The sequence below is a fragment of the Oncorhynchus masou genome, chromosome 32 (genome assembly GCF_036934945.1).
Source record: "Oncorhynchus masou masou isolate Uvic2021 chromosome 32, UVic_Omas_1.1, whole genome shotgun sequence".
NCBI classification, from domain to species: domain Eukaryota; kingdom Metazoa; phylum Chordata; class Actinopteri; order Salmoniformes; family Salmonidae; genus Oncorhynchus; species Oncorhynchus masou.
In genome coordinates, this window is record NC_088243.1 from 76551194 (window position 1) to 76622465 (window position 71272).

General features: G+C 43.7%; 4 protein-coding genes across 5 annotated transcripts in view; 3 read left to right on the forward strand and 1 right to left on the reverse strand.

Moving 5' to 3' along the window:
- Nucleotides 1-10792, forward strand: part of LOC135526590 (ubiquitin-conjugating enzyme E2 D2) — a 12896-nt gene extending 2104 nt beyond the window's left edge. Inside the window, exons 2-7 of the mRNA XM_064955099.1 lie at nucleotides 1-47; nucleotides 8674-8705; nucleotides 8860-8937; nucleotides 9168-9273; nucleotides 9405-9498; nucleotides 9703-10792. The exon at nucleotides 1-47 is cut by the window's left edge and continues 17 nt beyond it. Of these exons, the coding sequence (XP_064811171.1) occupies nucleotides 1-47; nucleotides 8674-8705; nucleotides 8860-8937; nucleotides 9168-9273; nucleotides 9405-9498; nucleotides 9703-9748 (403 nt within the window). The 3' untranslated portion in view covers nucleotides 9749-10792. The remainder of the gene's footprint in view (nucleotides 48-8673; nucleotides 8706-8859; nucleotides 8938-9167; nucleotides 9274-9404; nucleotides 9499-9702) is intronic.
- Nucleotides 10793-13822: 3030 nt separating this feature from the next.
- Nucleotides 13823-22933, forward strand: LOC135527109 (CDGSH iron-sulfur domain-containing protein 1-like). Its single transcript, XM_064955756.1, has 3 exons — nucleotides 13823-14004; nucleotides 21841-22037; nucleotides 22308-22933. The coding sequence occupies exons 1-3, from the start codon at nucleotides 13911-13913 to the stop codon at nucleotides 22395-22397; spliced, it is 381 nt and encodes a 126-aa protein (XP_064811828.1). The 5' UTR covers nucleotides 13823-13910; the 3' UTR covers nucleotides 22398-22933.
- Nucleotides 22934-23740: 807 nt separating this feature from the next.
- LOC135527110 (CXXC-type zinc finger protein 5-like) lies at nucleotides 23741-26540 on the forward strand. Of its 2 annotated transcripts, none has more exons than XM_064955757.1 (3): nucleotides 23741-23973; nucleotides 24715-25644; nucleotides 26014-26540. In XM_064955757.1, the coding sequence occupies exons 2-3, from the start codon at nucleotides 24847-24849 to the stop codon at nucleotides 26056-26058; spliced, it is 843 nt and encodes a 280-aa protein (XP_064811829.1). In that variant the 5' UTR covers nucleotides 23741-23973; nucleotides 24715-24846; the 3' UTR covers nucleotides 26059-26540. The 2 variants fall into 2 exon arrangements, with proteins under 2 accessions (XP_064811829.1, XP_064811830.1); XM_064955758.1 differs by having other exon boundaries at nucleotides 26017-26540.
- A 3783-nt stretch (nucleotides 26541-30323) lies between these two features.
- On the reverse strand, nucleotides 30324-39504 carry LOC135527112 (SH2 domain-containing protein 4A-like). The gene is made up of 5 exons (XM_064955760.1): nucleotides 39406-39504; nucleotides 36911-37263; nucleotides 31796-32031; nucleotides 31433-31655; nucleotides 30324-31262 (listed from the first exon to the last, which is right to left on the reverse strand). Exons 2-5 carry the CDS (start codon nucleotides 37089-37091, stop codon nucleotides 31111-31113), a joined length of 792 nt encoding a protein of 263 aa, XP_064811832.1. The 5' UTR covers nucleotides 37092-37263; nucleotides 39406-39504; the 3' UTR covers nucleotides 30324-31110.
- Nucleotides 39505-71272: the final 31768 nt, after the last annotated feature.

Consider the following 71272-nt stretch of genomic DNA (forward strand, 5'->3'; position numbering starts at 1 on the left):
ACGGGACCCACCAGCCCAGTGTTCAGCAGGACCAGTAGGAGATGACAGTAAGTAGCTCCTCATCAGGCAACACAACAATACTATGTCATTTCAGGCTTCTCCAAAGGTCTTGTAACAAGCAAACAAACAAGTAGGCTAGATGCAGATAGTTTTTCTAAATGGTGGTGAGTCTGGTGCACCCTGGTTTATTAGGAATTTCTCAGTCAACCAGAATCACAGAAAATCTGGACTGCATATAAAAATAAATCATAAATGTTGTTGTTGTCACACACTGGATAGGTGCAGTGAAATGTGTTGTTTTACAGGGTCAGTTATACTAGTACGGCACCCCTGGAGCAAATTAGGTTTCACTTTTGGTGTTGGGCCAGGTACCAGGAAGTCTCTGCAATCTAATAATTACTTATGGCTCCAGTAGGGTTGGTGAGATGTCCATCATAGCCAGCAGCAGCATGAAACTCTGTCACTGCCTTGCCATATTGGACCTGACCAGTGACCACCATAAACAGTATATTGTCAATTCATTGATCAGATTGCACATGTTTCCCTGTATCTGACAAATGACCAAAAACCAAGTCATTTTAACAGGAAGGGAATTCATTTGTATGGAATGACTGGCTTTCATCAAGCTGTCAGCTCCAGAGAAAGCTTCTCACTGTAATCTGGTTCAGGTTATTAATCAATCTACCAGGGTGTTTACATACACTACAGGAACAAGATCATCCACATGGGTTGATCACATTTTTACTAATACTGTATTATTTAGTTGATTGGTTGGTCGATAGACAGTTGGTCGACCAAGATTTCTTTAGTCGAGCAGTAGCAAAAAACTTTCATGGTTTAGAAGACACCTGTCTGATTCGCGCCTATCTGAGTGGACTAATACATTGTGGAGGCCGTGGGGATGGTAACGTCCATCACTCTGACATATGCTACTGAAATTGTATATGGTTGTATTACGTAAGAACAATGGCGCAACACTAATAAAAAATATTATTTTATAACATACGCTTTCTCCCACGTTGGATAGCGGTCGCTGTCCACGGTTCTGAAACTCATCAGTGCACTCCTAAACTGCCACCTTTTCCTAGACCATGTTGCTGCACAACAGCAAAGTTATCCAGCATATTGGTGTTGAGAACAATGTGGTGGTGGCAGCAGCAGAGTTGGGAGATGAGAAAACAGCCCTTGCCTTAATTTTTAAAGAAAAGTGAGGAGGGAACCCCAACTTAATTAGGTCTATAATCAATAGCTTAACTACCCCCTAAATTGTTTTTATAAAATGAAAATCAATAGCCTAACTGTGAAATGTGCCTGGCTTTATAAAGACAGATTCTACTTGTGTTGAGTGTTTGTTTAATACCCTACTGATTCCGTGATCACCAAGCCTCACGCAACCACATGTTGGATAAACAATTTCACAAATTCGGCTGTTTTTCATATTTGCTTTACTGTAATGAAGGCGTTACACTTTTTTCAATAGAACAGCCTCTGGTATTACTTCTAATTTATTTAGTGTCACGCTGTTCCAAATGGTCAAAAAATGATAATAACCCTCCTTTCTCTTGACCTTATTGTTATTATGATCATTATAATCAGAAGAAATGTCATTATCATTAGTAGGCTTAGTACAGCAGCCTTGTATAACCACCATCGAACTGTGGGCCTAAGAGCACATCCTCTTTAGTCTTAATACCGTAACTTATTTAGGCCTATATTTCAATACTTATAGTGCATTCGGAAAGTATTCAGACCCCTTGACTTTTTCCACATTTTGTTACATTACAGAAGGTTGACAAGAGAATAAGGAATCTAAAACTGATTTTTCCATCAATTTAATTAATCTTCACACCCCATAATGACAAAGCAAAAACAAGTTTTCACTGTCATTTTGGGGCTATTGTGTATAGATTGATGGGGGGGATATTTTAGGGTAAGGCTGTAATGTGAGAAAAGTCAAGGGGTCTGAATTCTTTCCGATGGCACTGTATCTATCAGTCATTCATCCCTTCATGTCATCACACCGCACACGAGTCATTCATCAATCAAGCATTATAGTTTTAAAATAAAATGACAAAGCGACCCTTGAATAATTAGCATAAACAATAAATAAGCTGCTCCATTTCTGAAATTGCATTTACGAATGAATGTAACTTTATGTCTTTACTGTAATAATGGCTTTACAAAAAAATCGTTACCACAGACTGTTACGCTTATTTTAGTGTTTACATTGTTCCAAACGGTCAAAGATTATATTGTAATCTAACAGCACCTGTTTTGCACACATAATATACACACAGCTCTTACCTTACTTTTTTGATCTCCAGTATTTTCCACAACTAGTCAAATTTATTCCACACTTCTGACTTCCCCTTTTTCCTCCGGAGCAACTTGTGACGTCCTCTGCATCCATTTGACTGTTGTGTGTTTGGAATTTGTGTCAGAGGAAGACCCTAAAAATTGTCAGACTCCAGCCTCCCTAGTCATAGACTGTCCTCTCTGCTACCACACGGCAATTGGTACCGGAGCACCAAGTCTCGGTACAAACGGCTTCTTAAAAGTTTCTACCCCCAAGCCATAAAACTCGTGAACAGCTAATCAAATGACTACCCAGACTATTTTAATTGTTCCCCCCACCCCCTCTTTTACGCTGCTGCTACTCTGTTTATTATCTATGCATAGTCACTTTAACTCTACCTACATATTACCTGGACTAACCGGTGCTCCCGCACATTGACTCTGTACCGATACCCTCTGTTATATAGCCTCCTCACATTGACTCTGTACTGGTACCCCCTGTTATATAGCCTCCTCACATTGACTCTGTACCGGTACCCCCTGTATATAGCCTCCTCACATTGACTCTGTACTGGTACCCCCTGTTATATAGCCTCCTCACATTGACTCTGTACCGGTACCCCCTGTTATATAGCCTCCTCACATTGACTCTGTACCGGTACCCCCTGTTATATAGCCTCCTCACATTGACTCTGTACCGGTACCCCCTGTTATATAGCCTCCTCACATTGACTCTGTACTGGTACCCCCTGTTATATAGCCTCCTCACATTGACTCTGTACCGGTACACCCTGTATATAGCCTCCTCACATTGACTCTGTACCGGTACACCCTGTATATAGCCTCCTCACATTGACTCTGTACTGGTACCCCCTGTTATATAGCCTCCTCACAGTGACTCTGTACCGGTACCCCCTGTTATATAGCCTCCTCACATTGACTCTGTACTGGTACCCCCTGTTATATAGCCTCCTCACATTGACTCTGTACCGGTACCCCCTGTATATAGCCTCCTCACATTGACTCTGTACCGGTACCCCCTGTATAAAGCCTCCTCACATTGACTCTGTACCGGTACCCCCTGTATATAGCCTCCTCACATTGACTCTGTACCGGTACCCCCTGTATAAAGCCTCCTCACATTGACTCTGTACCGGTACCCCCTGTATATAGCCTCCTCACATTGACTCTGTACCGGTACCCCCTGTATAAAGCCTCCTCACATTGACTCTGTACCGGTACCCCCTGTATATAGCCTCCTCACATTGACTCTGTACCGGTACCCCCTGTATAAAGCCTCCTCACATTGACTCTGTACCGGTACCCCCTGTATATAGCCTCCTCACATTGACTCTGTACCGGTACCCCCTGTATATTGACTCTGTACCGGTACCCCCTGTATATTGACTCTGTACCGGTACCCCCTGTATAAAGCCTCCTCACATTGACTCTGTACCGGTACCCCCTGTATATAGCCTCCTCACATTGACTCTGTACCGGTACCCCCTGTATATTGACTCTGTACCGGTACCCCCTGTATATTGACTCTGTACCGGTACCCCCTGTATAAAGCCTCCTCACATTGACTCTGTACCGGTACCCCCTGTATATTGACTCTGTACCGGTACCCCCTGTATAAAGCCTCCTCACATTGACTCTGTACCGGTACCCCCTGTATATAGCCTCCTCACATTGACTCTGTACCGGTACCCCCTGTATATTGACTCTGTACCGGTACCCCCTGTATATTGACTCTGTACCGGTACCCCCTGTATATAGCCTCCTCACATTGACTCTGTACCGGTACCCCCTGTATAAAGCCTCCTCACATTGACTCTGTACCGGTACCCCCTGTATAAAGCCTCCTCACATTGACTCTGTACCGGTACCCCCTGTATATTGACTCTGTACCGGTACCCCCTGTATAAAGCCTCGCTACTGTTATTTTACTGCTGCTCTATAATAATTTTTTTACTTGTTTTCCTTAACTGCATTGTTGGTTAAGGGCTTGTAAGTAAGCATTTCACTGTAAAGTCTACGCCTGTTATATTGGACACGTGACAAATAAAATACAAATTCTGCATTGCTTGCTGTTTGGGGTTTTAGGCTGGGTTTCTGTATTGCACTTTGACATCAGCTGATGTGAAAAGGGGTTTATAAATACATTTGATTGATTTGATATAGGTCAGGCCCTATTGGTCACGTGCATGTATGTGTCAAATAAAGAGAGCAAGGGTTGAGGGAAAAGGGAATGGTTTTTCCCTAAACAAATGAGGGATTTCGTTAACAGACCTTTCCAGTCAAATGGCTGTAATTATGTTACAGCTTCAGCAATACGGACAGCCCGATGAACACTGATGTTCTGTGGTGGTCGCTGCAGCAGGGAGGAGAACGAAGCAATGGGTCAGTCACTCGCTGTCTTATTATTTTTATTAAACAGCACAGCAAGTCTGAGCCCGTCACAATAAAATCAATTGCAGTTGGACTCCTTTTTAGTCATTTGTGTCTCATTTATTTCAACAAATAGTGCGCTTAAAGCATCAGACTAGCTTGGTGCATATAGTTGATTTGATAAAACACATAGGATATGTCTGTATGGAAAAATACACACAAAAGAAATTCTACCAATTGATTTGTCGAAAGAACAAAGATTTTAGGGGACAGCCCTAATCCATACCCATTGGATGTAGTAATCACATCTGACTGGCTGACTGAGCTAAACGACTACCCCGTAGCACTCACTTCCGTCATCATGAAGTGCTTTGGGAGACTGGTCAAGGACCATATCACCTCCACCTGAGACCCACTCCAATTTGCTTATGACAACCATTTGACAACCATTTATGTTCCCAGTTATTTTAATGATTATTTCATTTGTAAAGTGGCAAACGTTGTTTTTTTAGAATGAACAGCATTGTAAGTTAGAATCTTGTAAAGTTGGTGTGGGAGAAGTGGAGAAATTGTTATCGATCAATAATGGCATTGACAACTTCGATGGAAAGCTACTGAGGAGTGGCCAGAGAGTCAGCTACAATCCTATCTGTCATATCTTTAATCTGAGTCTAGAGGAAAATCTTTGTCCTCAGGCCTGGAGGGAAGCCAAAGTCATTCCGCTACCCAAGAGTGGTATAGTGGCCTTTACTGGTTCTCGACAGCAGACCTATCAGCTCTTAGTAAACGGATGAAAAATATCTGACTAAATACAATGCTTTTCCTCTGACTTTATAGTCTGCTTATAGACAGGGGCACTCAACATGTACTGCACTAATACTAATAACTGATTAGTTGAAAGAAATTGATAATAAGAAGATTGTGGGAGCTGTACTGTTACATTTCAGTGCAGCCTTTTTATTTATTTTTACCTTTATTTATCTAGGCAAGACAGTTAAGAACACATTCTTATTTACAATGACGGCCTAGGAATAGTGGGTTAACTGCCTCCTGTTCAGGGGCAGAACGACAGATTTGTACCTTGTCAGCTCGGGGATTTGAACTTGCAAACATTTGGTTACTAGTCCAACGCTCTAACCACTCGGCTGCCCTGCCACCCGCTTGATATTAAATCAAAGTTCATTTGTCACGTGCGCTGAATTACAACAGACCTTACAGTGAAATGCTTACTTACAGACTCTAACCAATAGTGCAAAAAAAGGTATTAGGTGAACAATGGGTAAGTAAAGACATAAAAGAACAGTAAAAAGACAGGCTTTATACAGTAGCGAGGCTATAAAAGTAGTAAGGCTACATTAGACATCGGAAATGTCAGGCTGATTGAGGTAGGATGTAGATGTGTGTAGCAGTTTAGCTTCCATCCCTCTCCTTGCCCCTACCTGGCCTCAAACCAGGGACCCTCTGCACACATTGACAACAGCCACCCTTGAAGCATCGTTACCCATCGCTCCACAAAAGCCGCGGCCCTTGCAGAGCAAGGGGAACAACTACTTCAAGGTCTCAGAGCGAGTGACGTCACCATTTCACATTAGTTACATATGGTTAAAGTGACTATGTATATATGGTGAACAGAGAGTAGCAGTAGAGTAAAAGAGGGGTTGGTGGGTGGCGGGACAATGCAGATAGCCCGGTTAGCCAATGTGTGGGAGCACTGGTTGGTCGGCCCAATAGAGGTAGTATGTACATGAATGTATAGTTAAAGTGACCATGCATTTATGATAAACAGAGTAGCAGCAGCAGCGTAAAAAGAGGGGTTGGGGGGCACACAATGCAAATAGTCCGGGGAGCCATTTGATTACCTGTTCAGGAGTCTTATGGCTTGGGAGTAAAAACGATTGAGAAGCCTTTTTGACAATAACCTGCTGTTGGGAACTCGTTTTAACAACCTGTGCGATATCATTCAGAGCTATTCATCTAATATAACTGAGGGTTTTCTTTAATGTCAAACATGTAGGGTGTGGTGTACTGCAGGGCATCTCTCTAGGCCCTCCACTCTTATTTTTTTTTCTATTTCTACCAATGGCCTGCCACTGGAATTAAACAAAGCCTGTGTCCATGTATGCTGATTCAACCATATGTGTCAGCAACCACAGCTAATGAAGTCACTGAAACCCTTAACAAGCAGTTGCAGTCAGTTTTGGAATGGGTGTCCAGTAATAAACTGGTCCTGAACATCTCTAAAACAAAGAGCATTGTGTTTAGTACAAATCTAGACGTCAGCTGAATCTGTTAATGAATGGCGTGACTATTGAACAAGTTGAGACAAAATAATAATAATTTATTCCCCAATGATTGTAAAGAGGGTGAGAGGTCTGTCCATAATAAAGACACCGCACTCCAAGAAGCAAGTACTGCAGGCTCTAGTTTTATCTTATCTTGATTATTGTCCAGTCATATGGTCAAGTGCTGTAAAGAAAGACCTAGTTAAGCTGCAGTAGGCCCAGAACAGAGCACCATGTCTTGCTCTTCATTGTAATTTGAGGGCTTATATAAATACCATCCATGCCAGTCTCTTGGCTAAGAGTTGAGGAGAGACTGACTACATCTGTCTTCTTTTTAAAAGAAACGTCTTAAAAATAGTCAACTTACGCACACACCCACCAGACATGCCACCAGGTGTCTTTTCGCAGTCCCCAAAACCAGAACAAATTCAAGAAAACGTACAGCATTATATAGAGCCATTATTGCATGGAACTCCCTTCTCATATTACTCAAGTGAACAGCAAACCTGTTTAAAAAAAAAAAAAAAAAAAAAGATGAAGCAGCACCACGGCACAACGCCTCTCCTCTATTTGACCTAAATATTTTGTGTGTATGTATTATGTAGGCTGTGTGCCGTTTCAACATTTTATGTAGTTCTGTTATTGTCTATTAATGTTCTGTGTTTCATGTTTTGTGTAGAACCCAGGAAGAGTAGCTGCAGCTTTCGGCAACAGCTAATGGGATCCTAATAAAATACCACATGAACACAACCACGAGCTGTAATCCTCTGTAGCAAGCTGTGCACAAGCACAATATAACATAGTTTCGCTGTTCTGAGACCTCTTGTCGTCAAATAGGCTAACGCCTGAGATTACGCAGTGTTTACTCAGATTCCATTTATTGATCATAATAACATATGAAGTTCAAAGCCATTAGTGGTTCACTCAGACAAGTGTCAAAGGCCATCTGATATCTTTCTGATAAATGATATTGATATTACTCTTATCAGAGAATATGGTGATGAAGTGCATTGGCTTAATGTACCAGTGTTGTCTCTAGAAAACGAAGTGATTCCACTGTTTGTCTGCCTGCTTGAGATTCACTAGCTGTTAACCACTCTCTGGCAACCATCTGATCTGGTATATACTAGCCCTGCCCTGTGCTCTCCATGTTGTACAAGGTAGACTAGTTGTTTTGAAAGGAAAATGTGACATATTTTGAGCTTTTGTCACCCTTGTCCAAAACTTGTTTTGGGCTTCTAACATCCCAGATAGGCTAGAGTAGCAACCTGGGTCTTTCAAATAAAATGGTTGTATAATGGTCCTAAACTCTTATTTCTTATATATTTTCTCACATTTCCCCATTTTTACTTCAGGATGGTATTGGTGCATTTGTTTAAAGTGTTCTGAAGTTCTAGTTCTTTTTTAGTTGAGTGCTTTACATTCATTCTTATCTTTAGATGGCATTTGGCTACTCCCCTGTGTTTTTAGGACGGATTACAATATAACAATTGCTTTAATACAAATATCCATTTGCTTAACTACCGCACTGACATCATTCATGATGTTAATCAAAAAAAATGATACTGCTGGAATGGTATTATAAGTCATATAGAATGAATATCCAGCCCCACCCTGGGCTTTCCCTCACTCATCCTGACTTCACAGCATTCAACAGTCTCGCTACACCGAATACGTCTGACAGTTTCACTGCTCTCTCTTTCAGTGTTTCACTGGCAAGCCACGATAATGGGACCTGTAAGTACTGTGACGACAATCAGTCATTATCATAAATGAGCTTTTATTACTTTCTATAGTACAGTGTATCTCACCATGATGACATTCTCCTAATGACCTGTGAAGCTCTAAGATTGAATTGATACTAATGGTGCTGAATCTTCTACTCTAACAGAATGACAGTCCTTATCAGGGTGGGGTATTCTTCCTGACTATTCACTTTCCCACAGACTACCCCTTTAAACCGCCAAAGGTGAGCCAGAAATACGTGTACACACACACACACACACTGAATTTACAGATGACATCCACTTGTCGTAGTCAATCATACACACATGCATTTGTTTGAACGTGTGTTTTATGTGATGGCTGTAACTGCGTCGTTTCGTGATGCTCCCTTTCTGTACCCTTCATCCATTTGAGTTATTTCTTCCTCCTCTTAACTCAACCACGTCCATTCTGTTTGTTTCTCTGTGTGTGCAGGTTGCGTTTACCACGAGAATCTACCACCCAAATATCAACAGCAACGGCAGCATCTGTCTGGACATCCTGCGGTCACAGTGGTCTCCCGCCCTGACCATCTCCAAAGGTACACCGTACAATACAGTATATGGAGGATGTGAATAAAACCGGGGGGGTTCCTGTCTGTTTTTGTAACTCTTAAGTTCAGCTCTCCTTCAGTCCTAAACCAATAACAGGACCTTGACCTCTTCCTTTCAGTTCTCCTGTCAATCTGCTCTCTGCTGTGCGACCCAAACCCAGACGACCCCTTAGTACCTGAGATCGCCCGCATCTACAAGACGGACAGGGAAAAGTGAGTATATAGCTTCAGAGAATGGTGTTCTTTAGGATGACCTATAACCTCTTGAGTCCATGTGGTTAACATTGCAGGATTATGTTAGATCCTTTAGATAATCCTCTGGTTATTGGTCTGTATGCTAAAATTGTTGAACAGATAGTAATCTGGACTCCTACTGTATTCAAGAAGCAGAAATTCACTATTTTTCTCTGCTTTCAGGTACAACAGAATAGCTCGGGAATGGACACAAAAGTATGCAATGTAGTGTTGGCGTAGAATCATGACCAACCACCTCTACAGCTAATGTTAGCGGAGCTTTAAAAGTAAAGAGAGAAAAAAATGAAAAAGATCTTGTTGGTTTCCATTGGAGTGCTTTCTTTGAGCCACATCTCCCCTTAACCAGAGCACCTGTAACCCCCCCCCCTTCACGACCAATCCACCCACCTCGGCCTCTCCACCCAACTTAACCTGGCAGCCATGGTGTACATATTCTCAAACTGCAGTCGTACCCCCCTTGCCCCTTGTGCTCCTTTCATACCCACCCCACGCTCCCCTCCTTATTCCTGGTCATATTCCTGATGCAGGCTGGGCTGTTCTTCTCCCCTGCTGACGTTCCCATAGGGCCCTGCCTAGGGCCCGACCTACACCCTCACTCCAAATGTTCTTCATTCTTAAAGCATTCCATATCTGTATGACTTGGGGACTGTTCCTTTCTTTTGGGGGGGGGGAGTCTGAAATTGGGGGATTTTTTTTTTTACTGTACCTTGTTTTCTTTCCTGATCTCCCAGCTATATAGGCTTGATTTCAGGAAAGCGTTTCACATGTTGAGCCGGGGACACTCGTGTGTTTTGTATAAAATCTAGTAAGGAATTATTTTAATCATAGCAGGCTATAAAATGGAAAACTGTTATGGCCTTTTTGTCTGTTTCTCTTGAATTATATGAAAGGACTTGAATTTATCCACTCTCCCCCACTATTGCCATAAGCCTAGATTGTTCCTTGCACGCACACACACACACACCCAAACTCAGTTTCTCCAAGACCACCACCTTCGTTACATTCACAAACATGAGGTTTTGGACCAGGTATTTAAAGAAAGTTTTCTTAGTTTAACCTGTTTTTATTTCCCTATAACTCATAGGTTGCATTTTTGTTATTGTTGAAATTCGAGGCTAACATCTTCAGGCTTGGGCTCTGGGTGCGAGGACAAAATGCTCCTCACACAAACAAACTCTGTATATTAAATTACCTGAGAGGCTCTTTGAGCTTTGTGTGTTGATTAAACTGTGTAATAAAAACCATGACTCAAGCTTCCACTGAGTTTCAAACATCACTTGCTAGAGAGAAGGATGGAAGACCGCTACTGGTCTTGCTTCATGTCTTTCAATATTTTTTTTCTCTGCTAAATTAAAAGGGGGGAAATGCGTATTAAGGGGTACCATGGCTAATGTGGCCCTAATATGTAAATCATTTTGTAATGTAAATACATTTTGCTCTGAAATGCTGTGACTTTATACCACTTGCCTTACAAAAATCTGCCTGTCAATACATTTTATCACATCTTACAAAAATAATATGTTGCACATTAGACTGAAAACGTGACAAATAACTGCTTCATTTTTGTTTAACCAATATTTCATAATGTTTATGTAGTAGCTTGTGTTTTTTCTCCCAAAACATCTAAATAAGTTGGCTGATTATTGACAACCTACAGCAGAGTTCATCAACTATTTTCAGCTGGGGGAACCACCCCCTGAAAAATCTGAATTCCAAAATATATCATTTAAAAAATCACAAGTAGTGCACTGGGTCTTTTACTAGCATTAGCGGGCGATATAAACTCAGCAAAAAAAGAAACGTCCTCTCACTGGCAACTGTTTATTTTCAGAACATTTAACGTAAATATTTATATGAACATAAGATTCAACAACTTTGAAAAACTGAACAAATTCCACAGACATGTAACTAACAGAAATTGAATGTGTCCCTGAACAAAGGGGGTTAAAAAAATAAATAACAGTCAGTATTTGGTGTGGCCACCAGCTGCATTAAGTACTGCAGTGCATCTCCTCATGGACTGTACCAGATTTGCCAGTTCTTACTGTGAGATGTTACCCCACTCTTCCACCAAGGCACCTGCAAGTTCCCGAACATTTCTGGGGGAATGGCCCTAGCCCTTACTCTCCGATCCAACAGGTCCCAGACGTGCTCAGTGGGATTGAGATCGGGGCTCTTCGCTGGCCATGGCAGAACACTGACATTCCTGACTTGCAGGAAATCACGCAAAGAACGAGCAGTATGGCTGGTGGCATTGTCATGCTGGAGGGTCATGTCAGTATGAGCCTGAAGGAACGGTACCACATGAGGGAGGAGGATGTCTTCCCTGTAACGCACAGTGTTGATTGCCTGCAATGACAACAAGCTCAGTCCGATGATGCTGTGACACATCGCCCCAGACCACGACGGAACCAAATCGATCCCGCTCCAGAGAACAGGCCTCGGTGTAACGCTCATCCCTTCGACAATAAACGCAAATCCGACCATCATCCCTGATGAGACAAATTTGCGACTCGGCTATGAAGAAGTCTTTTTGCCAGTCCTGTCTGGTCCAGCGATGGTGGGTTTGTGCCCATAGGTGATGTCTGGTGAGGACTTGCCTTACAACAGGCCAACAACCCTCAGTCCAGCCTCTCTCAGCCTATTGCTGACAAGGTGTGATGTTCGGATGTACCGATCCTGTGTAGGTGTTACACGTTGTCTGCCACTGCGAGGACGATCTGCTCTCCGTCCTGTCTCCCTGTAGCGCAGTCTTAGGCGTCTCACAGAACAGACATGGCAATTTATTGCCCTGGCCACATCTGCAGTCCTCATGCCTCCTTGCAGCATGCCTATGGCACATCCACACAGATGAGCAGGGACCCTGGGCATCTTTCTTTTGGTGTTTTTCAGATTCAGTAGAAAGGTCTCTAGTGTCCTCTTAAGTTTTCATAACTGTGACCTTAATTGCCTACCGTCTAAGCTGTTAGTGTCTTAACGACCGTTCCATAGGTGCATGTTCATTAATTGTTTATGGTTCATTGAACAAGCATGGGAAACCGTGTTTAAACCCTTCACAATGAAGATCTGTGAAGTTAATTTGTAAAAATCAAAATATCTTTGAACGACAGGGTCCTGAAAAAGGGATGTTTCTTTTTTTGCTGAGTTTACGTATGTAGCACAGACAAAAGCATTTTTTCTGCTTTGCCAAAAAGGTAGTTGTGTAATTTAGAACAGTATCTTGCAGGATTCAATAGTTGGAATTGTTTCCCTGTCACTTTCTCTGCGGTTGTCATTCTATTGGACTCCAGAAAGCACAAAACCCTGTCTGTCCTCAAACATAAAGTTATGGGAAAAGACACAAAACATTCACATCAAATTAAATATTTTTCTTGATCAAATAACATGGGAAGATAACTTTTTGTGCAGTATTAATTTACCATCCTTTTAAACCACAACGTCAATGTACATTAATGTATTGTCCATAGGCTAGTCATACCTTTGTACCTGTTGACTTTCCATCACCATGAAGAATAACAATGCACAATACAGTAATTGAGTTCATTGCGACATCAAATGGTTTGTGATGTGGCTCAGTTGGTAGAGCATGGTGTTTGCAATGCTAGGGTTGTGGTTTCAATTCTCACGGGGGACCAGTACGAACAAGTATGCACTCATTACTGTAAATTGCTCTGGATAAGAGCATACACAGTCCAAAAAAAATGTAAAAGGAATGAATAGACCATTTCAGTTTTTACAGAAATAAATTGCATTTGCAAAGTATTTCAAGAAACTGGAAAGCATATCAAGCAAGTATTTTTTAAAGTATTATCAAAATTACTGTTTTGTACAGATAATTGTCAGGCTCTAGTTACAAACGCTGGTAAACACTCAAATATATTTAGTAAATTAAAAAATCACAAAAGTAGGGCTTTACTAATGCTGCATTAGGGGACCGATATATACAGCGCGAGCAAAACATTTTTTTTCTGCATACAGATATATTTGACTAAAACAATTTCATTTGTATAAAATCACATATCTCTTATGCACGGGAATACTGTGAAACAGATTTTACAAATTAAAATCACATGTAGCTTATTTGCTCGTGTTTAACCGTTTTTTGTGTCCAACAATGAAGATTATTAAATATGTTTATTTGCTCAGAAGAGTTGAGGCCAAAATAAATGGGCCGCGGGCGGTTAGTTGGCGAACCCTGACCTACAGTTAGCTTGTAACCATTTTAATAATGGGATTGATTGGCCGGTCCTATTGGTCATAACACAAGTGACGTCGTTCAGTCTGGGCTGGTACAGTCGGTCAGAAAGGACAGAGTTCAGATTTATTCTGATTGACCTTGGTGCGCAAGACCCAAACATAACACCGACAGGATGACTATCCAAGGTTTACCGTTACCTCCAATTCCATCGTTGCCAATGTCAAGCCCAGTAGTAATCGAGAGTCATGGATTCCAGATATCTAAAGGTAAAGCAATTGCTTTTATAGTTCTCTAAATTAACGGCTGCCTAAGTGAACTTTATGAATACACCCTGTGAATAGTCTGTCTATTAATAATGAACAGTTGATCTATTCAAAACACTTGCCGTATTTAGGCACAGCTCCAGTCCCTGTAAGCACAAGTTATGTAGCCTAAATATAAGGACGTTTACCTTGTTTACTACAATCATTAGCCCACTGCACCCAATAATACTTGAAAGCAACCATTTGAGAGAAGCCATAAATATAGCCAGTTGCGTAGCAGGTTGTTGATCAGGACAGTGGACGTTCACCAATCAATTTAGGTTAGGACAACCTTACCACCAGTCAGCCTCGTGCACCTCGCTAGTCTGTCAGGTGTTTTGTGTGTGGCCATTACTTAGGCAGCTAAGCCGCTGTAGCCTGTGCTCAACAGTTCTTGCTCTCCAAATCCTTGACAAACTCGATTGTTTTCATAAGCCTAATTATGTAAATAAATGTGGCTCTATGCTATCTGCCATTTTGTTGACCATAGTACATTTGTAGATTCCAACCAGTAAATCGCCTTTCTCTGTTTACGTGCGTGCGCAGAGCTCCAGAACGCATGTTGGCCCAGCAGTGCCGCGATATCAGATTTCATAGCGGGTTATGTGGGGCTAAAGGCCAGGCAGTATATTGGGGCAGTTGTGGCAGTCGGTCCTGCTAGAGAAGTATTGTTATGTTTAAAACCAATGTCTAAGATGTCCATTCTAATCGTCATGGCAATGTAAACCTACCATAGTAGGCTAATCTTTCAACATCTTAAAATAAGAAGAGGCGTTTCGTCTAGCCACATTTCTTGTGTTGTGATACACTAATAGGCTACGTGCGCATATATTCATGGATTAAAAACAGCACAGAGAATAGGCATTTTACCCCGGACCTGTCCTATAGTGTCACGTTCTGACCTTAGTTCTGTTATTATATCTTTGTTTTAGTATGGTCAGGGCGTGAGTTGGGTGGGTTGTCTATGTTCGTTTTTCTATCATTTTGGATTTCTGTGTTTGGCCTAGTATGGTTCTCAATCAGAGGCAGCTGTCAATCATTGTCCCTGATTGAGAATCATACTTAGGTAGCCTGGTTTCACTTTTGAGTTGTGGGTGTTTTTCTTCCGTGTTAGTACCACACGGGACTGTTTCGTTCATTTCACGTTTATTGTTTTGTATTTCGTAGTGTTCCGTTTATGTATTTAAATAAACATTATGGACACTTACCACGCTGCAAATTGGTCCTCCGATCCTTCTCGCTACTCCTCCTCAGAAGAGGACGAAATCCATTACATATAGGCCTAGTATGCTCCCATAATAGTGTTTCAAAAATCGTAACTTGAGTAATAGTGTTGTTTTATAGACCTTTATTACAAAGTTAAAGAGGAAAACCTGGTCTTCTGTAAGGTGACAATCCTTTCTGCATACCTTAACTTGAATTAAACGCAGTCTCAAATAGCTGCCTGCCCCTTTTAATAGCCGGGCAAGGACACACATTAATTTCAGCAAACAGTGAACCAAATGCACACATTGATTTCAGAAAATAAACACGTTTCAAATAAATGTGGGGTCTAAATAAATTATTTACGAGGTTACCATGAATTGTTTAAGAGGTTTAATGTTTGAGTGTTGTTTAAAAAATTATGGCAATCTGTTTTTATCGCCAGTAAGGCCTGTAAAAAACTGCCAGGCATTGGCTGCTAACCAAGGGATTAGGGTTCCTGTCTTGAAGCACGGTTTCCACTGCTCGATTATTATTATTTTTTGACCCCCATCACTCACAACATAAGATATACACATTTTACACTGAACAAAAATATAATCGGAAGATATAAAGTGTTCTGAAATAAAAATACCCTCCAAAATGTCATACACACAAAAAGCTTATTTCTCTCAAATGTTGTGCTCAAATGTGTTTACATCTCTGTTAGTGAGTATTTTCCCTTTGCCAAGATAATCCATCCCCCTGTCAGGTGTGGCATATCAAGAAAATTAAACAGCATGATCATTACACAGGTGCACCTTGTGCAGGGACAATTATAGGCCACTCTAAAATGTGGATACAACAGATGTCTCAAGTTTTAAGGGAACATGCAATTGGTATGCTGACTGCAGGAATGTCCACCAGAGCTGTTGCCAGAGAATTGAATGTTAATTTCTCTACCATAACCCACCTCCAACGTTATTTTAGAGAATTTGCCAGTACATCCAACCGCCCTCACAACTACAGACCACGTGTATGGCGTCGTGTGGGTAAGCCGTTTGCTGATGTCAACGTTGTGAACAGAGTGGCCCGTGGTGGTGGGGTTATGGTATGGGCAGGCATAAACCACAGACAACAAATACAATTGCATTTTATTTACAGCAATTTGAATGCACAGAGATACCGAGATGAGATCCTGGGGCCCATTGTTGTGCCCCTCATCTGCCATGTTGGCCCACCTCATGTTTCAGCATGATAATACCTGGAAAACAACAGGTGAAAATCTTCGACACAGTCTAAAGTTCTTATTTTACCTCAGTGCTGGTAACAGCTGAGAACTGCTAGCTAACTGGCAGGCACAAAAACAGTACAGACCCCCAGAAATTGACTGATCGCCCTCTAGTGGCGATAGTCAGAACTGCCAAAAATGCACAGTCATAGAGGAGAATAATTTTTCTGTCAGTTACCACGTTTCCATCGACAGTTTTTATGTGAGTAAAGCCATACCATATTTTTTTTAAATGACAGCTCTGATGGAAACAGGAAGTTTCGGTACAATCTCATAAATGCCGACAAATCATTTGTTCATTCGACATGATGGGATTTTTTGTGTCTTTAAAATGAATAATGCGAGCAATGACGATGGAAACACCTTTATATCGAAGTAAAGTTGAAGCCAGGCAATGATGTGTGTGGTCCTCCCACTACAACTCGGGAAACCGTGCAGTTTAAATTACACTCCAGATTAAATAAATTATGATGAACTTCACAGGTTGGTGAAAGTGCGTGGTGTGAGCTTGATGATGCTCCTTTGTGATGCATTTCCAGGGTTTTATTCTGGTGACATGATGATCAATGCTTGACTGCCGTTTTGACAAATAAAAACATTCTCACTCTTATCTATAATCTCATCATGTCGTCTAGTTGACCAGCACTGTATCTGACAGCTGTTGGCTACAGCGCACGTGCCAAGACTAGAGTACAGACATTTGCTATTTAACGCAACAGTTTGACAAACTATCCATAGAGTTGAAAATGCGATGAAAACATTAGATTTTTATTCAGTACATGAACAATTAATGGAACCTTTCTCTAATAAGTGCCTGTTGTGTTCAGTATTTTCAGCAAATAAAAGCCTGGGCTATTAATTGAAGTTTTACAGTAAATATGCATTTTCTGACTTTTGATCTGTACATTGTAAAACATTTCCTGTAAAATGTACAGTAATTTACTGGCAGCAATTGGCCAGTACAGCTACTGTAATCCATTTCACAGTAGTACATTTTTTGGTACCAATATTTTTACTGTAATCTAATTTACAAGTAAAAAGTTTCTTTAACCGTTACTGAACATGGTGTCATTAATCATTTTCACGGTAACTTGATGGCAGAGCAATGAAACACTGTAAAAGTTCATTTTAAACTGCAAGAAAATGTTAAAATATATATATATATATTTTAATTACAAGGGATTATAGCAAGCAGGTTGGCTGTAGGTATTTGCATATAACAGCATATTCATGAAAACTAGGTGTTTTACATCACTTGCACTTCTAGAGGCCTAACCAAAGGCTTATAAACTGGCTGTGATTACAGGGCAACACAGATCAAATGGACATGGGAAAATATTAAAACATTAAAAGGTTTAAGGCATGACTCCACTCTGATTTGATCCCTATATACATTTAATTGTTAGGGAACTATTACCCCATATCACTTAAATTGGTACAGTACTCTCACTAATGGGTGCAACAAATATAGCCACTTACGGCACACATTAATATACAATATATAAGTACACATTAGTGCTCTGCTATTTCAGCCACACCCATTGCTGACAGGTGTATAAAATCGAGCACACAGCCATACAATCTCCATATACAAACATTGACAGTAGAATGGCCTTACTGAAGAGCTCAGTGACTTTTAAAGTGGCACCATCACAGGATTCCACCTTTCCAAAAAGTCAGTTCATCAAATGTCTGCCCTGCTAGAGCTGCCCCAGTGAGCTGTAAGCGCTGTTATTGTGAAGTGGAAACATCTAGGAGCAACAACGGCTCAGCTGCGAAGTGGTAGGTCATACAAGCTCGCAGAACGGGATTGCCGAGTACTGAAGTGAGTAGCGCGTAAAAATCGTATTTCCTCGGTTACAACACTGAATACCGAGTTCCAAACTGCCTCTGGAAGTAACGTCAACACTAACTGTTTGTCAGAAGCTTCATGAAATGGGTTTCCATGGCCAAGCCGCCACACACAAGCCTAAGTTCACCATGAGCAATGCCAAGCATCGTCTGTGAGTGGTGTTAAACTCGCCGCCTGGAGTGATGAATTACACTTTACCATCTGGCAGTCCGACGGACAAATCCGGGTTTGACAGGTGCTAGGAGAACAGTATCTGCCTGAATCCATAGTGCCAAATAAAACATTTGGTGGGAATAATGTTCTGGGGCTGTTTTTCATCGTTCGGGCTAAGCCCCTTAGTTCCAGTGAAGGGAAATCTTAACGCTACAGCATACAATGACATTCTAGATGATTCTGTGCTTCCAACTTTGTGGCAACAGTTTGGGGAAGGCCCTTTCCCATTTCAGCATGACAATGCCACCGTGCACAAAGCGAGGTCCATACAGAAATGGTTTATTGAGATCGGTGTGGAAGAACTTGACTGGCCTGCACAGAGCCCTGACCTCAACCCCATCGAATACCTTTGGGATGAATGGGGAACACTGACTGTGAGCCAGGCCTAATCGTCCAACATCAGTGCCCGACCTAACTAAAGCTCTTGTGTCAGAATGGAAGCAAATCAAATGGCTACCCAGACTATTTGCATTGCCCCTTCTTTGCTACTGCTACTCACTGTTAATGTTCTGTGCATAGTCACTGTAACAACTCTACCAACATGTACATATTACCTCAATTACCTCGACACCGGTGCCCCCGCACACTGACACTGTACCGGTACCTCCTGTAATTTGTTATTATTATCTCTTCCTTTTTGGGGGGTATTTCTCTTAAAACTGCATTGTTGGTTAAGGGCTTGTAAGTAAGCATTTCACTGTCATACACCTGTTGTATTCGGCGCATGTGACAAATACGATTTGATTTGAAATCCCGGCAGTAATGTTCCAACATCTAATGAAAAGCCTTCCCAGAAGAGTGGAGGCTGTTATAGCAGCAAAGGGGGGACCAACTCCATATTAATGCCCATGATTTTGGATTGAGAAGTTTGTCGATCTGGTGTCGACATACAATACCCGTAAAAAGTTTGGACACACCTACTCATTCAAGGTTTTTTTTTTTTTTTACTATTTTCTACATTGTAGAATAATAGTGAAGACATCAAAACTATGAAATAACACATGGAATCATGTAGTTACCAAAAAAGCTTGATTATTTGAGTTAGTTTGTTCCGCAGTCTTACAGCTTGGAGGTAGAAACTGTTAAGGAGCCTTTTGGTCCCAGACTTGGCGCTCTGGTACCGCTGGTCATGCAGTAGCAGAGAGAACAGTCTATGATTTGGGTGACTGGAGTCTATGACTATTTTTTTGGGGCTTTCCTCTGTGACACAGCCTACTATATAGGTCATGGATGTCAGGAAGCTTGGCCCCATGATAGTTTGCGGCTGATGTGGACACCAAAGAACTTGAAATTCTAGACCTGCTACACTTCAGTCCCGTCAATGTTAATAGAGGCCTGTTCGGCCATCCTTTTCCTATAGTCCATGATCAGGTCCTTAGTCCTGGCACCACACTACCAGGTTTCTGACCTCCTCTCTATAGGCTGTCTTATCGTTGTCGGTGATCAGGCCGACCACCATTGTGTCGTCAGCAAACTTAATGATGGTGTTGGAGTCGTGCTTGGCCACGCAGTGGTGGGTGAACAGGAAGTACATGATGGGACTAAGCACGCACCCCTGAAGGGCCGCAGTTTTGAGGATCAGTGTGGCAAATGTGTTGCTGCCTACCCTTACCACCTGGGGGCGGACCGTCAGGAAGTTCAGGATCCAGTTTCACTGGGAGGTGTTTAGTCCCAGGGTCATTAGCTTAGTGATGAACTTTGTAGGGAATTTGGTTTTGAACACTAAACTGTAGTCAATGAACAGCATTCTCACATAGGTGTTCCTTTTGTCCAGGTTGGAAAGGGCAGTGTGGAGTGCAATTGAGATTGCGTCATCTGTGGATCTGTTGGGGCGGTATGCGATTTGGAGTGGGTCTAGGGTTTCTGGCATGATGGTGTTGATGTGAGCCATGACCAGCCTTTCAAAGCACTTCATGGCTACCGATGTGAGTGCTACGGGCGGTAATCATTTAGGCAGGTTACCTTCGCCATCTTGGGCACAGGGACTATGGTGGTCTGTTTGAAACATCTAGGTATTACAGACTCGGTCAGGGAGAGGTTGAAAATGTCAGTGAAGACACTTGCCAGTTGGTCTGCGCATGTCCTGAGTACATGCCATGGTAATCCGTCTCGCCCCGCGGCCTTGTGAATGTTGATCTGTTTAAAAAGGTCTTGCTCACATCGGCCATGGAGAGCGTGATCACACAGTCGTCCGGAACAGCTGGTGCTCTCATGCATGCTTCAGTGTTTCTTGCCTCAAAGCGAGCATAAAAGGCATTTAGCTTGTCTGGTTGGCTCGGGTCACTGGGCAGCTCGCGGCTTGTTCTCTCTTTGTAGTCCATAATAGTTTTCAGGCCCTGCCACATCCGATGAGCATCAGAGCCAGTGTAGTATGATTCAATCTAGTCCTGTATTGACGATTTGCCTGTTTGATGGTTCGTCTGAGTGCATAGCAGGATTTCTTATGAGCTTATGGATTAGTGTCCCACTCCTTGAAAGCGGAAGCTCTAGCCATTAGCTCGGTGCGGATGTTGCCTGTAATCCATGGCTTCTTGTTGGGAAATGCACGTACAGTTACTGTGGGGACGACATCGTTGATGCACTTATTGATGAAGCCGGTGATTGAGTTTGTATACTCCTCAATGCCATTGGGTGAATCCCGGAACATATTCCAGTTTTGTGCTAGCAAAACAGTCCTGTAGCGTAGTATCCGCATCATCTGACCACTTCTGTATTGAGCGAGTCACTGGTACGTCCTGCTTTAGTTTTTGCGTATAAGCAGGATCAGGAGGATAGAATTATGGTCAGATTTGCTAAATGGCCAGTATGTTACTGTATATTTTCAGAACAAGGATTGTAGAATTCCTAAAGTACAGTATATTACTGTATTATGTGGGGGTACTGCATTCTCACTCACAGGTGCAACAAATATAGGCTCTTACAAGGCATGCCTTAAAATATGTTTCGGAGTCAGAAGCTCTTTCCCCGCCCACAAACATTTTCCCACAATGCAGCATTATGAATACTGTAAAACATATTTATGGTATTTCACTGTGCATTCTACTGTGTTTTACTGTTGAAATGACAGAAAGGTCATACAGTGTGCTGTAAAACAATGTATGGTATTTTACTGTGCATTCTATGGTCAACCACTACATTCAGTTAAACAGTGTCATACTGTTGATTAATACAGTAAGTTACTGATAAAATTACAAAAACTGCTAATAGTGTACATGTGCATTCTCTCTGTTTATGTATGCCTGTATGTGTTCTTGAATTTCAGACCAGCTGACTGTCCTAGTGCCAGTGGTTGTGGCGGCTGCTCTAGGTGGCTTCCTGGTTAGCCGGTACTTCACTGGGCATAAGAAAAGCCAGGTCAACACCTGTGTGTGTAAGGACAGTGCCAAGGTGGTGCACAGCTTCGACATAGAAGACATTGGCACCAAGGCCGTCTACTGTCGCTGCTGGAGGTCCAAGAAGGTGGGCACTTCTTCCTTTATTTGCCTTGAGACTTGGTTGTAGACTCCTACGGTCCCTGGTGCCATAGTTGGATGCCATAGCAGTCTATAGTCATGTCTCAGGGCAAATTATTCACTATCATTATCAAATATAATTTGCTATTTGGCCTTTTTGCGAAGTGTAGTTTGTTATGGGATTTTTAAGGCGATGGCTGGTGAGATTATACCTTGTGTTATTTACTTCTTTGTGTAAATTTCCCCTTTGGGTATCGTTTTTTCAATTTCCCCACAGTTCCCCTACTGTGATGGTTCCCATACCAAGCACAACGAGATCACTGGGGACAACGTGGGTCCCCTCATCATCAAGAAGAAGGATGCTTAACCAACCTCTCTTTCCCCTTCTCGCCCCTCCCATCAAATCATCATTCAACACCATTCAGTCACATGCCACATACACCAGAGTCAAACGATCACTTGCCATATCCAACGAGAGGTCGTACAGATGAGCTGAATCATGGCAGGATCCAACCACGCAGAGCAGCACTCCTACTCAAACCGCCTTCATACAACCCACAGTCAAAACCCCAAAGGAATGTTACATGATATGATTTGTGTCTTAGAAGCTCATGTAATTAATGTTATTGAGCCATTGGTCTTAATGGTCTTAACTACGAGATGAATAATACGTGACTGAGAGTGGGGAAGGTGTTACCCTTTATTTCGACATTCTCTGACACAAGAGGGCACTTTCATTTCCCCTCTAAGACTATTGTCTATTCCAGTGTTCAAAGTACAACCTTTAGGAATATATATTGTTAATGTCCGAAAGAAATACATGTTCTAGTGGATATGACAGACTTGATGGTGATGTATTTTGGCCCGTATATTGTGAATAAACGTTTTCTTAAAGTGGTCAGACTTGTGTGTCTACTGTCATTCCTTTCCTGAGACGTATAAGACCGACATGTGGTGCTGATTTTATGTCTCACTGCAAAGCAGTTTATGTGCGCCAAAATATGCCATTTTACCCACTGACACAAGGCAATATTTTCTCTAGCCGCTAGGAGCTGCTCTCGCTCAACTAGCAGGCATGAGGATTACGATTTGGCAGCCCCCTCTCCATGTTATTGCTGCCTAGGCTGGCAGCCACACACACACACTCAGCCTCACACCCAGCCTCACACCACAGCTGGCTGTGTGCCAAAAATACAGGACTCTTGACAAGAGGTGGAGTGGACTACCCTGCTTAGTACCTTGAGAAGTACGAGGTTGAGGCTGATGCATTGCAGCTCTAAACGGGCCACAACACCCTCGCTCTTCTCGCCTGATGGCACATACACTGTTACAGTCTGGCTTCCACCAGCATCACATGACATGGGAAGGAACACACACACAACATACAATAACTCATGTCAGTCTGATGAATTTCATTCATGCCAGAAAGTGATTCCATAAACAGTCTCAAAAAGCATTTTCCAATCATTTGTTTTATTTCCAAGATAATTAGCCCTGTATTTCAGGACTTTGGCTTTGTCACCTGTCATTTTCTATGGTTTTGTAAAATGTTGTGTGGCACAGAAATTAAATGAGCACAGGAATTTTCTATTGTGGTCAAGGGGTCATTTTTCTGCGGTCTCATGACCATGACTCCAGTTCGCTTTTTGTGTAACGCCCCCCAAATCTATGAAGTGTGTTTGCATGTTCCACTCTGTGAGTGGCGGGCACGAGGAGGTGGGAATGCGAGACGGGAAAGGCGAAGGACCTGTGCAGCTACCGAATTGGACAAATGGTTTACGGCTTCGTTTTCTTGTGTGATCACTGCAGATAAATATTGGATATGTCTAATAGTTAACAATATCTTATTTTTTTCCATCTCCCTTTATTTATTCCAATATTCGTGGAAGACACCACGGACAAACCACTGGACACTGGGGCTCCGGTCAGCTCGCATTGCATTGGTAGGTGCACGAATTAAGAAAGGATGTGTTAATGTGATATTAATAATATATTGAAGAGAGAGTTATGACCTATTCATACCTTTACAGTACTACCAATTACATCACTCGAACACCCACGTTATCGTTTATTGATGAAATATAGCGTATTTTATGTATCTATTGCGACCGTGTCGTGCGCGCGCGTACCCTGGACTGTCACAGAGTCTAGACAAAAGGTAGTTTCGAACTCGATGGCATTCAGAGGTAGATATTGTATATTCTCTAGCCTGGCTCACATCACAACTACAGTAGTCAAATCGAAATGCGCGCTCCAAATTTGACTGGCGCATATGCGCAATAGGCTATTTGTTTGTGGTATTCCATTATTGCATAGATTTGTCCACCTTGGAACTCAAGTGCAACCACACGCAGTCTATCATAACTTAAATGTATAAAGCGTCACGTTATTCAAAATATATAGTTTCTTAGTCTCAGATGTAGCCTATATTTTGAAGACATTTTACATGCTCACTCAAACATTAAACAGGCTATTATTCCCCTAATTACACTTAGGCCTGTGTCTTACAAAGTCATTATTGTCTCCTTCACTAAAAATAAAACCAACTATCGACCAATGCCTCTCTAATAACATCTACTTATTTTCTCCCCCTCTCTGCTTTCTTTGTCTCTTTTTCCCTGTCTCCCTCCATATCTCCTTCCCCCTCTTCTCTCTCCTCCATCTTCCTCTGTTCATCTCCACAGGGTATAAAGGTGGCAGAGAGGATAATGGGAATATAACAGCTGTCAGAGAGTTGTGATTGGCTAACTGACAGCTGGACTGCTGTCACCGCTCTAACCTTGGCATTGCCCTGCCATCTCCCACCCCCAACCAGTATGGCAGATACCCTGGACATGTCTGGCCCTTCCTCTCCGGAGCAGCAGACAGCCAATAGGATCCTCAGTGAGCCTCTAAGACGAAGCCTGAAGCGCTCTCATCCCTGCTCCCTCTCTGAATATCTCAACAACACTAACAGACTACCCCACCGCCATAGCTCCAGTAGTATGGGTGTCAGGGGCCTCCTCCATCCCACTGCAGCCCAGCACAGGCCAACCCAGCCCAGGCAGACCAAGCCTCGCCGGGCCCACTCCTCCAACATAGACCTCTGGGACTCTCCCAGTGGTCTTCACCTGGCACATGCTGCAGAGCTGCTGATGAGGGCTGGGGCCTTGACACTGACCCCCACACCCAGGGACCAGGGCCCTCTGGGCGGGCTGGGGGCCAGGGAAGCTGGGGTGGAAGGGGAGGAGATGGAGGGGGGGTCCGGGGCTGAAGGGGACGGCACGGGTTGTGTGGCAGACTTCCTCCCACTGCTAGGCTGCTCCTGGTTCCCCTTGAACCCAGGCCTGTTTGCTCTGATGGCAGGGGGAGGGGGGTTCCTGACTAGTGGTGGGGGGTCAATGGGGATAGCTGGCGTTGGGGAGGGTGTGGAGGTGTTGCGAGGCGAGAGCTCGTCCACTGGCGGCGGGGGAGCTGGGAGAAGGAAGAGGAAGCGATGCGGGGAGTGTGTGCCGTGTCGACGTACAGGGAACTGTGAAGAGTGCAGCGCCTGCCGCAACCGTAAGACCGGACACCAGATCTGCAAGTACAGGAAGTGTGAGCAGCTGAAGAAAAAGGCAGCCACCGGATTCGAGGTGAGAGGAAGTGGATGAATACACACTATTATTTAGAATGGGCGTTAATAGGGCAGTCTGACTTTATCTGAGGTCTGACAACGGCTCTCCAAAGAATATATACCTCTGTAATACCACTGTAGTTGTACCACACTATATATGCAAAAGTTTGTGGACACCCTTCAAATTATTGGATTCGGCCATTTCAGCCACACCTGTTGCTGACAGGTGTGATTTTGAAATGAGATGTTCGACGAGCAGGTGTCCACATACTTTTGGTCATGTAGTGTATGTTAGTGTGTTACCTTCGGGCGGTGTAGTAGTCTATATGCATGTGTTTGTGTTTTAAGTGAACCACAGCTTTCTGACCCCTTTCATCTCCTTTCATAGAAGATGGTGTTTCCATCAGGAGCAGCATTTCCATGGCTACAATAGGATTCCGTCTATTTGGAATGTGATCATGAACATTGGCACTCTGGACCTATAAAAGAAAGTCAATTCAGCTGACCTTGTTGGATTGGCTTGGAGAGTACAGAACCTTCGACAATCAGAAGTATGAAGATGAAAACCCAATGAAAGAAAAGATAAGTCACACCAATGGATTTAGATATTGTCGGGCCAACATGAAGCATCTCATGAAGCACAGAGTATTGTATATGAATAGAAAATGTTATTCCTTTTTATATTCCATTTTTGGAACATTTTGTCATCGAAGCTTCTGACCTGGATGTTTCCGTAAAAGCCAAACCAAGAAGGACAGACTGGTCATAATATGATGTTTATGTTTGTTTTTCTATTCATGTCACAGTTAATAAAGAATGAGTAGTAGATGTACTTAGGTCATGATTAGTGTCTAGTTCTTACATCTCTACGGTCTGCCTTCTGAATAAAGACAAGGAAACGGCCTGTCTACAGTATGTGTGTGTTGGGGTGAGTATGTATTTCAAGAGTGTCTCTTTGTGTATTTCAGGGGCTGACTGATCCCTCTCCATTTCCTGTGAGGCTTATGTGTGTGTGTGTGTGTGTGTGTGGGGGGGGGGGTCTTTGGGGGAGGCATGCATGATGGCCTTATCACTACCTTCCAGACACACACACACATATATGACCAAAAAGTACACATACCAAACCTATGCGCACATGACTCACCACACACTCAACACATTCACGCACACACTCTCTCTCTCATTCCCATTCACACACACGCTCTCGCTCTCTCATTCCCATTCACACACACGCTCTCTCTCTCTCTCATTCCCGTTCACACACTGATTCAATTTCATTCACAAGCATGTAGTATGCAGACCCACACTTATTCTCACACACACAGTGAAGGCCTCAATAACATGGTGAAAGCAGAGAGTGTCCAGCTCACACAGACCGGGGGGGGGGGGGGGGGTTGCCGTGACGATGGCTGATAAGATAGGACCTTAATCTTCCACAGTTCGCTCCGGGGGATGGTGGACAGCGTAACCATGGAAATGGCAAGGCGAGATGTCACGCTATAATTGGGCCATGGTTGCACTTCCTGTGTGCCTTCAGTCAGAGGATCACAGAGAACCAGTGTGTGTGTGTGTCCTACAGAAGTCCTGCCAACTCAGGGTAAAAAGCAGACAGGCACACTGTTACAGTTTTCCACTGAATAAGAAACATGTCCTATCGTGCATTTCTTTCTCTCGCAGACAAAGGGATTTTATATTCTTGAATCTACAGATTCCCCTTGTGCCTTTCCAGTAATTTGGAGATTAATCCCCCTTCCCCCGGAAATCTGTGTCACCCGCTGGCCGCGAGGTCTGGAGCCTCCCCAAACGCCTGCAGAGTCTGGCTCTGCTGCCCTGCAAGATGGCAGGAGGGAGAGAGAGAGAGAGAGAGGAGAGGGGGAGGGGAGAAAGGAGATGGAGAGTCAGCAGGAGATGAAGATAGTAGGGGAAGAGGGAAGAGGCAAATACAACAAGAGAAAGGGAAGGGGTCGGACAGATACCTAGAGAGATGGAGAGATAGAGATATAGAGGGAGGAGAGGGATAAAGATGGATGCGTTGTCGAGAATACAGACTGACCCTGAGTCTGTCCTCTCAAACCACAGTTGGACCTAGCTATGTTAGTAGCTGCAGCCAGCTGCTGCATGGCTCAGTAACGCTACACTGGTTAGATCGTACTACAGTAGCTCTAGCGGGGCGTCTTAGAAGAAGAGGTTCCTGAATCCTAAAGACACACTTTCATCTGTCCTGGTGGGACGTAAGACATGCTTTATTGAGTTGGCAGAGATAGAGTTATGCTAAGTGTGTGCATATAACCACCCTGACGTTCATCTACCGTGTGTGTGTGTGTGTGTGTGTGTGTGTGTGTGTGTGTGTGTGTGTGTGTGTGTGTGTGTGTGTGTGTGTGTGTGTGTGTGTGTGTGTGTGTGTGTGTGTGTGTGTGTGTGTCTGATCTTAGCGCCTGTTTCTGTCGCCATCCGGCCGCCACTCGCTAATCAAGTTACCACTAGCCCCTTTTGATCCTTTGTTAACCAGCTGCTGGGAACTCTACTAGTGAACCAGAGCATGGAGTTCCATGTAAACAACAACCACTGGAGAGCACAGCATGCAACACTACTGCAGCCATCCTCTCACTGTTTTATGAAGGAGCTTCAGAAAAATGACTGTCACCCATCTTGGATTATTCTAGTTTTTAATTCATTCCACATGCATGTGTGTGTGTGTGTGTGTGTGTGTGTGTGTGTGTGTGTGTGTGTGTGTGTGTGTGTGTGTGTGTGTGTGTGTGTGTGTGTGTGTGTGTGTGTGTGTATATGTGTGTGTTTGAAATCTAGAAGTAATCCTACCCCAGAGTAGGGTGAATGGTAGGTCTGGTTGTCCTCGACCTCTCTGGTCACCATGGATACCACTCACTACAAATGAAACAACAGAGGACTCCCTTTCTCTCTCTCTCTCTCTCTCTCTCTCTCTCTCTCTCTCTCTCTCTCTCTCTCTCTCTCTCTCTTCTTAATTCTCTCTCTCTCTTGCCTAAGCACACCCACACCCACAGACACGCACATTTCTTCAGATTTTTATTTAGCTGAATTAGAGACCAACAGGTCAAAGAAATACAGGTATGTGTTTCGCACAAGCATGTTTCACACACAAAATAGAAATAGCCTCCTCAAACAAATGTAGTTACAGTGCAGATATATAAAACATGATATGACTAGAAAGCCTACGAGGTTAGACTGTTAGATAATGAACACAATTAATAAAGCAAAAGATCTGGTAGCTAAAAACATGACAGGATGGTTTGACCTATGGCCCAAACATACCAGGATGGTTTGACCTATGGCCCAAACATACCAGGATGGTTTGACCTATGGCCCAAACATACCAGGATGGTTTGACCTTTATCCCAAACATACCAGGATGGTTTGACCTATGGCCCAAACATACCAGGATGGTTTGACATATGGCCCAAACATAACAGGATGGTTTGACCTATGACCCAAACATACCAGGATGGTTTGACATATGGCCCAAACATAACAGGATGGTTTGACCTATGGCCCAAACATACCAGGATGGTTTGACCTATGACCCAAACATACCAGGATGGTTTGACCTATGGCCCAAACATACCAGGATGGTTTGACCTATGACCCAAACATACCAGGATGGTTTGACCTATGGCCCAAACATACCAGGATGGTTTGACCTATGGCCCAAACATACCAGGATGGTTTGACATATGGCCCAAACATACCAGGATGGTTTGACCTATGGCCCAAACATACCAGGATGGTTTGACATATGGCCCAAACATACCAGGATGGTTTGACATATGGCCCAACATACCAGGATGGTTTGACCTATGGCCCAAACATACCAGGATGGTTTGACCTATGACCCAAACATACCAGGATGGTTTGACCTATGGCCCAAACATACCAGGATGGTTTGACATATGGCCCAAACATACCAGGATAGTTTGACCTATATCCCAAACATACCAGGATGGTTTGACCTATGGCCCAAACATACCAGGATGGTTTGACCTATGGCCCAAACATACCAGGATGATTTGACATATGACCCAAACATACCAGGATGGCTTGACCTATGGCCCAAACATACCAGGATGGTTTGACCTATGGCCCAAACATGCCAGGATGGTTTGACCTATGGCCCAAACATACCAGGATGGTTTGACATATGGCCCAAACATTCCAGGATGATTTGACCTATGGCCCAAACATACCAGGATGGTTTAACATATGGCCCAAACATACCAGGATGGTTTGACCTATGGCCCAAACATACCAGGATGGTTTGACCTATGGCCCAAACATACCAGGATGGTTTGACATATGACCCAAACATACCAGGATGGCTTGACCTATGGCCCAAACATACCAGGATGGTTTGACCTATGGCCCAAACATGCCAGGATGGTTTGACCTATGGCCCAAACATACCAGGATGGTTTGACATATGGCCCAAACATTCCAGGATGATTTGACCTATGGCCCAGACATACCAGGATGGTTTGACCTATGGCCCAAACATACCAGGATGGTTTGACCTATGGCCCAAACATACCAGGATGGTTTGACCTATGGCCCAAACATACCAGGATGGTTTGACATATGACCCAAACATACCAGGATGGCTTGACCTATGGCCCAAACATACCAGGATGGTTTGACCTATGGCCCAAACATACCAGGATGGTTTGACCTATGGCCCAAACATACCAGGATGGTTTGACCTATATCCCAAACATACCAGGATGGTTTGACCTATTGCCCAAACATACCAGAATGGTTTGACCTATGACCCAAACATACCAGGATGGTTTGACATATGGCCCAAACATACCAGGATGGTTTGACATATGGCCCAAACATACCAGGATGGTTTGACATATGGCCCAACATACCAGGATGGTTTGACCTATGGCCCAAACATACCAGGATGGTTTGACCTATGGCCCAAACATACCAGGATAGTTTGACCTATATCCCAAACATACCAGGATGGTTTGACCTATGGCCCAAACATACCAGGATGGTTTGACCTATGACACAAACATACGAGAGACAGCAAAGTGAAAATAAAATATGCATAATTCCTGATTATAAACGTAAAGCTAAACCTTTTCCTCCACCCGATGTACAAATCAGATACAAACTTCCATGTAACTATGTAGAAATAGCTCTTGTATTAACCATGTCCAAACCTCTTGTGTATTTAGGTTCAAGGAGAGGTGGAACTGTATAACTACCATGCAGTCTCCACAAACCTTCAACGAGGGGGGCACTTCACCAGAGTACCAGTGTCAAGCATTCCTCCCACTCAGCTGTGCATGTCCACCTTTAACTCGGCTAAGTACGGAGCTCCTCTTTCTCTGCACCGTTCCTCAGGTGAGTGTCTGTCCGTAGGTCACTTTTACCTGGTATTCAAATGAGCTCTTCAGGTGGGCAGTACCTCTTCTGTGTGATTGGTTGACCGTGGGTGACCCCAGTGTTACCTCAGAGAGGACCTGGGCACCAGCTGCAGGTGCGAAGGTTTGGTGGGCACAGGGGGCTTGGCGATGGGAGAGGATGTGGAAAACGTTCTCCTGAGCTGGGCCACCCGACCACCAAAAGCTGGGCTCTCCTCCTCATGACTGACCACCACTAGAGAGATAGAGAGGGAAAGGATTGTAGAAATATCTGTTAAGTCAATGAACTTGAACCGAGTGTAGAGTAGACATGTCATTCCAGAGAAACATGCGCGTGCCCGTATGCACACACAAAAAGACACTCTCTGCATAGTTTGATTTAATTTGATTCTCTTTCTCTCTCACCTCCTCTGCCGTGTGGGTGGGCCTTCTCTGTGACTGACAGCTGGGGTTGTAGAGACAGGCTGATGTTGCTGTGGTGGGGTCTGTGGCAGAGGCCCCAGTCCTTTACGTCTGTGCTGTTGCCTGACTCATTGTCGCTGCTGTCCTCCACGGGGTCGTTTGGGTCGTCCTCAGCGCTGCCTGAGTCGTGGTCCTCCTCAGAGTCCTTAGAGCCGTCTGAGTCTACCTGGAAAAAGAAGAAGACTGTTGAGCTACATCCTGTATGGTAGAGATGACATATTTCTCTCTCTCTTGCCCTCTCTTTCTGTGTCTCATATGCATACACATCACACACACACATACACACACTTTGAAACAAACACTTACGCTGAGTTGCATCAGTGTGGCTGATTGTGAGCAGGTTTGGTGGTTCTCTCTGTCTGCCAGTAGAGACACAGTATGGAGATCAACCACTATGTTGTTTATTGCTGTACTCTGTAGTCTGGTGTTGGTACGAAGGGTCTGGGGGAGTTTGGAGGATATAAATTCATCCACCTCGCCGATCACGCTCACACTCACATCTCCATCACGACCCAACAGCCAGCGCACGCTCTTACTGTGACCTGAGGAGACAAAGAAACACATAGAATATCACTCTGTGTAACTAGCACAGATAATACAACAGCAGGTAACTGTTCAAACCTGTCCCCAATTTAAATCCATTGTCAGACTGATGGAGTCTGGTTGTAGTACACCGTTATAGCCCAGCAGATGGTGATGTTGTCTTATCAGTGAACAAACACATTACTGAGGTCTAGCTTGATCTATTGTCCAGTCTATTGTCTCTGCACAAACACTGCCTTACTGACACACTGGTCTTCACCTTACAGTAATCACTCAGATCTGACCACAGATCCGTGTTAATTAGCTGGCTAACAATTGGTGGGATACAACCTCTAGTCTCTAGTCACAGACAGGTCACCATTACAGTAATATGAACACGATACACATGAATAGGCTGCTAGCCTAAATGTAAAAAAATAACCCATTTCAATTCAGATAAGTGAAGATAAGCCTATGTAATATAGAGCAAAATGGCAACAAAAGGTGTGGAAATGGTCTTGCAGCAATTCATATTGGAAATATGTTAATCATTTTTTAAGTGTAGAAGATGGGCCAGAGGCTGTGTGTGTGTGTGTGTGTGTGTGTGTGTGTGTGTGTGTGTGTGTGTGTGTGTGTGTGTGTGTGTGTGTGTGTGTGTGTGTGTGTGTGTGTGTGTGTGTGTGTGCGTGCGTGCGTGCGTGCGTGCGTGCGTGCGCGTGCGTGCGTGCGTGCGTGTGTGTGTGTGTGACATTTAAGAGTTGTACTGTGTTGCCTACGTACTATCTTATGTAAGGAGAGTCTTTCTGGGCCATGGGGCTGAGAGAGGAGAATAAAGGGCCTGTGAGAAGAATGATGAAGTGTAGTGTTTGTTGCTTAACACAGTGGTTTTACTGCTCATTTTGACACCTGGTGTTAAGAGATGAGAGATGACCTGGCCTATCCTACTGCTACTAAGGTGACACACACACTCACCCAGATGATACATAGAGCACAGATTGGAAAGACAAAGGGGTAACGTGATACTCGGGGTTAAAAGCGACGAGCCGCACCAAACACAGGGCTTACTCAATTCTATTCACTGCTATTCAATCTGCCGGGCAAGAAGACAGGCAGGAATGTGGAATGAATCAATCGCTGCAGCTCTGTTTCTGACGATAGAGCTCTGATATGAGGGCTGGCTAGTACAATATACTAGAGGGGGGGGGGTCTCATTCTATATCCTATCAGATGGAGTGGGGGAGGGGATAGGTCTCATTCTATATGCTATCAGATAGAGTGGGGGAGGGGATAAGTCTCATTCTGTATCCTATCAGATAGAGTGGGGGAGGGGATAAGTCTCATTCTGTATCCTATCAGATAGAGTGGGGAAGGGGATAAGTCTCATTCTGTATCCTATCAGATAGAGTGGGGGAGGTGATAAGTCTAATTCTGTATCCTATCAGATAGAGTGGGGGAGGGGATAATTCTCATTCTATATGCTATCAGATAGAGTGGAGGAGGGTATAGGTCTCATTCTGTATCCTATCAGATAGAGTGGGGGAGGGGATAATTCTCATTCTATATGCTATCAGATAGAGTGGAGGAGGGTATAGGTCTCATTCTATATGCTATCAGATAGAGTGGAGGAGGGTATAGGTCTCATTCTGTATCCTATCAGATAGAGTGGGGGAGGGGATAGGTCTCATTCTATATGCTATCAGATAGAGTGGAGGAGGGTATAGGTCTCATTCTGTATCCTATCAGATAGAGTGGGGGAGGGGATAATTCTCATTCTATATGCTATCAGATAGAGTGGGGAGGGGATAGGTCTCATTCTGTATCCTATCAGATAGAGTGGGGGAGGGGATAGGTCTCATTCTATATGCTATCAGATAGAGTGGAGGAGGGTATAGGTCTCATTCTGTATCCTATCAGATATAGAGTGGGGAGGGGATAATTCTCATTCTATATGCTATCAGATAGAGTGGAGGAGAGTATAGGTCTCATTCTATATGCTATCAGATAGAGTGGAGGAGGGTATAGGTCTCATTCTGTATCCTATCAGATAGAGTGGGGGAGGGGATAATTCTCATTCTATATGCTATCAGATAGAGTGGAGGAGGGGATAATTCTCATTCTATATGCTATCAGATAGAGTGGAGGAGGGGATAATTCTCATTCTATATGCTATCAGATAGAGTGGAGGAGGGGATAGGTCTCATTCTATATGCTATCAGATAGAGTGGAGGAGGGTATAGGTCTCATTCTGTATCCTATCAGATAGAGTGGGGGAGGGGATAATTCTCATTCTATATGCTATCAGATAGAGTGGAGGAGGGTATAGGTCTCATTCTGTATCCTATCAGATAGAGTGGGGGAGGGGATAAGTCTCATTCTGTATCCTATCAGATAGACTGGGGGAGGGGATAGGTCTCATTCTGTATCCTATCAGATAGAGTGGGGGAGGGGATATGTCTCATTCTGTATCCTATCAGATAGACTGGGGGAGGGGATAGGTCTCATTCTGTATCCTATCAGATAGACTGGGGGAGGGGATAAGTCTCATTCTGTATCCTATCAGATATAGTGGGGGAGGGGATAAGTCTCATTCTGTATCCTATCAGATAGACTGGGGGAGGGGATAAGTCTCATTCTGTATCCTATCAGATATAGTGGGGGAGGGGATACCTCTCATTCTATATCCTGTCAGATAGACTGGGGGAGGGGATAGGTCTCATTCTGTATCCTATCAGATAGAGTGGGGGAGGGGATAGGTCTCATTCTGTATCCTATCAGATAGAGTGGGGGAGGGGATAGGTCTCATTCTGTATCCTATCAGATAGAGTGGGGGAGGGGATATGTCTCATTCTGTGTCCTATCAGATAGAGTGGGGGAGGGGATAGGTCTCATTCTATATGCTATCAGATAGAGTGGAGGGGGGTATAGGTCTCATTCTGTATCCTATCAGATAGAGTGGAGGAGGGGATAAGTCTCATTCTGTATCCTGTCAGATAGACTGGGGGAGGTGATAAGTCTAATTCTGTATCCTATCAGATAGAGTGGGGGAGGGGATATGTCTCATTCTATATCCTATCAGATAGAGTGGGGGAGGGGATAAGTCTCATTCTGTATCCTAACAGATAGAGTGGGGGAGGGGATAAGTCTCATTCTGTATCCTATCAGATAGAGTGGGGGAGGGGATAAGTCTCATTCTGTATCCTATCAGATAGAGTGGGGGAGGGGATAAGTCTCATTCTGTATCCTATCAGATAGAGTGGGGGAGGGGATAAGTCTCATTCTGTATCCTAACAGATAGAGTGGGGGAGGGGATAAGTCTCATTCTGTATCCTATCAGATAGAGTGGGGGAGGGGATAAGTCTCATTCTGTATCCTATCAGATAGAGTGGGGGAGGGGATAAGTCTCATTCTGTATCCTAACAGATAGAGTGGGGGAGGGGATAAGTCTCATTCTGTATCCTATCAGATATAGTGGGGGAGGGGATAAGTCTCATTCTATATCCTATCAGATAGAGTGGGGGAGAGGGAGAGGATGCTGGGTATCACATATATACACACTGTTCTATTAGAACATTCTGTGCAGGCAGAGAGAGGATAGGAGGCAGAGGAGGGTACAGGTGGGTGTGACCGCCCAGGGAAAGGAAAACATAAATTATGAAATATACACTCTCATTTCCCATATGCAGTTACCATGATGCCAGGTTCATGTTCTGAAGTATACTCTAATGTACTGTACATGGTCTGGATTTATTCTGCATTCTGTGCTCACTATTAACCTGTTGATGCTCTGGGGGCGCTATTTCATTTTTGGATGAAAAACGTTCCCGTTTTAAACAAGATATTTTGTCACAAAAAGATGCTCGACTATGCATATAATTGATAGCTTTCGAAAGAAAACACTCTGACGTGTCCAGAACTACCAAGATATTTTCTGTGCGTGCCCTAGAACGTGAGCTTCAGGCAAAACCAAGATGAGACGGCATCCAGGAAAAGAGCAGGATTTTTGAAGCTCTGTTTTCCATCCTTATATGGCTGTGAACGCGAGAGGAGTGAGTCAACCCTTTCTGTCGTTTCCCCAAGGTGTCTGCAGCATTGTGACGTATTTGTAGGCAGATCATTGGAAGATTGACCATAAGAGACCACATTTACCAGGTGTCCGCCCGGTGTCCTGCGCCGAAATTGGTGCGCAAAAGTCAGCTGCCAGTATTTTTCCATGAGATTCAGAGAGGAAAGCAAGCTTCCACGAACGATATATCAATGAAGAGATATGTGAAAAAACACCTTGAGGAATGATTCCAAACAACGTTTGCCATGTTTCGGTCGATATTATGTAGTTAATTCGGAAAAAGTTTTACGTTGTAGGTGACTGAATTTTCGGTTCGTTTCGGTAGCCAGACGCAGAAAACAGAAAACGGAACGATTTCTCCTACACACAGACGCTTTCAGGAAAAACTGTGCATTTGGTATGTAACTGAGAGTCTCCTCATTGAAAACATCAGAAGCTCTTCAAAGGTAAATGATTTTATTTATTTGGTTATCTGGTTTTTGTGAAAATGTTGCGTGCTAAATGCTACTCAAAATGCTATGCTAGCTTTGCATACTCTTACACAAATTAGTCAATTTCTATGGTTCAAAAGCATATTTTGAAAATCTGAGATGACAGTGTTGTTAAGAAAAGGCTAAGCTTGAGAGCAGACGCATTATTTTCATTTTATTTGCGATTTTCAGAAATCGTTAACGTTGCGTTATGCTAATGAGCCTGAGGCTTTAGTCACGATCCCGGATCCGGGATGGGGAGTTTCAAGAATTAAGGACCAGTGTGTGTGTGTGTGTGTGTGTGTGTGTGTGTGTGTGTGTGTGTGTGTGTGTGTGTGTGTGTGAGAGAGAGAGAGAATGCTGTACCTTCTTTAGACCTGTGTTGTTCCCTGGTTCTCCTCCCTCTCTCGTCCTTCTCCTCCCTCTCTATCCAGCGTCTGACCTGCTCCTCTCTCATCTTCAGAAACAAGATTCTCCTCTGGTCTTCACTCAGGGCCTTCAGAACCTCTGGGTCCACCCACATCTCCTGTAGGATCTGAGCCAGCATACTGTCTGATCCTAGATGAACTCCCTTCCTCTGGTGCTGTTGGGACTGTCTAAAATGCTGGTGCCGGCCTGGTTCAACAGAGGACTTTAAATCAACTTCTTAGACGTTCCCTCCGTTATGTTATATGACTTCTGCTGGGAGGGTGGATGGTCAATGATTTCTTGCTGGTATTCTAGAGCAGGAGAGAGTATATATATGTGATTAAAGCCTTTCTCCTCAGACTTTCCCTCTATGGCTGTCCACCAACACAATTGTAGGTGTGTGTGTGTGTGTGTGTGTGTGTGTGTGTGTGTGTGTGTGTGTGTGTGTGTGTGTGTGTGTGTGTGTGTGTGTGTGTGTGTGTGTGTGTGTGTGTGTGTGTGTGTGTGTGTGTGTGTGTGTGTGTGTGTGTGTGTGTGTGTGTGTGTGTGTGTGTCTGGTTCTGTGTGTGAGTAAATGTGTGTCCACTCCCTCCACTAACCCCACACAGAGAACTGCCCTACTACTTTCAAACATTCAAAGGTAAACAGAGACCAGAGACCAACCCAGCTGGGTGGCATAATGACTTTTTATGTAAACAGAGAGAGAATGGCAGAGAGAGACACATGCAGAACCTTAGCTTTATTTCCATTTTTGGATTTAGAGAGAGGGAGGGAGAAAACGAGGGAAACTGGCACTGTTTATAATTTTTTAAGGGAGAGGGGAAGAGAAACAGAGATAAACACAGAAACAGAGAGAGAAAAGGGGTGGAAGAGACTTTGCAACGAGAATTGCTATCTCTCATGACCAGAACAGAAGTGACGGGGAGATAACCAGCTATCGCTCATGACCAAAACAGAAGTGACGGGGAGATAACCAGCTATCTCTCATGACCAAAACAGAAGTGACGGGGAGATAACCAGCTATCTCTCATGACCAAAACAGAAGTGACGGGGAGATAACCAGCTATCTCTCATGACCAAAACAGAAGTGACGGGGAGATAACCAGCTATCTCTCATGACCAAAACAGAAGTGACGGGGAGATAACCAGCTATCTCTCATGACCAAAACAGAAGAGAAGAGACAGAGAGATAACCAGAACTATGTTTCCCCCCTCGTAAGGCTCATGGTCACCCTACTTATGCTCAGATGAACACGCATACTGTTTTTGGAACATTATCAGCAGGTGAATGAGCAGGTGAATGAGATAATAATCAATAGTTATCCTCTTATATTACAACACAGAGGGCCAGACCAACAACACTACCAACAACCACGTAATTGTACAGTCACAGAACATCAATGGAGAGAAAACAGTTACAACAACACTTTCTATCAGCTAATATATGGAATACCTCTACTACTTTCAACAGGTAAAGCACTGCAGGAATCGAACTCTGGTACAGATTAGACACATTACAGCTATCCTAACATCATTACAACAACATTATAACAACATTGATACACAACATAAAGACATGCACCAGTGTAACTAGAGACCAACAGGAACAGATGCTTGTAACACACTGGCCACGACAGTAAGACACACAGACACACAAAGCAGGCAGTCTTGAATCTATGCCAGCATGTAAATACATTTAGGGTTTACCATCGTCACTGTTCACATAGAAAGAAAGAACAGGAGCAAAAAATACAGAATAGAGAGAGAAAGAGGATGTGTGTCGCATACTAAGAGAGACGTTTAAAAAGTGTTTAGTGGAGTTTTCAAACAGAGCCTGTTTTACTGAAACTGACAGAGAGGGGTTGTGAGAGTCAGATGAACTCAGACAAGAACAAGAAAATAAGAGAAACAAAACAAAAGCGAGAAAATGGTGAGGAAAAGCAAGTAGAGCGGAGAAACCCCTGAGAACCCCCTGAGAAGCCCCCTGAGAAACCCCTGAGAAACCCCTGAGAACCCCCTGAGAAACCCCTGAGAAACCCCTGAGAAACCCCTGAGAAGCCCCTGAGAAACTCCTGAGAAACCCCTGAGAAACCCCTGAGAAACCCCTGAGAAACCCCTGAGAAACCCCTGAGAAACCCCTGAGAAACCCCTGAGAAACTCCTGAGAAACCCCTGAGAAACCCCTGAGAAACCCCTGAGAACCACCTGAGAAACCCCTGAGAACCACCTGAGAAGCCCCCTGAGAACCCCCTGAGAAACTCCTGAGAAACCCCTGAGAAACTCCTGAGAAACCCCTGAGAAACCCCTGAGAACCACCTGAGAACCACCTGAGAAACCCCTGAGAAACCCCTGAGAAACCCCTGAGAACCACCTGAGAAACCCCTGAGAAACCCCTGAGAAGCCCCCTGAGAACCCCCTGAGAACCCCCTGAGAAACTCAGCATACTTTACTTACTGTGATTGCTCAGCCTGTAGCATTAGCGACCTCGGTCCGTGTGTGTTACACTGTGACTGACTGAATCTGTGTGACGTGTGCGTGTCTGAGTCTGTATGAGAGCGGTTGTAGTCTGTACAGTAGTCTGTACAGCCTTTATACTGGATATGAGTGGGCTGCAGTGACATCATAAAATTCCCATCCTCCCTCTCTCTCTCTCTCTCTCTCTCTCTCTCTCTCTCTCTCTCTCTCTCTCTCTCTCTCTCTCTCTCTCTCTCTCTCTCTCTCTCTCTCTCTCTCTCTCTCTGTCTCTCTCTCACTCTCAATTTCAATTCAATTTAAGGGGCTTTATTGGCATAGGAAACATATGTTTACATTGCCAAAGCAAGGGAAATATATAACAAACAAAAGTGAAATAAACAATACAAAATGAACAGTAAACATTACACTCACAAACGTTCCAAAACAATTAAGACATTTCAAATGTCATATTATGTCTATATATGTCTCTCTCTCTCTCGCCCTCTTTCTCTCCTCCCTCTTTGAGGTGGAAATATCAGGAACTCTTACAGACAGGAAGAAGTATAATAACTTACTGTTAACAGGTCATTAATAAACATGATTACAATAGTAGTCATCGTCAGGTGGCTGAGCCCAGCCATGACTGATCAGTATCTGGTAATGAAAGCCTTTGTGTTGTGATGTTTGATTCCTGCTGCCGCCTCATGGCTTAAAGTCAATACACTGTTAAAGCAAAACATGAACACAGTAAGAACATTTACAGTATACAACAATAACGATGTGCTGTAACTGTATGTTAGTTTGGGGTATTTAGAGCATGTCAATAAATGTTGGCTATGAGTCTTGATGAATAGAAGCAGGAAAAGGAAACAGAAAATATTTCAATCACTTACAGTACATTTAGATTGTAGCCCATAGCCAGCTCAAGGTCCTTTCCCTGTTTTGGTCGAGAAAGGTCAGCAAGGTCAAGGTAGTCTCAGGGAAAACCCAGACCTGCCATGCAACATGTAGGAGTTTTTGGGGAAACACAAAACACATTAGTCATAAACCAGCCAGCACAGGTTGGGACTTTTTCCAGGGCTGTCAGATAAAGATATGTTTCGACACACCTATTTGTGTGCACACGGCCACTCACTACCAAGTAGATTTCCTTGCCTGGAAATGTCTTCCACGTTTTCCTGTAACCGTTTGATTCCTTGTCATTTAAATACAGTAATTATACAGTGATTAAGGATTGTAACGAAATCACATTCACGGAACCAAAAAGTCGGTGGGTAAACTCTGATCTGGTCGCTGTGAAAAAATATACTTTCTATCCATTATTCCACAAAAGCTGTGCAAACTGCTAAGCAAAGAAAAGTAGGTAAAGTGCGTTTGCTTGCATTTACCCTTCACTACACCACTTCTAGTATGGTGAGTGGTGTGGTGTGGTGTGTGGTGTGGTGTGTGGTGTGGTGTGGTGTGTTGTGGTGTGGTGTGTGGTGTGTGGTGTGGTGTGTTGTGGTGTGTGGTGTGGTGTGTTGTGGTGTGTGGTGTGTTGTGGTGTGTGGTGTGTTATGTGGTGTGGTGTGCGGTGTGTGGTGTGTGGTGTGTGGTGTGTTGTGGTGTGTGGTGTGTGGTGTGGTGTGTGGTGTGGTGTGTGTTGTGGTGTGTTGTGGTGTGTGGTGTGGTGAGGTGTGTGGTGTGTTGTGGTGTGTGGTGTGTTGTGTTGTGTGTGTTGTTTTGTGGTGTGTGGTGTGGTGTGTGGTGTGGTGTGTGGTGTGTTGTGGTGTGTGGTGTGTGGTGTGGTGTGTGGTGTGGTGTGGTGTGTGTTGTGGTGTGGTGTGTGGTGTGTTGTGGTGTGTGGTGTGGTGTGTGATGTGTTGTCTGTTGTCTGTTGTGGGGTGTTGTGATGTGTGGTGTGTGGTGTGTGGTGTGTGGTGTGTGGTGTGTGGTGTGTGGTGTGTGGTGTGTGGTGTGTTGTTGTGTGGTGTGGTGTGTAGTGTGTTGTGGTGTGTGGTGTGTGGTGTGGTGTGTGGTGTGTTGTGGTGTGTGGTGTGTGGTGTGTGGTGTGTTGTTGTGTGGTGTGGTGTGGTTTGTTGTGATGTGTGGTGTGTGGTGTGTGGTGTGTGGTGTGTGGTGTGTGGTGTGGTGTGTAGTGTGTTGTGGTGTGTGGTGTGGTGTGTGGTGTGTTGTGGTGTGTGGTGTGGTGTGTGGTGTGTGGTGTGTTGTGTTGTGTGGTGTGGTGTGTTGTGTGGTGTGTGGTGTGTTGTGGTGTGTGGTGTGTGGTGTGTGGTGTGTGGTGTGTGGTGTGGTGTGTGGTGTGTTGTGTTGTGTGGTGTGGTGTGTTGTGTTCACAGTGAACTTCAGATTACTGTACTACTGCAACATACAATGTATTCGGAAAGTATTCAGACCCCTTGACTTTATCCACGTTTTGTTATGTTACAGCCTTATTATAAAATTTATTAAATAATCATTTTCCTCATCAATCTACACACAATACCCCATAATGACAAAGGGAAAACAGGTTCTTACAGGCAAATGTATTACAAATAAAAAACTGAAATACTGACAATTTTCGACAACTTGATTGGAGTCCACCTTTTGTAAATTCAATTGATTGGACATGATTTGGAAAGGCACACACTTGTCTATATAAAGTCCCAGAGTTGACAGTGTATGTCAGAGCAAAAGCCAAGCCATGAGGTCGAAGGAATTGTCCGTAGAGCTCAGAGACAGGATTGTGTCAAGGCACAGATCTGTGGAAGGGTACCAAAATGTTCTGCAGCATTGAAGGTCCCCAAGAACACAGTGGCCTCCATCATTCTTAAATGGAAGAAGATTGGAACCACCAAGACTCTTCCTAGAGCTGGCTGCCCGGCCAAACTGAGCAATCGGGGAGGAAGGGCCTTGGTCATGGAGGTGACCAAGAACCCGATGGTCACTCTGACAGAGCTCCAGAGTTCCTCTGTGGGAGAACCTTCCAGAAGGACAACCATCTCTGCAGCACTCCACAAATCAGGCCTTTATGGTAGAGTGGCCAGACAGAAGCCACTCCTCAGTAAAAGGCACATAACAGCTCTCTTGGAGTTTGCCGAAAGGCACCACAAAGGACTCTCAGACCACGAGGAACAAGATTCTCTGGTCTGATGAAACCAAGATTGAACTCTTTGGCCTGAATGCCAAGTGTCACGTCTGGAGGAAACCTGGCACCATCCCTACGGTGAAGCATGGTGGTGGCAGCATCATGCTGTAGGGATATTTTTCAGCTGCAAGGACTGAAGAAACTCCGCAAATACAGGTGTGCCAAGCTTGCAGTGTCATACCCAAGACTTGAGGCTGTATTAGCTGCCAAAGGTGCTTCAACAAACGACTGAGTTAATGGTCTTAATAATTATGTAAATGTTATATTTCAGATGCTTTTTATTTAAAAAAAATAATAAAATTTTTACTTTGCCATTATGGAGTGTTGTTTGGAGATTGATGAAGAAAAATAAACAATTTAATACATTTTAGAAAATGTGTAAAAGGTCTAAGGGGCCGGAATACTTTCTGAATGCTCTGCATACCTAGCATCCTCTGCTGGTCAGAATATCTCACTGTAAATGTCAATGGTGGTATCTGAACAGAAAGAAGCGTACAGTACTACACATGTGGGGAGCGTTGAACCATTAAGCCACTGCATCTGACATCTGATTACAGTTTTCTGTAGGAAATGGAATGATCTGACAATGATAAGCGGATGCAGGGCCACTGCATCACCCAGTCAGACAGTCGGGTGCAGTCAGGCAGTCAGACCTGAGAGCACTCTTATTGTCAGTGAACCAGATTAGATTTCCCAACTTGCATTTGAGCGGGCGCCACTAAAGCCCGCCCATTTGATTTAGTGACATCATCAAGGAAATTTCGAGGAGAAACGTTTCTCCCACCATAGTGGCAGTAACCATGACAACATGATGTTTAATGGGATGATCAAACACACAGGTTGTCTTCCAACTGGCACCCTATTTCCTATATAGTGCACTACTTTTGTCCAGAGCCATAGGGATCCATTTGGGACGTATACAGAGACATGGCTCCTCACGCTGGATTACAATTAGATTGAAATTAGCAATGTGCTGGTCTAACTTTTTCTATAACCTACCGGTGTGTACTCTTAATTTGACCAGTGGCTCACAGCAGGAATATTAACCTGCAGCAACAAAACACGTAAATTAATATGTGGATTTTAATTTATGGACATTTTCATAGGGGTTGATACATTTTTTGCTATGGCAAATCAAGTATGACATTTTAAAGTGGAAATGCTAAACTTTAGAAGCCTTTATAAAGCTCAGATACCTGTACAGTACAAGTTTACATTTCCTGCTGCGCAACAAAATGATCTGCTACAACAGAGTGATCAAATTATGATATCAGATCTGTATCTGTGTGCTGAGCTGTCAGGCAGGAATAGAGACTGGGGCTTACTCTGTGTTAATAATAGACAGACAAATATAAACTATTGAAAAGTGGAGAAAGTGCTGGTTTTGTTATTAATAGCCAATATTATAACATTTTGTCAATCCATGAAATAGAATGAAGATATGTATCAGTATCTCTGTAGAGCAAGTCATGTCTGGCCTATATCAGTATCCCTACAGAGAAGTCATGTCTGACCTATATCAGTATCCCTACAGAGCAAGTCATGTCTGACCTATATCAGTATCCCTATAGAGAAGCCATGTCTGACCTATATCAGTATCCCTACAGAGAAGTCATGTCTGACCTATATCAGTATCCCTATAGAGAAGCCATGTCTGACCTATATCAGTATCCCTATAGAGAAGCCATGTCTGACCTATATCAGTATCTCTGAAAAGAAAGTTATGTCTGACCTATATCAGTATCCCTACAGAGCAAGTCATGTCTGACCTATATCAGTATCCCTATAGAGAAGCCATGTCTGACCTATATCAGTATCCCTACAGAGAAGTCATGTCTGACCTATATCAGTATCCCTATAGAGAAGCCATGTCTGACCTATATCAGTATCCCTATAGAGAAGCCATGTCTGACCTATATCAGTATCCCTATAGAGAAGCCATGTCTGACCTATATCAGTATCTCTGAAAAGAAAGTTATGTCTGACCTATATCAGTATCCCTACAGAGCAAGTCATGTCTGACCTATATCAGTATCCCTATAGAGAAGCCATGTCTGACCTATATCAGTATCCCTACAGAGAAGTCATGTCTGACCTATATCAGTATCCCTATAGAGAAGCCATGTCTGACCTATATCAGTATCCCTACAGAGAAGTCATGTCTGACCTATATCAGTATCCCTACAGAGAAGTCATGTCTGACCTATATCAGTATCCCTACAGAGAAGTCATGTCTGACCTATATCAGTATCCCTGCAGAGCAGGTCATGTCTGGCCTATATCAGTATCCCTACAGAGCAAGTCATGTCTGACATATATCAGTATCCCTACAGAGCAAGTCATGTCTGACCTATATCAGTATCCCTATAGAGAAGCCATGTCTGACCTATATCAGTATGCCTACAGAGAAGTCATGTCTGACCTATATCAGTATCCCTATAGAGAAGCCATGTCTGACCTATATCAGTATCCCTATAGAGAAGCCATGTCTGACCTATATCAGTATCTCTGAAGAGAAAGTCATGTCTGACCTATATCAGTATCCCTACAGAGAAAGTCATGTCTGACCTATATCAGTATCCCTACAGAGAAGTCATATCTGACCTATATCAGTATCCCTGCAGAGCAAGTCATGTCTGTCCTATATCAGTATCCCTACAGAGAAGTCATGTCTGACCTATATCAGTATCCCTACAGAGAAGTCATGTCTGACCTATATCAGTATCCCTACAGAGAAGTCATGTCTGACCTATATCAGTATCCCTACAGAGAAGTCATGTCTGACCTATATCAGTATCCCTGCAGAGCAGGTCATGTCTGGCCTATATCAGTATCCCTACAGAGCAAGTCATGTCTGACCTATATCAGTATCCCTACAGAGCAAGTCATGTCTGACCTATTTCAGTATCCCTACAGAGAAAGTCATGTCTGACCTATATCAGTATCTCTGAAGAGAAAGTCATGTCTGACCTATATCAGTATCCCTGAAGAGCAAGTCATTTCTGACCTATATCAGTATCTCTACATTTACATTACATTTAAGTCATTTGGCAGACGCTCTTATCCAGAGCGACTTACAAATTGGTGAATTCACCTTATGACATCCAGTGGAACAGCCACTTTACAATAGTGCATCTAAATCATTTAAGGGGGGTGAGAAGGATTACTTTACTCCTAACCTAGGTATTCCTTGAAGAGGTGGGGTTTCAGGTGTCTCCGGAAGGTGGTGATTGACTCCGCTGTCCTGGCGTCGTGAGGGAGTTTGTTCCACCATTGGGGGGCCAGAGCAGCGAACAGTTTTGTGGGCTGAGCGGGAACTGTACTTCCTCAGTGGTAGGGAGGCGAGTAGGCCAGAGGTGGATGAACGCAGTGCCCTTGTTTGGGTGTAGGGCCTGATCAGAGCCTGGAGGTACTGCGGTGCCGTTCCCCTCACAGCTCCGTAGGCAAGCACCATGGTCTTGTAGCGGATGCGAGCTTCAACTGGAAGCCAGTGGAGAGAGCGGAGGAGCGGGGTGACGTGAGAGAACTTGGGAAGGTTTAACACCAGACGGGCTGCGGCGTTCTGGATGAGTTGTAGGGGTTTAATGGCACAGGCAGGGAGCCCAGCCAACAGCGAGTTGCAGTAATCCAGACGGGAGATGACAAGTGCCTGGATTAGGACCTGCGCCGCTTCCTGTGTGAGGCAGGGTCGTACTCTGCGGATGTTGTAGAGCATGAACGGGCCACCGCCTTGATGTTAGTTGAGAACGACAGGGTGTTGTCCAGGATCACGCCAAGGTTCTTAGCGCTCTGGGAGGAGGACACAATGGAGTTGTCAACCGTGATGGCGAGATCATGGAACGGGCAGTCCTTCCCCGGGAGGAAGAGCAGCTCCGTCTTGCCGAGGTTCAGCTTGAGGTGGTGATCCGTCATCCACACTGATATGTCTGCCAGACATGCAGAGATGCGATTCGCCACCTGGTCATCAGAAGGGGGAAAGGAGAAGATTAATTGTGTGTCGTCTGCATAGCAATGATAGGAGAGACCATGTGAGGTTATAACAGAGCCAAGTGACTTGGTGTATAGCGAGAATAGGAGAGGGCCTAGAACAGAGCCCTGGGGGACACCAGTGGTGAGAGCGCGTGGCGAGGAGACAGATTCTCGCCACGCCACCTGGTAGGAGCGACCTGTCAGGTAGGACGCAATCCAAGCGTGGGCCGCGCCGGAGATGCCCAACTCGGAGAGGGTGGAGAGGAGGATCTGATGGTTCACAGTATCGAAGGCAGCCGATAGGTCTAGAAGGATGAGAGCAGAGGAGAGAGAGTTAGCTTTAGCAGTGCGGAGCGCCTCCGTGATACAGAGAAGAGCAGTCTCAGTTGAATGACTAGTCTTGAAACCTGACTGATTTGGATCAAGAAGGTCATTCTGAGAGAGATAGCGGGAGAGCTGGCCAAGGACGGCACGTTCAAGAGTTTTGGAGAGAAAAGAAAGAAGGGATACTGGTCTGTAGTTGTTGACATCGGAGGGATCGAGTGTAGGTTTTTTCAGAAGGGGTGCAACTCTCGCTCTCTTGAAGACGGAAGGGACGTAGCCAGCGGTCAGGGATGAGTTGATGAGCGAGGTGAGGTAAGGGAGAAGGTCTCCGGAAATGGTCTGGAGAAGAGAGGAGGGGATAGGGTCAAGCGGGCAGGTTGTTGGGCGGCCGGCCGTCACAAGAAGCGAGATTTCATCTGGAGAGAGAGGGGAGAAAGAGGTCAGAGCACAGGGTAGGGCAGTGTGAGCAGAACCAGCGGTGTCGTTTGACTTAGCAAACGAGGATCGGATGTCGTCGACCTTCTTTTCAAAATGGTTGACGAAGTCATCTGCAGAGAGGGAGGAGGGGGGGAGGGGGAGGAGGATTCAGGAGGGAGGAGAAGGTGGCAAAGAGCTTCCTAGGGTTAGAGGCAGATGCTTGGAATTTAGAGTGGTAGAAAGTGGCTTTAGCAGCAGAGACAGAGGAGGAAAATGTAGAGAGGAGGGAGTGAAAGGATGCCAGGTCCGCAGGGAGGCGAGTTTTCCTCCATTTCCGCTCGGCTGCCCGGAGCCCTGTTCTGTGAGCTCGCAATGAGTCGTCGAGCCACGGAGCGGGAGTGGAGGACCGAGCCGGCCTGGAGGATAGGGGACTAGAGAGTCAAAGGATGCAGAAAGGGAAGAGAGGAGGGTTGAGGAGGCAGAATCAGGAGATAGGTTGGAGAAGGTATGAGCAGAGGGAAGAGATGATAGGATGGAAGAGGAGAGAGTAGCGGGGGAGAGAGAGCGAAGGTTGGGACGGCGCGATACCATCCGAGTAGGGGCAGTGTGGGAAGTGATGGATGAGAGCGAGAGGGAAAAGGATACAAGGTAGTGGTCGGAGACTTGGAGGGGAGTTGCAATGAGGTTAGTGGAAGAACAGCATCTAGTAAAGATGAGGTCGAGCGTATTGCCTGCCTTGTGAGTAGGGGGGAAGGTGAGAGGGTGAGGTCAAAAGAGGAGAGGAGTGGAAAGAAGGAGGCAGAGAGGAATGAGTCAAAGGTAGACGTGGGGAGGTTAAAGTCGCCCAGGACTGTGAGAGGTGAGCCGTCCTCAGGAAAGGAGCTTATCAAGGCATCAAGCTCATTGATGAACTCTCCGAGGGAACCTGGAGGGCGATAAATGATAAGGATGTTAAGCTTGAAATGGCTGGTAACTGTGACAGCATGGAATTCAAAGGAGGCGATAGACAGATGGGTAAGGGGAGAAAGAGAGAATGACCACTTGGGAGAGATGAGGATCCCGGTGCCACCACCCCGCTGACCAGAAGCTCTCGGGTGTGCGAGAACACGTGGGCGGACGAAGAGAGAGCAGTAGGAGTAGCAGTGTTATCTGTGGTGATCCATGTTTCAGTCAGTGCCAAGAAGTCGAGGGACTGGAGGGAGGCATAGGCTGAGATGAACTCTGCCTTGTTGGCCGCAGATCGGCAGTTCCAGAGGCTACCGGAGACCTGGAACTCCACGTGGATCGTGCGCGCTGGGACCACCAGATTAGGGTGGCCGCGGCCACGCGGTGTGGAGCGTTTGTATGGTCTGTGCAGAGAGGAGAGAACAGGGATAGATAGACACATAGTTGACAGGCTACAGAGAAGTCATGTCTGAGCTATATCAGTATCCCTACAGAGAAAGTCATGTCTGACCTATATCAGTATCCCTGAAGAGCAAGTCATTTCTGACCTATATCAGTATCTCTACAGAGAAGTCATGTCTGACCTATATCAGTATCCCTGTAGAGCAAATCATGTCTGGCTTATATCAGTATCCCTACAGAGAAGTCATGTCTGACCTATATCAGTATCCCTACAGAGAAGTCATGTCTGACCTATATCAGTATCCCTACAGAGAAGTCATGTCTGGCCTATATCAGTATCCCTACAGAGAAGTCATGTCTGACCTATATCAGTATCCCTACAGAGAAGTCATGTCTGACCTATATCAGTATCCCTACAGAGAAGTCATGTCTGACCTATATCAGTATCCCTACAGAGAAGTCATGTCTGACCTATATCAGTATCCCTACAGAGAAGTCATGTCTGACCTATATCAGTATCCCTACAGAGAAGTCATGTCTGACCTATATCAGTATCCCTGCAGAGCAGGTCATGTCTGACCTATATCAGTATCCCTACAGAGAAGTCATGTCTGACCTATATCAGTATCCCTGCAGAGCAGGTCATGTCTGGCCTATATCAGTATCCCTACAGAGCAAGTCATGTCTGACCTATTTCAGTATCCCTGCAGAGCAAGTCATGTCTGGCCTATATCAGTATCCCTACAGAGAAGTCATGTCTGACCTATATCAGTATCCCTGCAGAGCAGGTCATGTCTGGCCTATATCAGTATCCCTACAGAGCAATTCATGTCTGACCTATATCAGTATCCCTGCAGAGCAAGTCATGTCTGAACTATATCAGTATCCCTACAGAGCAGATCATGTCTGGCCTATATCAGTATCCCTACAGAGCAAGTCATGTCTGACCTATATCAGTATCCCTACAGAGAAGTCATGTCTGACCTATATCAGTATCCCTACAGAGAAGTCATGTCTGGCCTATATCAGTATCCCTACAGAGCAAGTCATGTCTGACCTATATCAGTATCCCTGCAGAGCAAGTCATGCCTGGCCTATATCAGTATCCCTACAGAGCAAGTCATGTCTGACCTATATCAGTATCCCTACAGAGCAAGTCATGTCTGACCTATATCAGTATCCCTGCAGAGCAAGTCATGTCTGGCCTATATCATTATCCCTACAGAGCAAGTCATGTCTGACCTATATCAGTATCCCTGTAGAGCAAGTCATTATCTGGCTTATATCAGTATTCCTGCAGAGCAATTCATGTCTGACCTATATCAGTATCCCTGCAGAGCAAGTCATGTCTGAACTATATCAGTATCCCTACAGAGCAGGTCATGTCTGGCCTATTTCAGTATCCCTACAGAGCAAGTCATGTCTGACCTATATCAGTATTCCTACAGAGAAGTCATGTCTGAGCTATATCAGTATCCCTACAGAGAAGTCATGTCTGACCTATATCAGTATCCCTGTAGAGCAAGTCATGTCTGGCCTATATCAGTATCCCTACAGAGCAAGTCATGTCTGACCTATATCAGTATTCCTACAGAGAAGTCATGTCTGACCTATATCAGTATCCCTACAGAGAAGCCATGTCTGACCTATATCAGTATCCCTGTAGAGCAAGTCATGTCTGGGTATGTCTTAAGTAAAGTAAATGTCCTGACTACACTACAGACACCATCTAAAATACTTTGTTATGACTGCTTATGACAGCTTATGACCTCTGTATGACATCTGTTATGTTCTGCTGATGACAGCAGAAGGAAGGCATTGGGACCACGCTGTTACCATGGTGACCAGGTTGCGTGGCAGAGGCACCCCCATCCCCCCCACCCGCCCGCCCGCCCCCCCGCCGAGCTGTTCAGCCTGGGCACTCCAGAGGGGCAGCAGCCTGATACACACAAACACACATCCAGGCGCATGCACACACACCCACTCACACAAACACACTCACTCTCACACACAGACACACACACACACACACACACACACACACACACACACACACACACACACACACACACACACACACACACATGGTCAGAAACATACATCTCTTTCTACCAGCTGGCAATGTCACCAGCATGCTCTCTCTCTCTGTATGTCTCTGTCAAAACACGCAAGCACACCCACATAACCAGTCCAACTGGCTCTCACAGTCTCACGTCAGAATTAGGCGTTCATCCATGTTTCTCAAATGTAAAATGTCAAGGTTGTTCTACACGTGTTTAACATTAACTTCTCATTTTTAAGTTTAGGGTTAAGTTTAGACATTAATTCCTGAAATCTTAAGGTTAAGTATTAATTCCAAATGGTTAAGGTAAATGTTAAGGTTTGGGATAGGCTTAAAACAAAAATCTCAAAAACAACTTTCTATCGCTGGATTCGAACATTCAACCTTTTGCACCAGAGACAGACGCAAAACCGAAAACTACTTGAAAGTCACAGTGCTCACTGTTGCCCCTAGTGGCCGGTTTCCACATCATCTCCCAACAACCTCATACATGGATGGACGTTGAATACTGACTGGTATCACGGGTGACCTGGCTGAACCAATCACACACGCTCAGTGTTTCTCTCTTTTATGTCTCACTGTACATCACTGGCTTTTTCTCTCTCTGTCAATTTTTATGTGAATACCTTCACCATCCTGTATTCATTCTTCCTGTTTCTTGCCCTCGTTTTGCAATATATTTGGGGATAATTATGTTTTTTTATTCACTTTCATTGGCTGCACTATTTGCTCTGTGAAGTTGACACAGGTGAAAGTAATTGAGGATCAAATTAAGGAATTTCTCCCTCCCGTCCTCTCTCTTTCTCTGTCTCTGTCTCTGTCTCTCTCTTTCTCTCTCTCTCTTTCTCTCTCTCTCTCTCTCTCTCTCTCTCTTTCTCTCTTTCTCTCTTTCTCTCTCTCTCTCTCTCTCTTTCTGAACCTGAATATTGACTGGTTTTCATCAGGCTGTCCGCTCAAGAGGAAGCATCTCACTGTAACCAGTGCCTGTAATCTGGTTCAGATTATTAACCAACCTACCAAGGTGTTTACAAACACTACAGGAACAAGATCATCCACATGTATTGATCACATTTTTACTACTGTAGAACTTTGTTCTAAAGCTGTATCCGTACCCAATTCTGCTGTGACTCTTATGTGGATGATGTTAAAAATATTTATTGGTCTAGTGTGATTAATAAGTAACATCCAGATGCTGCACTTGATGAATTTATGAAATTGCTGAAATTATTGATAAACATGCACCTGTTACGAAACTGACTGTTAGAACTGTTGGAGGAATTAAAAAACTGTATTGTTGAAAGAGATGGGGCAAAAGGAGTGGCAATAAGTTTGGCTGCGCATCTGACTGGCTGACCTACTGCAAATTGAGAAATGATGTGACTAAACTCAACAAAAAGAAGAAGAAACTGTATTATGAAGCCAAGATCAATGATATAAAGAACCTTTATTTAAAGTGGGCAAATTTAGGTAGGAAATGCATTGTTAAAAAAAATATATATATGAAAGAAAAGCATTTGCAAGTTGTAAAGTTAGTGTGGGAGAGGTGGAAAAATTATTGTTATTAATCAATAATGACAAACCTCCTGGCATTGACAACTAAGATGGAAAGCTACTGAGGATGGTAGCTGACCTTATAGCCAATCCTATCTGTCATCTTTAATCTGAGCCTAGAGGAAAGCCTTTGTCCTCAGGCCTGGAGGGAAGCCAAAGTCATTTCCGCTACCCAAGAGTGGTAAAGCAGCCTTTACTGGTTCAAACAGCCAACCTATCAGCTTGCTGCCAGCTCTTAGCAAACTGTTGGGGAAAAAATGGTTTTTGACCAAATACAATGCTATTTCTCTGTGAATAAATGAACAATAGACTTTCAGCATGCTTATAGAGAAAGGCACCCAACATGTACTGCACTGACACAAATGTCTGATGATTGATTGAAAGAAATTGATCACAATAATTGTGGGAGCTTTACTGTTAGATTTCAGTGCAGCCATTGACATTGTTGACCATAACCTGTTGTTGACAAAACTTGTGTTTTATGGCTTTTCGACCTCTGTCATATCGTGGACTCAGAGTTATCTATATAATAAAACTCAAAGGGTTTTCTTTAATGGAAACTTCTCTAATATCAAACATGTACAGTGTGGCGTACTGCATGGCAGCTCTCTAGGCACTCTACTCTTTTCTGTTTTTACCAATGACCTGCCACTGCCATTAAACAGAGCATGTGTGTCCATGTATGCTGCTGAATCAACCATATACGCATCAGCAACCAAAGCTAATGAAGTCATTGAAGCCATTAACAAAGAGTTGCAGTCTGTTTTGGAATGGGTGGCCAGTTATAAACTGGTCCTGAACATCTCTAAAACTAATAGCACTGTATTTGGTACAAATCATTCCCTATGTTCTAGACCTCAGCTGAATCTGGTAATAAATGGTGTGGCTGTTGAACAGGTTGAAGAGACTAAATTACTTGTTGTTACCTTAGATTGTAAACTGTCATGGTGAAAACATATGGATTCAATGGTTGTAAAGATGGAGAGAGGTCTGTCCATAATAAAGAAATGACACTAAACACCACAAAGCAAGTCCTGCAGGCTCTATTTTGGCCTTATCTTGATTATTGTCCAGTTGTGTGGTTGAGTGCTGCAAGGAAAGACCTCGTTAACACGGAAACCTAGATAGTTTGCTTGTATGTATTGATATGTACATGTAGGCTATGTGTGCAATTTTTAAATTGGTGTAGTTACAGCTGAAGTCGGAAGTTTACATACACCTTAGCCAAATACATCTAAACTCAGTTTATCACAATTCCTGACATTTAAACCAAGTAAGAATTCCCTGTTTTAGGTCAGTTAGGATCACCACTGTCACGCCCTGTCCATAGAGAGCCCTTGTTTCTCTATGGTGTAGTAGGTCAGGACGTGACTGGGGGTGTTCTAGTTTATTATTTCTATGTGGTGTTCTAGTTTGTTTTTCTGTGATGGTGATTTGTATGATTCCCAATTAGAGGCAGCTGGTAATCATTGTCTCAAATTGGGGATCATATTTAGGTAGCATTTTTCCCACCTGTGTTTGTGGGATATTATTTTGTGTTTTTTGCATGTGCACCACGTTGTCACGTTTCGATGTTAGTTTATTGATTTATTGTTTTGTTCTTGCTAAGTTTCACTTTCTAATAAATATGTGGAACTCAACATCCGCTGCGCCTTGGTCCGTCTCTCCTCACGTACGTGACAACTACATTATTTTAAGAATGTGAAATGTCAGAATAATAGTAGAGAGAATGATTTATTTCAGCTTTTATTTATTTCATCACATTCCCAGTGGGTCACAAGTGTACATACAGTCAATAAGTATTTGGTAGCATTGCCTTAAAAATGTTTAACTTGTGTCTGTCACGCCCTGACGTTCGAGAGACTTTTTATGTCTCTATTTGGTTTGGCCAGGGTGTGATTTGGGTGGGCATTCTATGTTCTTTATTTCTATGTTTTGTGTTTCTATGTTTTGGCCGGGTATGGTTCTCAATCAGGGACAGCTGTCTATCATTGTCTCTGATTGGGAATCATACTTAGGCATCATGTTTTGCCACCATAGGCCCGCAACGAGGGTTCCCAGTCCGGGGCCCACAATGAGGGTTCCCAGTCCGGGACCCACAACGAGGGTTCCCAGCCCGGGGCCCGCAACGAGGGTCCCCAGTCTGGGGCCTGCAACGAGGGTTCCCAGTCCGGGGCCCGCAACAAGGGTTTCTAGTCCGGGCCCGCAACGAGGGTTCCCAGTCTGGGACCCGCAACGAAGGTCCCCAGTCCGGGGCCCGCAACGAAGGTTCCCAGTCCGAGGCCCGCAACGAGGGTTCCCAGTCCGGGGCCCACAACGAGGGTTCCCAGTCCGGGGCCCACAATGAGGGTTTCCAGTCCAGGACCCGCAACGAGGGTTCCCAGCCCGGGGCCCGCAACGAGGGTCCCCAGTCTGGGGCCTGCAACGAGGATCCCCAGTCCGGTGCCCGTAACGAGGATTCCCAGTCCTGGGCCCGCAAAGAGGGTTCCCAGCCCTGGGCCCGCAACGAGGGTTCCCAGTCTGGGGCCCGCAACGAGGGTATCCAGTCCGGGGCCCGCAACGAGGGTTCCCAGTCTGGGACCCGCAACGAGGGTTCCCAGTCCGGACCCGCAACGAGTCCGGGGCCCGCAATGAGGGTTCCCAGTCCGGGGCCCTCAACGAGGGTCCCCAGTCCTGGGCCCACAACGAGGGTTCCCAGTCCGGGGCCCGCAACAAGGGTTCCCAGTCCAGGGCCCGCAACGAGGGTCCCCAGTCCTGGGCCCGCAACGAGGGTCCCCAGTCCGGGGCCCGCGACAAGGGTCCCCAGTCCGGGGCCTGCGACAACGGTCCCCAGTCCGGTGCCCGCAACAAAGGTCCCCAGTCCAGGGTCAGAGACGAGGGTCCCCGTACCAGAGGCGCCACCAAAGTGGGGTGAGCCAGAGGTGGAGCGGGGTCTACGTCCCGCACCAGAGCCGCCACCGCGGATAGATGCCCATCCAGACCCTCACCTATAGATTCAGGTTTTGCGGCTGGAGTCCGCACTTTTGGGGTGGGGGGGGTACTGTCACGCCCTGACCTTCGAGAGCCTTTTTATGTCTGTATTTGGTTTGGTCAGCTTGAGATTTGGGTGGGCATTCTTTGTTCTTTATTTATATGTTTTGTGTTTCTATGTTTTGGCCGGGTATGGTTCTCAATCAGGGACAGCTGTCTATCGTTGTCTCTTATTGGGAATCATGCTTAGACAGCATGTTTTTCCACCTTAGGTTGTGGGATGTTGTTTTATGTTTGCTCTGTGTAGCCTTCAGAATGTGACGTTCGTTGTTCTTTTGTTTGGTGTTCGGGTTAAATAAAGAATCATGAACACGTACCAATTTGCACCTCTTGGTCCACTTCTTCTGACGAGCGTTGCAGTGTCAAACATTTCGGGTAGCCTTCCACAAGTTTCCCACAATAAATTGGGTGAATTTTGGCCCATTCCTCCTGACAGAGCTGATGTAACTGAGTCAGGTTTATAGGCCTCCTTGCTCGAACATGCTTTTTCAGTTCTGCCCACAAATTGACGACAGGGCTTTGTGATGGCCACTCCAATACCTTGACTTTGTTGTCCTTAAGCTATTTTTCCACAACTTTGGAAATCTGTTTTGGGTCATTGTTCATTTGGAAGACCCATTTGCAACCAAGCTTTAACTTCCTGACTAATGTCTTGAGATGTTGCTTCAATATATCCATGTAATTTTCCTTCCGCATGATGCCATCTATTTTGTGAAGTGCACCAGTCCCTCCTGCAGCAAAGCACCCCCACAACATGATGCTTCCACCCCCGGTACTTCACGGTTGGGATGGTGTTCTTTGGTTTGCAAGCCTCCCCCTTCTTCCTCCAAACATAACAATTGTCATCATGGCCAAACAGCTCTATTATTGTTTCATCAGACTAGAGGACATTTCTCCAAAAAGTATGATCTTTGTCACCATGTGACAATGTGCAGTTGCAAAACATAGTCTGGCTTTTAATGGCAGTTTTGGAGCAGTGGCTTCTTCCTTGCTGAGCGGCCTTTCAGGTTATGTCGATATAGGACTCCTGTTACTGTGGATATAGATACTTTTGTACCTGTTTCCCACAGCATCTTCACAAGGTCTTTTGCTGTTGTTCTGGGATTGTATTGTACTTTTCGCACCAAAGTACATTCATCTCTAGGAGACAGAACACGTCTACTTCCTGAGCAATAGGACGGCTGCGTGGTCCCATGGTGTTTATACTTGCGTATTATTGTTTGTACAGATGAACGTAGTACCTTCAGTCATTTGGAAATTAGGTCTTGGTTAATTTTTGGAATTTTCCATGATGTCAAGCAAAGAGGCACTGAGTTTGAAGGTAGGCCTTGAAATACATCCACAGGTACACCTCCAATTGACTCAAATTATGTCAATTAGCCTATCAGAAGCTTCTAAGGCCATAACATAATTTTCTGACATTTTCCAAGCTGTTTAAAGGCACAGTCAACTTAGTGTATGTAAACTTCTGACCCACTGGAATTGTGATACAGTGAATTATAAGTGAAATAATGAACAATTGTTGGAAAAATAACTTGTGTCATGCACGAAGTGATGGAAAAACGAGTTTTAATGACTCCAACCTATGTGTATGTAAACTTCCGACTTCTACTGTATGTCCTTGAGCTGTTCTCTGTATGTCCTTGAATATGTTACATGTTTTGTGTGGATCCCAGGAAGAGTAGCTGCCGCTTTGGCAACAGCTAATGGGGATCCTAATAAAATACCAAAGAAATACCATACCTCTCGTAGGAGAATATTTCTGTAGCCCCTCATCACGCCTTTGAATAAAATGACCCAGATGAGACACACACACACACACACACACGCACACAGACACACACACACTTTTCCTGATGAGTCTGTCATATTAGCTCTTCTCACACTGGCTGGTAATGTGTGCTGATTAGGTAATTATAGAGGTCCAAACGTTGGGCCAAGACACACCCGGCAGGTCACTGCAATATGGAGGGAAATGAAACTGCAATATTATTAAATGTAATTCCTCCTCTTTCTCACTGTAAGCACTCACATACACACTCACAATCTCCCTGATCAGAGACAAAGATACAAACACACGTAGTCACACACATACACACAAACCCTCTCACTGTAGGCAGACAGACAGACAGACAGACAGACAGACAGACAGACAGACATACATACAGACAGACAGACAGACAGACAGACAGACAGACAGACAGACAGACAGACAGACAGACAGACAGACAGACAGACAGAGACAGACAGACATGGAGCTGGAAGCACACTGGATCGATGCACATTTGGAGGATTTCTTTACCTAATTCCAGCCCAGTCAGCAGTCTCTCTGTATGTGTTGGCTACATGCACACACAAAGACAGTGGAGTGTGGTAGCCAAACAGTGATTCTGAACCGCAGAATCCCCTGTCTAGGAACCCTCCCCCTCTCCCATTTAGGTTGCTTGATCAAAGAGTAATGGTTAGTGTTAGCGACACTACATAACTACACATGAAACTATCACCCTCCTTTCCCACTACAACACCACAATTCCTAACACAGATAGTCTATCTTGTCAAAGACCCCAGACACACCAGTCATAGAATGTTCTCTCTACTACCGCATGGCAAAAGGCTTCTCAACAGGCATTCCAACAGCTTTCACCCCCAAGCCATAAGACTCCTGAACAGGTCATCAAATGGCTACCTGGACTATTTGCATTGCCCCCCACACCCCTCTTTTATGCTACTGCTACTCTATGTTTATCATATATGCATAGTCACTTTAACCATACCTACATGCACATACTACCTCAATTAGCCTGACTAACCGGTGCCTGTATATAGCCTCGCTACTGTTATTTTTCACTGTCTTTTTTCTACTTTAAAAATGCACTGTTGGTTAGGGCCTGTAAGTAAGCATTTCACTGTTATATTAGGCACATGGGACAAATACAATTTGATTTGATTTATCAGTGGTCATTGTGTGACACACCTCTATTCTCCTCTATCACACCAGCCCCCAGGATGCAGGTTGGTTTTAGGGGGAGGGGCAGCTGGGACACTAATTCATTATTAATCAGGCTTGACAGTGTGTGCATCTCAAATGGCAACCTAGTCCCTTTATAGTGCACTACTTTTGACCAGGGCCCATAGGGTACCATTTGGAATAGCATCAGTGGGTCTGTGAAGTGGGGATGTTCCCCTCTTTATACTGCAGGCACCTGTCCTCTGCTAACCCTATACCTATTGGTTTTAATTGAATAATAAAACATACAATCTACCTGCAGTGAAGCCGCTCAACATCTACATTACATTCAGTCATCTAACAGACTCCCATCCATAGAGACCCACATGAGCAACCAGGGTCAACGCCTTGCTCAAGGGCACGTCGACAGATCTCCCACAACATCAAAAACGGGGACCAGAACCAGCGGCCTATCAGCCACTGTCCCAAGCTCCCAACCGCCAGGCCACCAGCCCTCCAAGATCCCCCCCCCCACAGGCCCCCCGAGGGCTGCCCCTCAACCATCTGAGACGCCCCCCCCTCCACAGTCCCCCTCTCCCGATATTTGTTTTATCATAATAAAATAAAATAATTCCCAACCCCCAAGCCCCCTCAAGCCCCTGTACCCAAACAACCAACAAAATGAACAAAAGAGAAAAAAGACAAAGACAAAGGAAAACAGAAAACAACTATGCAAAAAACAAAAGACATCAAGGCCAACTGAATATGTTTGAGTGCATGCATGGCACTATTTACATGTATGTATGTGTGTGTGTGTGTCCGTGTATGTGCATGTGTGTGTCCATGTATGTGTGTGTGTGTCCATGTATGTGCATGTGTGTGTCCATGTATGTGTGTGTGTGTCCATGTATGTGCATGTGTGTGTCCATGTATGTGTGTGTGTGTCCATGTATGTGCATGTGTGTGCGTTTGAATGAGAGTGTGTGTATATGCATGTGTACATGCGTACAAACACCTGCATGGCAACAGCCTCAGGCAAACTGGCATTAGATGTAACAACGTTGCCCCTCAGTGTCATAAAATGTGCTTTTTGTTTTGTTTTGTTTTGACTTTATTTTGATACATTTATCTTTGACCATCATTCTGTCCACCGCCTAGCAATTCCACTCCCACTTGCCTCCAAATTCACATCCCAACCCTTAGCTTCCCTCAGCCCATCCCACCTATCTCTGCTGGCCACCCTCTTCGGATTTCTGTACAATAATTTTAGCTGAAAAGCACAAAGTCTTGAATCTTGCATTGTTTTATACATCAACTAATACACCCTGTACCATGGAATTGGTACATCAAAAATCTCTTCCCAACTATTTTGCAATCTGTATGGCACAGCTGTCAACATCCTGGTCCTCAAATGAAACTGGTATACTTTCCTATGTATGCTATTTTTGATTTATTCCAGTTTTGATCCTTTATATTGGGCAGACAGACCAGTTCCCTACCTCCTCCCGCAGCCACCTGCCTCTATTTTGGGGGTAATGCTGTAATCAATTGGTTGTAATCTTGGATTGAGCAGACCTTCCCATACAATTCTGTTAACTCCATGAAAGACATAACTCTACCATTCCATTTTACAATATAACGGATGAGCTTTTCTTAGTAATCGACTTGAGAACCATTTAGGGTTCAAGTAAAACTTTTGTATATGCGAAGATTATAGTGTGAAGTTTAGTACTTGTACATGTAATAATCTCAACCCACCCAGTTCATATTCATTATATAGATGGGCATGCTTTGTCTTGTCAGGTTCAGCATCCCAGATATAGCAAAATAGTATTTCCTCCTATGATCTGAGAAGCTCATCAGCAGGAGTAGGCAACGCCATAAGTAAGTGAGTAAACTGAGATGTTAATCAGTATAATTATTCCATAAGTAGACAGGTATTTACCTCTCCATGGTTGCAGGATCTAGTCTATTTTTACCCGTTTTCTATTCAAATTCATTGTGGAGAGCTCGTCTATACATATATTTTTTATATGAATACCAAGTATTCTTCACCCTATTCAATTCTGTCTCTACCCATCAGATTTCCTCTCTGATGGATCTCTTATTCAATCCTCTCTATGATTCATTTCATTTTTTAATCGAGCAGACGAGACTTACAGTTATGAGTGCATACATTTTTCACACTGGTCCCCCAAGGGAATCAAACACACAACCCTGGCATTGCAAGTGGCATTCTCTACCCACTGAACCAAACGGAACACCATCGCGTTTTATTGTTTACTCTGTTCCTCCTTGGCCGAGGTGTCTGATGGCTATGAGATTAAACTGGAGAGGTTGGCAGCATCACTGAGTGGGTGTACGTCCAGGATCAATACGCAGGTTGGAACCGTTTACAAAGGGAAACAGACTAAAGCAGAATATAATGTGCGGTTGCAGAATGCTGCAAAGTACAGCTGCTCTTGAACATGGCCTTGAGAAGTGCCCATAGAACTAAAGTGAGACACTTTAAAGGGTGTTGCAAGGACAATGCTAATTCTTCAGGTGAACGTCACACAACTTTAAACGTCACACAACTTTGCCTTTCTGAACGAAGCCTTGTTCTACTTTTTGGCTGGGCGTCACTAATGCAGGTGTTTGGAAGGGAGGGAGATGGAGAGAGAGAGTGAGGGATGGCATAGAGGGAGGGATGGGATGTCTACTCCTATGGCAAAGACATTATTGGTTCCGGCTACCTATATATTAGCCAATCCTCAACCTCGTGTTGTCAGCCAGTGAAGTCATCCAAGCCTTCTAAGTCATCCTTTCTAGTGTAATATAGATTGACGATGCTTTCGTCTTCCAGTAATTGTGTTAAATAACAATATAATGTCAGTTAGATGATGTTTTCGTTTTCCGGTAATTGTGTTAAATAACAATATAATGTCAGTTAGACGATGCTTTCGTTTTCCAGTAATTGTGTTAAATAACAATATAATGTCAGTTAGATGATGCTTTCGTCTTCCAGTAATTGTGTTAAATAACAATATAATGTCAGTTAGACGATGCTTTCGCCTTCCAGTAATTGTGTTAAATAACAATATAATGTCAGTTAGACGATGCTTTCGTCTTTCAGTAATTGTGTTAAATAACATTATAATGTCAGTTAGATGATGCTTTCGTCTTCCAGTAATTGTGTTAAATAACAATATAATGTCAGTTAGATGATGCTTTTGTCTTCCAGTAATTGTGTTAAATAACAATATAATGTCAGTTAGATGATGCTTTCGTCTTCCAGTAATTGTGTGAAATAACAATATAATGTCAGTTAGATGATGCTTTCGTCTTCCAGTAATTGTGTTAAATAACAATATAATGTCAGTTAGATGATGCTTTCGTCTTCCAGTAATTGTGTGAAATAACAATATAATGTCAGTGAGATGATGCTTTCGTCTTCCAGTAATTGTGTTAAATAACAATATAATGTCAGTTAGATGATGCTTTCGTCTTCCAGTAATTGTGTTAAATAACAATATAATGTCAGTTAGATGATGCTTTCGCCTTCCAGTAATTGTGTTAAATAACATTATAATGTCAGTTAGACGATGCTTTCGTCTTCCAGTAATTGTGTTAAATAACAATATAATGTCAGTTAGACGATGCTTTGCCTTCCAGTAATTGTGTTAAATAACAATATAATGTCAGTTAGATGATGCTTTTGTCTTCCAGTAATTGTGTTAAATAACAATATAATGTCAGTTAGATGATGCTTTCGTCTTCCAGTAATTGTGTGAAATAACAATATAATGTCAGTTAGATGATGCTTTCGTCTTCCAGTAATTGTGTTAAATAACAATATAATGTCAGTTAGATGATGCTTTCGTCTTCCAGTAATTGTGTGAAATAACAATATAATGTCAGTGAGATGATGCTTTCGTCTTCCAGTAATTGTGTTAAATAACAATATAATGTCAGTTAGATGATGCTTTCATCTTCCAGTAATTGTGTTAAATAACAATATAATGTCAGTTAGACGATGCTTTCGTCTTCCAGTAATTGTGTTAAATAACAATATAATGTCAGTTAGATGATGCTTTCGTCTTCCAGTAATTGTGTTAAATAACAATATAATGTCAGTTAGATGATGCTTTAGATCTTCCAGTAATTGTGTGAAATAACAATATAATGTCAGTTAGATAGATGCTTTAGTCTTCCAGATGTGTTAAATAACAATATAATGTCAGTTAGATCTTCCAGTAATTGTGTTAAATAACAATATAATGTCAGTTAGATGATGCTTTCGTCTTCCAGTAATTGTGTGAAATAACAATATAATGTCAGTTAGATGATGCTTTCATCTTCCAGTAATTGTGTGAAATAACAATATAATGTCAGTTAGATGATGCTTTCGTCTTCCAGTAATTGTGTTAAATAACAATATAATGTCAGTTAGATGATGCTTTCGTCTTCCAGTAATTGTGTTAAATAACAATATAATGTCAGTTAGATGATGCTTTCGTCTTCCAGTAATTGTGTTAAATAACAATATAATGTCAGTTAGATGATGCTTTCGCCTTCCAGTAATTGTGTTAAATAACAATATAATGTCAGTTAGATGATGCTTTCGTCTTCCAGTAATTGTGTTAAATAACAATATAATGTCAGTTAGATGATGCTTTAGATCTTCCAGTAATTGTGTTAAATAACAATATAATGTCAGTTAGATGATGTTTCGTCAGTAATTGTGTTATAACAATATAATGTCAGTTAGATGATGCTTTCATCTTCCAGTAATTGTGTGAAATAACAATATAATGTCAGTTAGATGATGCTTTCGACCTCCAGTAATTGTGTTAAATTCCAGTAATTGTGTTAAATAACAATATAATGTCAGTTAGACGATGCTTTCGTCTTCCAGTAATTGTGTTAAATAACAATATAATGTCAGTTAGATGATGCTTCGTCTTCCAGTAATTGTGTTAAATAACAATATAATGTCAGTTAGATGATGCTTTCGTCTTCCAGTAATTGTGTTAAATAACAATATAATGTCAGTTAGATGATGCTTCGTCTTCCAGTAATTGTGTTAAATAACAATATAATGTCAGTTAGATTATGCTTTCGTCTTCCAGTAATTGTGTTAAATAACAATATAATGTCAGTTAGATTATGCTTTTGTCTTCCAGTAATTGTGTTAAATAATAATATAATGTCAGTTAGATGATGCTTTTCTCCCAAGTGACTTACAGTACAGTGAGAGCAGAAATGTTACATATACACATATAATCCATACGGGAAATTACTCAATGACCTTGGTGTTGCTGGTGCCACAATCTTACTAACTGAACCACACATTACCTGTGCTGTTCTTCTCCTACAAGCTTATTCTCTTGCAGGAAAGCGAAAACAACATCCTTTTCATGCAGACTAGTATCTTCCCACAACCTTAGCTAATTTGGTTCTGGGTGCCGAGATGATGTAAGTACCAGCTACCTAAAGCATAGATAAAAGCACCTCAACTTTCCTCAGTGAAACTGTGACCAAAGTGTTCCTTCCCATGAACTTTGAACCCTCCTGTCTGTCACAGGTATTACGCAACACATCCATCTGAGAACAAACATTTAATGACATCCCATGACACCACAGGAGGGGTCAAAAGTTGTTTTAACTCAATTCTCCTCAGTCTTGTCAATTTATGCTGCAGGTAGGCCTCGGTCTGAGTCAATGGGAGATACCGATAATGCTTTTGAGATAAAATATACTTCCTATAACATGGTATTTGATAGTGAAATATTTTATTGTTATAATAAAATAGAAACCCTCATCATTTTTTTTCATCCTTTGGTTACACAACAGCTGCCTGCAACATCTGTTTTACAGAAACCATATCAAATATCCATGTAGCCTATACTGATTTACATAATCTGCCAGTGCATGTGTCATCTCTGTTGATATGCTGACACTGTGATAAATATATTGATTTTACCAGGTAAGTTGACTGTGAACACATTCTTTACAGCAACGATCTGGGGAATAGTTACAGGAGAGAGGAGGGGGGATGAAGTAGCCAATTGGAAGCTCGGGATGATTAGGTGGCCATGATGGTATGAGGGCCAGATTGGGAATTTAGCCAGGACACCAGGGTTAGCACCCCTACGATAAGTGCAATGGTATCTTTAGTGACCACAGAGAGTCAGGACACCTGTTTCATGTCCCATCTGGAAAACAGCAACCTACACAGGGCAATGTCCCCAATCACTTCCATGGGGCATTTGGATATTGTTTTGTAGACCAGAGGAAAGAGTGCCTCCTACTGGCCCTCCAACACCACTTCAAGCAGCATCTGGTCTCCCATCCGGGGACCAGTCTTGCTAGGCCTCAGAGGCAAGCCAGCAGTGTGATGCAGGATGGTATGCTGCTGGCACTGGTATAAGGCACTGGGATAAAGGCACTGGGATGAAGACACTGGCATAAAACACTGGAATAAATGTACTGGGATAAAGGCCCTTTTCCTCAGGTAAGCTACAGCCAAATTACTGAAAAATAGTATTTGTATGTAAGCCAAACCTCCTCTTCATCCTGAGTTAGTGGTAAATCGAATCATTACGGATACCAACAGAACCGAGAGACAGACAGTCCCACACTGCCCGCGAGCCTCAGAACACTTATTGGATAGAGATGCTCCTTGCGTGCAGCAGTAGTGGAGGAGAGGGACGTGACAGCCCATCCGCTTAGATCGCTCACACACACACACACACACACACACACACACACACACACACACACACACACACACACACACACACGCCCCCATCCACGCGCAATCGGTCTACTCGTTTCCCGCCGGCTGGACCTAGCGAGACTAGCCTACTGTACCGCCAACACTCGTGCGGCGAGGAGTTGCTTGCAGCGCAGACTAGGCAGGGTACCAGTCGGGAAGGACGCCGCACGACGTGGACAAAACAGACCACTGGTCTATATGTTCTCCCGCGTGGATGGATGGGCAGAGAGAGAAAACAACCCGAACCTGTGGTGCAGAACAGACTTTTCAGGGTACCTTTGATTCAACGCATTTTATTGGTGAGTGCGATATGGAATGACTGATATTGTTGTGGGTTTAATATTATTATAGCTAGGCTATAGATAGATTTCGCATGCACAAATCATTTAATTCAATAAATAACCAAATCCTATATAGCATAGCTATCCGATTAATACATCTGGAATCCGATTGAATGGGATCATTGAAAGGCTTTCTCTCCAAAATCCCTGTCCTTGTACCAGGACACAAATGCATAAAGGAGAGTAGAAGGGGATGTATGTTTCATACTGCCCTTGTAACGGTGGGGGTCTCGGACGCTCTCTGTTTGTCCATAATATCCTATGCAGTGTGTGGACCACGGGGTTTTGTGGTGGTGAATGGGGTGGGGGGTGTCTCCCCTTAAATGGGCAAGGGGAGAAATAAAGCTTTTCCGCTTTTAGGAGGACAAGTGAGTTGATCATCAAAAGCGACCAAGGTCTATTTTGGAGAGGAAAAGAAAAGTACCGGCCTCATTTAACTGCGAGCAGTCTCTCAACCATCCTGTTGTCATGGTTACTGCTGAAGGATGTTGGGAGAATATCACTACATCTATGCTGTGCTCCTGCTCTGTGTGTGTGAATGAGATAGTTCAAGTATGTGTAGCCTATGTGAGTAGTCTGTGCTGTGTTTCGGTATTTCTATGCTATTCGAGGGCACACATTTCGTGAGTGTGGCTTGGAGGTTTGCACTGTGCTTTCAGTCCCGCAAGAGATGGATGGTTTGAAACAGGTGCCTGTTAACAGTCCTCTCACCCCTGAACCATGAGCCATTGTTATCTTAATTATAGGCTTTACTCGTCTAGTCTAAATCCATTTAATAACGCTTATTGGGACGTCAATTATCCTGTCCTGAAAACGTGGGCTCATTTGAATAAACGTTTGTTTTAGAGACATATTGTTAAACGTCTCTCTCGAAGCAAGTGCTTATTTTCTCGCAAATGATTTCAGCCTGAGAATCGAGGCGTCAGACATCCAGACACCCTTGCACCAGCCAGCCCACAGACATAAGACGCCGCCGAACATGCGTTCTTTCTTTCTTTCTTTCCCTCTCTCTCTCTCTCTCTCTCTCTCTCTCCCCACTCTCGTCTCATCCTCCTTTTCCCGTATATTTTTTAGAAAAAAAGTGAATAAGCAACAAATAAAAAAAATAGTATTGGTGTTATAACTAAGATTGATGCCAGGGAATGAATTTGATGAAGTCATTGCAAAGCCATATAATGACACAGTGCAACAAGACGTCTGACATTGATGCACTAGAAGTGACTTATCGGGGTGATTTGTGAGATGCTGATTTGCACGGTTCACTGGGCCATAGTGGATAGTAGGATGGTTAGTATTCGTCTGCGTTAAGAACCTTAAGAACCAGTGACATGTCGGTGCTGGGGAAGAAAAGACTGTCACCCAGCCAGCATAGCATAGTCTACTGCATTGTGTGTGTGTGTGTGTGTGTGTGTGTGTGTGTGTGTGTGTGTGTGTGTGTGTGTGTGTGTGTGTGTGTGTGTGTGTGTGTGTGTGTGTGTGTGTGTGTGTGTGTGTGTGTGTGTGTGTGTGCGTGCGTGCGTGCGTGCGTGCGTGCGTGTGTGTGTGCGTGTGTGTGTGTGTGTGTGTTGGCTGCAGTGCAGTGGCATGCATATAAAGGGTTAGTAGGTCATTTGGTAGATCCAGAATGACTGCAGTATGTGATGTGGTGTTCTTACTGTGAGAGGGGAGAGATAGAGGGGGACAAGAAAGACAAAAACACACACTCATCTTAGTAGTAGTCAAAGACAAAGATTAAAGAAGGGGAAAAGAAAAGCAATAACAAACGATGAGACAGACTGAATGACAGACTGACTGACATACAGACACACTAACAGGAGTAGTTCTCAGTGGTAGTTCTCAGCGGTAGTTCTCAGCTGTAGTTCTCAGCGGTAGTTCTCAGCGGTAGTTCTCAGCGGTAGTTCTCAGCGGTAGTTCTCAGCGGTAGTTCTCAGTGGCAGTTCTCAGTGGTAGTTCTCAGCGGTAGTTCTCAGCGGTAGTTCTCAGCGGTAGTTCTCAGTGGCAGTTCTCAGTGGTAGTTCTCAGCGGTAGTTCTCAGTGGTAGTTCTCAGTGGTAGTTCTCAGCGGTAGTTCTCAGCGGTAGTTCTCAGCGGTAGTTCTCAGTGGCAGTTCTCAGCGGTAGTTCTCAGCGGCAGTTCTCAGTGGTAGTTCTCAGTGGCAGTTCTCAGCGGTAGTTCTCAGCGGTAGTTCTCAGCGGTAGTTCTCAGCAGTACTTCTCAGTCGTAATTCTCAGCAGTAGTTCTTAGTAGTGGATCTCAGTAGTAGTTCTCAGTCGCAGTTCTAAGTGGTAGTTCTCAGTAAAAATTCTCAGTAGTAGTTATCAGTAGTAGATTTCAGTGGTAGTTCTCATTAGCAGTTCTCAGTAGCATTCCTCAGTACTAGTTCTCAGTACTAGTTCTCAGTAGTAGTTCTCCGTACTAGTTCTCAGTAGCAGTTCTCAGTAGTAGATTTCAGTAGTAGTTCTCAGTGGCAGTTCTCAGTAGCATTTCTCAGTAGAGGTTCTCAGTAGTAAATTTCAGTAGTAGTTCAAATTGGCAGTTCTCAGTCGTAGTTCTCAGTAGTAGTTCTCAGTAGTAGTTCTCAGTAGCAGCTCTCAGTAGTAGTTCTCAGTAGCAGTTCTCAGTAGCAGTTCTCAGTTGTAGATCTCAGAAGTAGTTCTCAGTAGTAGATTGCAGTAGTAGTTATCAGTAGTAGATTGCAGTAGTAGTTCTCAGTAGCAGCTCTCAGTAGTTGTTCTCAGTAGTAGTTCTCAGTTGTAGATCTCAGTAGTAGTTATCAGTAGTAGATTGCAGTAGTCGTTCTCAGTGGCAGATCTCAGTAGTAGTTATCAGTTGTAGATCTCAGTAGTAGGTCTCAGTAGAAGTTCTCAGTAGCAGTTCTCAGTAGTAGTTCTAAGTTGTAGATCTCAGTAGTAGTTATCAGTAGTAGATTGCAGTAGTAGTTCTCAGTAGTAGTTCTCAGTGGCAGATCTCAGTAGTAGTTATCAGTAGCAGCTCTCAGTAGTAGTTCTCAGTAGCAGTTCTCAGTGGCAGTTCTCAGTAGCATTTCTCAGTAGAGGTTCTCAGTAGTAAATTTCAGTAGTAGTTCAAATTGGCAGTTCTCAGTCGTAGTTCTCAGTAGTAGTTCTCAGTAGTAGTTCTCAGTAGTAGTTCTCAGTAGCAGCTCTCAGTAGTAGTTCTCAGTAGCAGTTCTCAGTAGCTGTTCTCAGTTGTAGATCTCAGAAGTAGTTCTCAGTAGTAGATTGCAGTAGTAGTTATTAGTTGTAGATCTCAGTAGTAGGTCTGAGTAGTAGATTGCAGTAGTAGTTCTCAGAGGTAGTTCTCAATGGTAGTTCTCAGTGGCAGTTCTCAGTGGTAGTTCTCAGTGGCAGTTCTCAGTGGTATTTCTCAGTGGCAGTTATCAGTGGTAGTTCTCAGTGGCAGTTCTCAGTCGTAGTTCTCAGTGGCAGTTCTCAGCGGTAGTTCTCAGCGGTAGTTCTCAGCGGTAGTTCTCAGCGGTAGTTCTCAGTGGCAGTTCTCAGCAGTAGTTTTCAGTCGTAATTCTCAGCAGTAGTTCTTAGTAGTGGATCTCAGTAGTAGTTCTGAGTGTCAGTTCTAAGTGGTAGTTCTCAGTAAAAATTCTCAGTAGTAGTTATCAGTAGTAGATTTCAGTGGTAGTTCTCATTAGCAGTTCTCAGTAGCATTCCTCAGTACTAGTTCTCAGTACTAGTTCTCAGTAGTAGTTCTCCGTACTAGTTCTCAGTAGCAGTTCTCAGTAGTAGATTTCAGTAGTAGTTCTCAGTGGCAGTTCTCAGTAGCATTTCTCAGTAGAGGTTCTCAGTAGTAAATTTCAGTAGTAGTTCAAATTGGCAGTTCTCAGTCGTAGTTCTCAGTAGTAGTTCTCAGTAGTAGTTCTCAGTAGCAGCTCTCAGTAGTAGTTCTCAGTAGCAGTTCTCAGTAGCAGTTCTCAGTTGTAGATCTCAGAAGTAGTTCTCAGTAGTAGATTGCAGTAGTAGTTATCAGTAGTAGATTGCAGTAGTAGTTCTCAGTAGCAGCTCTCAGTAGTTGTTCTCAGTAGTAGTTCTCAGTTGTAGATCTCAGTAGTAGTTATCAGTAGTAGATTGCAGTAGTCGTTCTCAGTGGCAGATCTCAGTAGTAGTTATCAGTTGTAGATCTCAGTAGTAGGTCTCAGTAGAAGTTCTCAGTAGCAGTTCTCAGTAGTAGTTCTAAGTTGTAGATCTCAGTAGTAGTTATCAGTAGTAGATTGCAGTAGTAGTTCTCAGTAGTAGTTCTCAGTGGCAGATCTCAGTAGTAGTTATCAGTAGCAGCTCTCAGTAGTAGTTCTCAGTAGCAGTTCTCAGTAGCATTTCTCAGTAGAGGTTCTCAGTAGTAAATTTCAGTAGTAGTTCAAATTGGCAGTTCTCAGTCGTAGTTCTCAGTAGTAGTTCTCAGTAGTAGTTCTCAGTAGTAGTTCTCAGTAGCAGCTCTCAGTAGTAGTTCTCAGTAGCAGTTCTCAGTAGCAGTTCTCAGTTGTAGATCTCAGAAGTAGTTCTCAGTAGTAGATTGCAGTAGTAGTTATTAGTTGTAGATCTCAGTAGTAGGTCTGAGTAGTAGATTGCAGTAGTAGTTCTCAGAGGTAGTTCTCAATGGTAGTTCTCAGTGGCAGTTCTCAGTGGTAGTTCTCAGTGGCAGTTCTCAGTGGTATTTCTCAGTGGCAGTTATCAGTGGTAGTTCTCAGTGGCAGTTCTCAGTCGTAGTTCTCAGTGGCAGTTCTCAGCGGTAGTTCTCAGCGGTAGTTCTCAGCGGTAGTTCTCAGCGGTAGTTCTCAGTGGCAGTTCTCAGCAGTAGTTTTCAGTCGTAATTCTCAGCAGTAGTTCTTAGTAGTGGATCTCAGTAGTAGTTCTGAGTGTCAGTTCTAAATGGTAGTTCTCAGTAAAAATTCTCAGTAGTAGTTATCAGTAGTAGATTTCAGTGGTAGTTCTCATTAGCAGTTCTCAGTAGCATTCCTCAGTACTAGTTCTCAGTACTAGTTCTCAGTAGTAGTTCTCCGTACTAGTTCTCAGTAGCAGTTCTCAGTAGTAGATTTCAGTAGTAGTTCAAATTGGCAGTTCTCAGTCGCAGTTCTCAGTAGTAGTTCTCAGTAGTAGGTCTCAGTAGCAGCTCTCAGTAGTAGTTCTCCGTAGCAGTTCTCAGTAGCAGTTCTCAGTTGTAGATCTCAGAAGTAGGTCTCAGTAGTAGTTTTCAGTGGCAGATCTCAGTAGTAGTTCTCAGCGGTAGTTCTCAGTGGCAGTTCTCAGCAGTAGTTCTCAGTCGTAATTCTCAGCATTAGTTCTTAGTAGTGGATCTCAGTAGTCGTTCTCAGTGGCAGTTCTAAGTGGTAGTTCTCAGTAAAAATTCTCAGTAGTAGTTATCAGTTGTAGATTTCAGTGGTAGTTCTCATTAGCAGTTCTCAGTAGCATTCCTCAGTACTAGTTCTCAGTACTAGTTCTCAGTAGTAGTTCTCCGTACTAGTTCTCAGTAGCAATTCTCAGTAGTAGATTTCAGTAGTAGTTCTCAGTGGCAGTTCTCAGTAGCATTTCTCAGTAGAGGTTCTCAGTAGTAAATTTCAGTAGTAGTTCAAATTGGCAGTTCTCAGTCGTAGTTCTCAGTAGTAGTTCTTAGTAGCAGCTCTCAGTAGTAATTCTCAGTAGCAGTTCTCAGTAGCAGTTCTCAGTTGTAGATCTCAGAAGTAGTTCTCAGTAGTAGATTGCAGTAGTAGTTATCAGTAGTAGATTGCAGTAGTAGTTCTCAGTAGCAGCTCTCAGTAGTTGTTCTCAGTAGTAGTTCTCAGTTGTAGATCTCAGTAGTAGTTATCAGTAGTAGATTGCAGTAGTCGTTCTCAGTGGCAGATCTCAGTAGTAGTTATCAGTTGTAGATCTCAGTAGTAGGTCTCAGTAGAAGTTCTCAGTAGCAGTTCTCAGTAGTAGTTCTAAGTTGTAGATCTCAGTAGTAGTTATCAGTAGTAGATTGCAGTAGTA

What these genes read in the sequence shown, in the direction of transcription:
- LOC135527109 (XM_064955756.1), top strand. Translation starts at nt 13,911, where the DNA reads ATGACTATCCAAGGTTTACCGTTACCTCCAATTCCATCGTTGCCAATG. An exon ending in TGGATTCCAGATATCTAAAG is followed by an intron (nt 14,005 to 21,840) that starts GTAAAGCAATTG and finishes CTTGAATTTCAG; the next exon opens with ACCAGCTGACTGTCCTAGTG. An exon ending in GCTGCTGGAGGTCCAAGAAG is followed by an intron (nt 22,038 to 22,307) that starts GTGGGCACTTCT and finishes ATTTCCCCACAG; the next exon opens with TTCCCCTACTGTGATGGTTC.
- LOC135527110 (XM_064955757.1), top strand. Translation starts at nt 24,847, where the DNA reads ATGGCAGATACCCTGGACATGTCTGGCCCTTCCTCTCCGGAGCAGCAG. An exon ending in AGGCAGCCACCGGATTCGAG is followed by an intron (nt 25,645 to 26,013) that starts GTGAGAGGAAGT and finishes CTCCTTTCATAG; the next exon opens with AAGATGGTGTTTCCATCAGG.
- LOC135527112 (XM_064955760.1), bottom strand. Translation starts at nt 37,091, where the DNA reads ATGCTGGCTCAGATCCTACAGGAGATGTGGGTGGACCCAGAGGTTCTG. An exon ending in CCACACTGATGCAACTCAGC is followed by an intron (nt 31,656 to 31,795) that starts GTAAGTGTTTGT and finishes TTCTTTTTCCAG; the next exon opens with GTAGACTCAGACGGCTCTAA. An exon ending in CCACCCACACGGCAGAGGAG is followed by an intron (nt 31,263 to 31,432) that starts GTGAGAGAGAAA and finishes CTATCTCTCTAG; the next exon opens with TGGTGGTCAGTCATGAGGAG.